The 72,089-nt window shown below is 40.3% G+C and overlaps 2 protein-coding genes and 1 long non-coding RNA gene across 5 annotated transcripts; 1 reads left to right on the top strand and 2 right to left on the bottom strand.

Annotated features, from left to right (window-relative positions):
• Positions 1-11,447: 11,447 nt before the first annotated feature.
• Gjd2 (gap junction protein delta 2) lies at positions 11,448-14,666 on the bottom strand. 2 transcript variants are annotated; one of them, XM_004861506.3, is made up of 2 exons: positions 14,081-14,666; positions 11,448-13,046 (listed from the first exon to the last, which is right to left on the bottom strand). In XM_004861506.3, exons 1-2 carry the CDS (start codon positions 14,149-14,151, stop codon positions 12,152-12,154), a joined length of 966 nt encoding a protein of 321 aa, XP_004861563.1. In that variant the 5' UTR covers positions 14,152-14,666; the 3' UTR covers positions 11,448-12,151. The 2 variants fall into 2 exon arrangements, with proteins under 2 accessions (XP_004861563.1, XP_087063657.1); XM_087207531.1 differs by having other exon boundaries at positions 14,406-14,666.
• Position 14,667: 1 nt separating this feature from the next.
• On the top strand, positions 14,668-48,935 carry LOC147829023 (uncharacterized). Its single transcript, XR_015449806.1, has 5 exons — positions 14,668-14,843; positions 17,206-17,246; positions 26,601-26,761; positions 27,988-28,152; positions 48,357-48,935. It is a non-coding gene; the product is annotated as an uncharacterized LOC147829023 (long non-coding RNA).
• Positions 48,936-55,409: 6,474 nt separating this feature from the next.
• On the bottom strand, positions 55,410-60,637 carry Actc1 (actin alpha cardiac muscle 1). 2 transcript variants are annotated; one of them, XM_004861507.3, is made up of 7 exons: positions 60,505-60,637; positions 59,765-59,920; positions 58,315-58,639; positions 57,518-57,679; positions 57,197-57,388; positions 56,252-56,433; positions 55,410-55,741 (listed from the first exon to the last, which is right to left on the bottom strand). In XM_004861507.3, the coding sequence occupies exons 2-7, from the start codon at positions 59,891-59,893 to the stop codon at positions 55,598-55,600; spliced, it is 1,134 nt and encodes a 377-aa protein (XP_004861564.1). In that variant the 5' UTR covers positions 59,894-59,920; positions 60,505-60,637; the 3' UTR covers positions 55,410-55,597. The 2 variants fall into 2 exon arrangements, with proteins under 2 accessions (XP_004861564.1, XP_087063656.1); XM_087207530.1 differs by lacking the exon at positions 60,505-60,637 and adding an exon at positions 60,264-60,354.
• Positions 60,638-72,089: the final 11,452 nt, after the last annotated feature.

Genomic DNA, 72,089 nt, shown 5'->3' with positions numbered 1-72,089 from the left:
GCCAAAGACTCTCCCAGACAATACCTATATAGGGGCCCTAGCTAGTGGCATACCTAGATATCATCCCAAGGGTGCACAACCCCCAGTCAGAAGCCAACCCACTCAACAGGTCAGCTCAGGGATCCAGAAGGCCACCATTCTGAGCCCAGGAATTAGTGTACTGGTGAGCAGCACAGAAAAGGCAGCTCTATGGCTTGCTGAGAATTGAAGGCCACCGGGTGAGCAAAAAGTTGCCTCAACAAAGGCAGAGCAGACTGCATCTGTTGAAATGAGAAGACACATTAACAAGCCTGAAAACCAGACTTCCAGATCACCTAAGGCAACCCCAAAGGGAAACGAGATGGAACACTCTGATACTCAACCACCTGGACTCTCTGAACTGGCAACAAAAGAGGATCTGGAAAAAAATGAAGTCAGAAATAATGTCTCACGTAACAGCAGACATTGTGCCCATACTGGAAGACATGATTAATAAATCTAGAAAGGGCACAGATAAAAAAAATAAAGGAGCTGAGGAACATGGTGGAATCCCAACATAGGAAACAAATGGAATCCATAAAACAGATGCAAACAGATTTCCAGGAGATTAAAAACTCCACTGAAAGTTTATGCAGCAGAATGTGAGGACAGAATTTCAGATATAGACGATAACATGGCAATTAGTGACCAGGAAAAGAAAAATTCCTTTAAAATTGTACGGGACCATGAGAAATCAATCCAACAGCTGCTAGATGATGATGCAAAGAAGAATAACATAAGACTGACTGGAGTCAATGAAGAAACGGGAGAGAGTGCAGGTGACAGAAAAGAATTGTTCACAGAAGTGATGGCAGAAAACTTTCCAAGCAGGGAAAAGAACTTGACATACAGATAAGTGAGGCATATTGGACTCCAAATAGCCTTGATCAAAAAAATCTGCACATAGACATATAATAGTTAAGATTCCAGAAACACAACAGAAGAACAAAATTCTACAAGCAGTTAAAGAAACAAATCACATACAAAAGAAAGCCCATCAGAATCATAGCAGACTTCTCAACACAAACCCTCAAGGGAAGAAGAGCTTGGAGTGACATATTTCAAACCCTAAAGGAAAACAGCCTCCAACCCAGATTGATGTACCCTGCAAAGCTATCTTTCAAAATTGATGGAGAAATAAGATAATTTCATGACAAAGAGCACCTTAGGAACTTCATGAACAACAAACCAGCACTCTAAAAAGTTTTAGACAATATCCTAGGAAAAAACATTGGGGATCACAACCCCAGGAAGCCCAGAAGAATGAGTCCATCAGGAATGACAAGAAATTAAACACAAAGGGGGAGAATCCAACAAAAGAAAAAGTCATGACAATGATAAGTCAATACGTATCAGTTATAATTATCAATGTAATGGTCTCAATTCACCAATCAAAAGAAATAGACTGGCAGAATGGGTCAAGAAGCAAGATCCAACAATATGCTGCATACAAGAAACACATTTAATTTAAAAAGAAACTCATAGACTGAAAATTAAAGGGTGGAAAACAATATTCCATGTGACAGGAACCCGAAAAAAAGCAAGAGTAGTTATCCTCTTTGCAGATCAAGTGGATTTCAAAGTCTGAAATACTTCTGGTCCCAAGAATTTCAGATAAGAGACAGTCAACCTGTGTGTACAAATCTATTGTGAACATGTGTTTTCATTTCTCTTAAGTAAAAACTTGAGAACAGAACTGTTGGTTCTTAACAGTAATACAAGAAATTTCTATATTGTTTTCCAAAAAGGTTTTATCATTTTACATTCGCATTAGCAGTATTCTAACTGGTTCACACCTAAGCTGACATTTGTTCTTTTAAAACCTTTAACTTAATCTCCCTAATGAGTGTGTAATATGATCTTGTTATTTTACTGATTAGTATTTTTCTGATTCTAGTGTTGCACACCTTTCCTTGTGCTGTACTGGCTATTTATCATCTTCTCATGTCTACTTTTTAATTGGGTTGTCTATTAATGAGCTATAAGAGTTCTTTATATATTCTTGTTATAGGTTATATGTATTATAAATATGTTCTGGTTAAGGACTGCTTTTCATTTTTTTAATGATGTCTTTTAAAGTTCTAAATTTTGATGGAATCTCATTTATCATTTTTTTCTTTTATGCATCATGTTTTTTATATCCTAGGAAATTCTTGCCTACCCTAAATTCATGGACATTTTCCCTTATAATTTCTTCTTAAAGTTTTATAGTTTTAGTCTTTCATATTTAGGTTCATAGATCCTTTCAAGTTACTTTTATGTATGTAAATAAAGGGTTGAGTTTAATTTTTTGCATATGGATACCAGGTGTTCTAGTACCATTTGTTGAAAACATTATCTTTTCCTCTGCTTTTGAGTTGATTTTATGTTCTATAAAATGTTAATGTTAAATAATCTTTCAAAAATCAGTGGACCATATATGTGTGGTTCTATTTCTAGGTTCTCTGTTTTATTCCATTGATCTATATGTCTTTCCTTATGCCAACATTGCCTTGATTACTGTAGCTTTAGAAGAAGTCTTAAAATTAGGTAAAAAATGTCTTCCAACACTGTTATTTTTTTTTCTTTTTACTTTTCCAGGTCCTTTCTACTCCTACATAACTTTTAAATTTCAATATCCAAGTCTTCATTTATAGCAAGTATACATAGATCTGAATTTTTATATATACCTTGTGTTTTCTAATGCTGCTAAATTCAGATACAAGTTCTAGGGGCTCTTAGAGATTTCTTAGTATTTTCTCTGTAGATGATCATTTCATCTACATATAAAGATTTTGCTTCTACTTTGCCAATCTTATCCTAATTGTGTCATTTTATTGCCAGACTATCTTGGTTTGGGCCTATGTTTCAAAGTTTAATGGACAGATGAAGAGTAGGCATATCTGCCTTTGTTCCTCAACTTAGGGAGAAAGCATTGTATCTTTTCCACTCATATAAGGTGTTTTTGCTGGAAGTATGGAGTGCATGTCTTTTATCTGTTGAAAACGTTCTGTTCTACTTCTAGTCTCCTGATAGCTTTTACCATGAACAGCTGTAGAATTTAGTCCAATACTTTTTCTGCAACTACTGATATGGCTTTTTCTTTTCCTTTGTTAAAATGATGACTTATGGGGGTGGATCTTCCAATGCTTAGCCATCCCTATAAGGAAACCACTTACTAGATACTGCCAGATCAGACTTCTAATAGTTTGTTTTGTTAAATAAATTTTTATTTATGTTCATATTTTTCTATTAGCTTTATCCAGTTTTAGTATTAGCACAATATTGATTTTCTAAAATAAGGGGTGAAATGTTCCTTCTTTTTTCTGTTTTAATTGTTTGATATAATCTATCAGTTAAAATGTATATGACCCTGTTGTTGTCACATAGGTAGGTTTTCAAGCTAGGAATATACTTTCTTTAATAGGTGCTATTCCAATTTTATATTTCTTCAAGAGTCAGTTTCATCAATTTGTCTTCCAAGGTACTTCATAGAAGTTGACAAATTTATTTCAAAAAAGATTTTTGTAATATGCCTTCTATATCCTTTTAAATTCTGTAAAATCTGTGGTAATGTCTCCTGGATCATAATATTGTAATTTTAAAAATGTATAACTGATATTGTGTAACAGGAAGAAAAGGTCTAAAAGAGCAGGGGAATTGGGAGGGGTAGGGGAAGGGAAAAAAGGGAAAGGAAAAAATATGAGAAGAGGAAAAAAATGGAAACAAAGTATTTGTAAATCGAGAAGGATGGAGGAGGTGAAGGGAGGGCAGGAGAATGGGGAAAAAATAAGACCCAAGATACGTGATGTAAAGATACAAGATCCCAATGATAATATAACTATACTTTATACCTAAAATATACCAATAAACTTAATGAAAAAAATACACAAGAAAAGAAACTTAGGTTAGGAGGAAGAAGAAGGGAAACATTCCAATGTAAAGGTGATGAAAGGAAGCAGTAGACCAGTCTACCAGGCTTCCTGAGACCACATGCAATAGCTTGTTCTTGAGCTGTTCAAACTTGACTCCAACATCATACTATATGGGCTGGAATCTAGTCATGACCATGTATTAGATATATGATTTGGTGGCTTGACAGAACATCTAGACATTTTGATTTCCTCATCTGGAAAATGGCTGTCAAACTAAATGGTACTCTCCTTCCAGTGCTTGGGTGAAGATTGAGGCCATTCACGTAAAGTATGGGATCTGGAACATGGTAGATATTTAACATCTACTTGCTATTACGGACATCATGAATCTTAGACCATGCAGATTTCATATGTATAATATTCAGAGTTTTTTAATTATCTTTGAGAAAATAAAAATATGGAGGGAAGAAAATATAAAATTATACAAAGAAAGGACATTCTTTGGAGAAAGCAATCATATGCAAAAAGCTTGGCCTCCACCTGGAGGCAGGTACAACAGCTAAAGATCCCCAGATCCAATGTCTCAGAGGTATCAGAACTCAACGATTCTATATTTAGGTGACCATATGTTCCTACCGGCCAGAGTTGCCCATAAATACAAACATTCCAGTTCACACAGGAGCCCTTTTCAGAAAGATTTTCTTTTAGGAGAGGTAGATTCTACAAAGCTTAATCGGTTCTAAGTGATTCCGAAATATGGTATCAATTTACAGCAGAAAGGGCAAAGTGATGAATCAACATGCAGATTCTGCTCAGTGTCTGGGATTTAGCAGACTAACTCCTACTAATGTAAATGGGGCCATGCTGCCAAATCCCCAACCATCACTCTGGATATCTGTTCCAATCCCTTACTGTTGAAATTGAAATGTGTTTTCCAAATCAAAGCTGATCCTGAGACAGGCACAATGGGCCTCTCCGTGGTCAGACAGCGGCAGCGGACCTGGTGCCTGGGGACCCAGCAGAGCTCAAAACAATGGCATTAAGAGGCTTCACACTACCTAATCAATTTAGCATGGCTTTCTTTGCCTGGTGCACACAGTACAGTACACTCACTTTTCAAACTCACCTCTCCCTCCTTCTCTCTGTGAATTCCAGGCAAAAGAAAATTCCCAGTTCTACAAATCTACCCCAAGCTTCTCAGCCAGAGGTGAATGTTTATGTCAGTTCCTAACTCAATAGCATTTTTCTGTTAGTCTAGGTTGAGATTCTTGCTGTTCCTAAGTCCTGCAGAGTCCCAGCTCTGTGGGATAAGCTCGTGTCTCTCCAGGCTGCCTCCTGGACCCAGGATACTGATTCCAGCTCTTTCTGTCACACCTCATAGTTTCTGGCCAGGTCCTCCCGTAGCCTCTGAGAATGGCAGAGTCAAGCTGCACACACCCCGGCTATCGGCTCAGAATCTCCCCAGGTCCCCATGTCTCAGCCCTGCTGTCAATCCTGACCAACATCCATACTTACCATACTCAGAATATAAAAACCAGGTCACAGCTTCTAGGAGTTTACCCAGCTTTGGCTGATGTGCTCCGACAGCTGACACCAGCCCCCAGCCTCTGGCCCCAAGCTAGGTCAGCCTGTCTGTTCCCAAGGAAAGGTCTAGGTCCCCAGCTGTTGTCCCCAGCACAGGGATTGGGTAGTACAAGTACTTGCCCTACAGATGCCAGACATCATTGGCTACCCACCAAACGACTCCTGGTCTGAGCCACAAGTCTCAGGACTATGCCACACTCTTAACAAAAAAAGATTACAAAGTAAAGAAATGCTTTGCTGAAGAATTATGTCTATGCCTTATTGATTACAGGTTTTTCTAACCCTGCCCCATCTCCCACCATGCACACAGAAGATATGATATCTCTCTCCTTCAAACTCAGAGTACTTTGTGCCTTGGATATGACACAGATCACATCCTGCCCTATGAAGTGGTCTTGTTCCTTGTCTGCATTGTGAGAGCAGGGAACACAGCATACTTTTCCCTGCCCTTCCTGTAACACACCTATCCAGGACCTTGTGCACCATGGGTGCTTAAATCACCACTGAGTTCAGTTCAATGGCTTTCTAGTGCTTGCAAGAGAACAGGATAGAAGTTGGAGCATTGGGGTATATTTATAATGATAAGTCCTTTATTTATTAAGTTAAACAAACATGCTTTAGGTAAGTTCTCTAGTGTTTGGAGCCAGGGAAAAGAACTGGTCTATTCCTCACAACTCAATTTGCCATACTGCCAAGACTTAGAATGCTGGCCTGTGTAAACAGTGACTCTGATCCACAATAGATGGCCGTGTGTGGATATTCAGAGTTGTATCAGTGTGAGCTTAGACCCAAAGCTGACAATAATGACTATGAATATTTTAGCTACAACTACTCTCTTAGCTTTGGTTCCACCAGGGATGTTTAGCTAATCATACACAAACTGTCTGGAATGTAATAATCTTCTAGGTGGACACAACCTTTGGGTAGTCACAAAGTTGATGGGCCATGCTTAACCGACTTTCATAGCACTGGCTAGGATGGTGTATTGGTCAGCTTTTCACCACTATGACCAAATACCTGACGTTATGCAACTTCAAGGAGTAAAGATTTATTTTAGATCATAGTTTCAGAGGTTTTAATCTGTGGTCACCTGGCTCCCAGGCAAATATATCATGGCAGAAGGGAATGAGACAGGAAAGCTGATCCCTTTATGGGATCCAGGAAGTTAAGTGAGAAGGAAAGAGCCAGACAGGAGAGAGCTGAGGATAAGATATAGTCCCCAAGGTCACACCCTCATGCATGACCTACTTTCTTCTAAATCCCACCACCTAAGTCTCCATCATCTCCCCATAATGCTATCAAATTATGATTTCATTGGTGGATTAATCCACTGGTGAAGTTAGAGTCCTCATGCTCCAGTCATCCCTAGAAACACTGAAGATACACCCAGAGGTGTGCCTTACTAATTTCCTACGCATTTCTCAATCCAATGAACTTCACAATAGTCAAGATTAACCATCACAGATAGGATTGATTATTTATCCTCTGCCTACTCTTAATTCTAATTACTTCTATTTAACCTGCTAGAGGCCTGGAAGTATCTAAGGCAAAGGATAGTCTGTGCTCATTGGTTCTGCTTTCTCACTCATCAAATGTAGTGGATATTTTTGAGTCATTTACCTAGCTTTTGCTACCTCTGTTATCTGTCTAAATTCTTAGTAAAATTGAATGCTAATAGGAGACCATCTTCCTTGGGATTCTACTGCCCTCAGTTCCTGACACCCCTTTTCAATTCACCTGGCTGGCCAACTCTCTTCAACTTTTATCCCGGGCTCCTCCTCCTCTGTCCACTCCAAGCTCTATCCTTGCTCAGCCCCTCTTGCCACCATGGAAATCTCAACCTTTGCCTCTGCTCCCACCCTAAACCCTTGAAAATTGCTATTAGTCTTCCGTCCACATTACACCTTCTCATCACTGACCTTAGGTACAATTTAAACAAGGGCAGCTTTTTCAGTGGAGCCCCACACTTCTCTTTTCCTCCTTTCATACTCTATACTCTCTCTTTCAAATACTTGATTCTTATAGTCTTGAGTCTCATAGTCACTAATGTTTCTGACTCACTTGTTCTCAACTGTGGGAATGAGAACAGTAAAAGTACTCACACCCAGACTATAGCAGAAGACATTCTATCATAGGTGGTTTGAAGTGGGATAAAGCATTGGTATTTTTAAATACTGTTTTCCTATTATTATTATTATTATTATTATTATTGACATAAATTTTATTTTCTGGTCTAAGAAGTTGCATTTCACAGACTTCTCAACAGCTAAGGTTTGGGTGAAAGTATCCTTGTATCTCTAAGATTCCAGGCCCTACAGCATGAGCTCAGTGATAATTTTTGTCATAAATAAAGTATAACTTGATTTGCCCAGCATAAACCAATTATACCCATTGTTCTGATGTTCCATTAAATAAGATACCCTGCCCTTCTCATTCTCAAAGGTGTCCCATTATACGATACATTGTAGAGTCCCTATAAGTATAAGAGTGCATAGAGATTTGAAAATGCTTAGTGGTATAGGCTGAATTATGTCCTCTCCAAACTCATACGTCAAACCCTTAAAATCCAGTACTTTAGAATGTGACTGCATCTGGGGATAGGGCCTCTAAAGAAGTGATTGCTTTAAAATGAAGTGATTATGTTAAAAATAAAGCCCTAATCCAACCTGACTGGTATTTGGAAATTTGGACACACGAAATGACATCAGAGATGCACACACACATAAAGGAAGAAAACACAGGAAGACACAGTGAGAAGATGGACATTTTTAAACTAAGGAAAACTAAGGATAAAGGAAGAAACGAACCGTTCCAGCACCTTCACCTTGGATTTCCAGCCTCCAGAACCACGAGAAAATAAATTTCTGTTATTTAAGATGCTCATCTACGGCATTTTGTTATAGCATTTTCAGCAAACTACTGTGTGTAATAAAGTATAAGACAAAACCAATGTAAATACTGCTTCCTATGTATTCCAATCCCCGAGATGAATGCTTATACCATTTTTCAGGGAACTCACTCTCTTAATTTTAGATCTTTTGCTTTCCCCAACTGTACAATAAAACATTTGCCTCAATGTGATCACAGGATATGTTTATCTTTCATACATTCTGAGTCTGGAAGACTGTTCCCAGGTAGAGACTGAGCCCCCATTTCTCGGGCAGCAAACAAGACAGTGACAAAAAAAAAAAAATGTCATGAATGAGTGGGTAACACACAGTTCCTGCCCACAAGGAACTACATCCTGATCCACTAATATCTCATCTCCATGCACCAACTGACAGGCAAAGTGACTTTTATGAAGGCTCAGGGCAGTGCAATGAGCTATCCTGGAGAGAGTCTGGCATGTGAGGGATGGGCAAACTGATTTGAAGTGGTTAAAGAGGAACAACCCTAGCAAAGGGAGTTGGTGGCGTGGTTATTCCCTATGGAAGAAACAATGTAAAAAACAACAAAAGCAGCGATTTTTTAAAAAAGAGACCATGTTCCCTCTAGTGCTTTTCTAACTACAACACCCTCAATTTTAAATCCAGTCATTTCCCTCTGTCCATCAATGGCATAGAGTACAATTGTTATCCCTCGTATATTTTAAAACTTTAAAAATGTGAAGACGTGCAGGTTACAAATTTTGTACTTTCATCTTTTCAGGCTAAATAACTAGAGTTCCTTCAAGATAGTCTCCAGTATTTAAGTTCATTTTATGCATTGCCACCCACCCCTGCACCAATGCGCATGTGCACACACACACACACACACACACACACAAATTTATGCAAAGGGCAAGAGGACCTGCAGTTTACCCAAAGCTCTTAAATTTAAAAGAACATATCAATGCCATCCTCTCACAAAGTACAGATTAAGGTCACATCCACCCCATAGCTATGTGAACTATTAAAACATCAGAGTATTTTCTTCCTTTGACAGAAAGCCAAAGACATGCTAAGGGTTGATACACTGAGAGAAGGTGTGTGCCCTTCCATATGACTGCTAGGTGAAATAATAGTTGTACCATTTTCAGGTGTTTAGAAACATTAAACAACTGAAATAGCTCAGCCCCACTTATATGGGACACATTTCTATGAGGAAACACTATCCTTTTAATCCCACGTCACAGCATAAATACAACAGACCTTGTTTTCCACACAGACTCCTATTTCTTTCGCACCCAAGCATATGCTAAGAGCTCTCAAGCCACACTCTTGCTTCATCTCTGGGAGGTGTCTTGAAACATTTTTAGCTTACCAAACACAAAACAGGAGGATGTGTTTCTTTACTCAAGGAAAATCATCTTCAACTGCTTATTTATACTTCAGATGAAAATCTATAGATTGAAATACATAAATTTCACTCTAAAATTTGCATCTGTGCTGCCATAGTAAAAGGTGCAACAATTGTGCTTGAAGAACAATCATCTAGGAAATTTCATGTTGGTTCATGATATTCAAACCAAGTACTCCTTGGAATGAGGAGGTGAATAACACCAAATAACTAAAGAAAAGCATCAGCTACTGAATTAATGAGACCACATGTAGGCAAAAAATGTCAAAAATGATAGGAAAATGGTATGGCTAAAAAAGGTCTAATGACATAAAACAAAGTTCATCTCTTTGATGAACTTGATAAGATGACTTATTAAAAGTCCAGAACTGTACCTTATAATACACTAGCAACCAGCCCCACATGGGTATTTAAATTAATTGCAATTAAATAAAATTAGAAATTCAGTACTTCAGTTGCACTAGCCACATTTTAAGAGTTCAGATGTCATAGGCAGCTAGTTGTTGTCATATTGAATAGAAGAAACTTTCATCACTGCAGAAAATTCTGCTGGATGCTGCTGGTAGAAGAGGGTCCCTTGTGACAACTGGTTATCACCACGTTAAATACCAAACCCTAAAGGGATCATGGGGAGACTAGCATGTCTGCCAAATTAATAATCCACAGCAGAAAAAAAAACAAGGTAAGAAGGGGGAAAATCCCACACCTAGAATGAGCAACTATGATACAGTATTGACTTTTGTATTACAAAAAAATAGGCAGAAAAGTTTCAAGCTAAAGTAGAAAAGAGTAAATACCATTATTTGAATATTTTCTCCCTCCCTCCAAGAGTTCATAAAACATGCCACCCTCTCTTTATCTGCTAGTGGCTGATTGAATTTTATTGTTCGTCCCTCAAATATTTTTCATTCATTGATCACTCCCTGCCTCCAATGTTCTGTTGTCGTAACATTTCTGAACACTTATTTAAATAAATAGAGCTCTGATAAAAATGAAAAATGCAGACACTCCCTTTTTTACAAAAAAGGTGAGAACTTTATTTTAAATAAATCCTCAGTTTTATATTACATCATATCATATGTAAATCAAAATGATAATGATAATTCAAAGGAAATGAAGGGCTTCGTAAAAGCACATTATCCAAATATTACTCTTGGCTAATGCTTTAACTAAATACACAGTGGATACTAAAGGAACAATATGGCACTTAAATAAATAAGAGCAAAGAGAAGGAAACATATTCACAATCCAAAGCAATAGGTTTTTGAACCTTTGGTATATGTCTCAAATAAGCATCCATAAACAGATGATAGCCAATAGTGTTTCGTTTCAGGTTTTTAAGCCAGTGATTGTGTGTGTATGTGTGTTTCAAAACTAACTGATAAAATAATAAATTGGGATTGACATGGGCTGATTAAGGTCTCTGGTGTGAGCACACAGGTAAATTCAAACCATGGCAAAATGTGCAGCTGTGATGCACAACAAAACCATATAAGAAAATGAGTAAGATACACCAGCTAGAAATTCTGTGGCTTGGGTAAACACCCTCATTATTAACAAAAACAAAATCTTTTTAATGCTATTCAACATCCACAAACTGGAAGGTAGAAATACCCCAAAGATCATAAATACATGCCTAACAGTGCAACAACCATCTGACAAAAGTGTTGTAGTTGCATATTGCAATTCCCTCCCGCCCACCCCTCCCCCACCCATAATAAACAGCACCAGTGCAATTTGAGTTAGAAAACTGGAAATATTGAGACATTCCTAAGGTTTTCATAATGACTAAGAGCCAGTCTGATGGGGCTCTAGGGCAAACCTCTGCCACGGCCCATCTCCAAAAAGCACCCCGTGTAAATCCCTCTAGCTTGCAGATAAACCATATTAGGTCTAAATGTAAGGCCAGGTTCAGAAAAAAGCTGGCATGCTATCCTGGTTTGAGGAAGAGGGGCATGCTGATGGGGGAGATACATGGAGGATCCTCAAGGATATTTGTCCTGAAGCCCAGGATAAAGGGATGTGTTGAAATAGGTCACAAAATTTGTATTAATGAAGTATTTGACTCATGCCATTTACCAGAATACAGAGCTCAGCAGAGCTAAGTCCTGCTTGGTGGCTGTGCAAGTCTGCTGCTATCAGAATCTGGACCCTAAAAGAAGAGGTCCAAAAAAAGATGTCAACTCATCCATCTCACCACTCTACTCAACAGTACTCAACTGCCTGTGTGGAGCCAGTGGTGTAATACGCGACAATGGGTCTACTTTTTCTCCTGTCATATTGATGCAAGATCTTCACTTAATCAGCTTTACCCTACATTTTCATTTTATGAATAAGGGCTGATTTATCCACTCTTGAGCAGTTCGTTTATGTTGGGGCTTCTTGTTATCCCGAAGGCCTTCCCAAAACCTGCCCTTTCACACATAGGCGGAGTCACTTGACTGAGTCCTCCCAAAATTGGGAACACTGACCCGGGGGAGGTCCTTGTTCCGGATCTCATAGACTGACTTCCTTTTGGCCTGGGCCCCTCGCACAGCCAGCTTGATCTTGCGCCACCCCAAGTGGTTGAGTTCAGCCAGGTTGAGCACGACGCAGATGCCACTCACAGCAAACATGAACACTAGGAAGACAGTCTTCTCAGTGGGCCGGGACACATAGCATTCCACTTCCTTGATGCAAGGGTAGCGGTTACACTCATACAAGCCTGGGACACTAAAGCCATAGAGAAAGTATTGGCCGACCAGAAACCCAATCTCCAGGGCATTTCGGAACACCACTTGAATAATGTAGAAGCGAGAGATCCCTTCCTGTCTGCGGAGCTTTGATCTCGCTGCCGTGCGCAAACCTGATGGGTGTGGAGTCAGCTCCTTAACCTCTAGGCAATCTGGCTCTGTCTCCTTGCTAGTGTTCTCTGTGTTCTGCAGGACCCCATTGACGATGGCATTTTGCAACTTCTTATCTTCTCGTTTGCCTCCACCACTGCTGCCACCCCCAGTTCCTCCAGGACCCCCCATAGACTCCGGGGCGTCTCTATCCAGAGCTAGGAAGACAGTAGAGTATCGGCGTTCTCGCTGCTTGGCCGACTGGTGCACAGAGTAGGTGATGAAGCAGAGACTGGGGGTGCACACCATTATGATCTGGAAGACCCAGTAACGGATGTGAGAGATGGGGAAGGCACGGTCGTAGCAGGCCTGGTTACAGCCGGGCTGCAGTGTGTTGCACACAAACATGGTCTGCTCATCATCATACACCGTCTCCCCAACAATGGCCACAATGAGGATCCGGAAGATCACCACCACAGTCAACAGGATCCTGAGCAGAGGAAGAGGGAGGGGAAGAGATTCTCGTGAGCTGTATCATTGATGGGAAAGCCCAGTTCTTCCCTTGCCTGTCCTGATGTTTGCCCGGGAGCTGTCCATCACTTTGTGGTTCTGAACTGCAAATCTGGAAAACATTTCTGTCTCTTTTTCTGCTACCGGGAAATACTTCATATTACAGGAATCCCAGGTATGTGCATACACTGGTCATGATCTAGTAACAATGTATGTATTTCACCTCTCTGCATGTCATGTATAGAGATACTTAGCACACCTCTCCTCTGGATATGGCAAAGGCCCACAAAACACTTGTACAAACAGCGCGTGCTTCAAGGTCTAGACACAGGGCATGTATAGAACTACTCTGTGTGTATGTTTGGTTTATTCTCAATATAATATTGAACTTAATACTTTAGAGAAAGATATGTATGAGTATATATTCATATATATGCATGAATACATATATATGCAGATACATACACACACACACACACACACACACACATGCAAATATAGACTCCCAAATATGCCATTTGGATGTGTGGACTCCTGACACCGTCAGTTTAACAAATCAGTTTAGTGGAAAAATATTTGTTGAGAAAAGACGCATTTGCTCTGAAGAGCAAATCCATCTCCCCATTTGCCCTTCTCTGTCCAAATGCAATCCTGCCTTCTTTGTAGATTCTATTTAGGGCACCGGATGGAGACTGGCTCTGACTCTGGAGAGTCGGGGGGCAGGGGGGGACCAGGACGGAGCCAACAACTCCTTTTCTGAGGTGGGAAGAGTGACTGCCCCTCCCTGGTGGCGCTTCCTAGGGAAGGGATGGGGACGCGAGTCAGGAGCAACAGGAGGAGGGGGCGTCGCTGGGCGTGGGCAATCCCTCCACGCGGGAACACAGGCGCCCAGACCAGGACGACGGGGAGGAAGCAGAGGACGGGCAGGGGCCCCGGGGTGGCTGTGGAAGGGGGAAGGTGCTCCGAGGGCCGTCCGACAGGCCCGCTGACGGCCGGCCGGCGGGGCGCCCTTACCTCCCGATCATAGTGGAGTGCTGCTGCACGGCGGCTTCCAGCAGCCTCTCCAAGATGGTCCATTCCCCCATCGCTGTGCATCCGGAGGCAGCAGACAAAGACTGGGCAGCACCGGGCACGTTCCCGCTCCTGGCCCCTCCCCGGGCCGCACCTCCCGGCTGGGAGCGAATTGCCCCCCCAATGAAAGAAGCAAACGAAATTTTTAAAAATCCACGAATTCCCCCCTCCCTTTTATTGTACTTATAAGAGGGAAATGGGGAAAGAAATCCCACGCGTCCGGACTGATGGGAAGGGCAGTTGGCGCGTTCCGGAGAACAGCACGAACCTCCGGCGCCGTCCGGGAATCGGGTCTGATCCGCTGCAGTGCCCGGGCAGGGGGCGGAGCAGGTCCGTGCGTTCCGGCCCGCGCTGGGGTCTGCGGGCGGCCGCTCGCCCGGGGACCTGCGCTGTGCGGAGGGTCCGGGCGCCGACCCCCGTGCTGCCACGTCGCGGGCACCTGGAGCTCTCGCGCTGCCGCCTGCGAGGCCCCCGGAGCGCGCGGAGCTGGCTGCGGGGCTGGGGAATCCGCGGCCGCCTCTAATCCGCCCTTAAGTAGTCTCCGCCTGCGTCACGCCAGGTCCTCTGCTGTCGCCGCGCGTCTGAGCCCGAGGGGTCGGGGACGCGCGCGGGGGGAAGGAGGCCAGAGTCCTGGGGCCTGGCAGGGAGCGGGGCGACTCGGAGAGGAAGGACTGCAGCGCCCCTTGGGGCCTCCCGAGGCGCCCAGGTAACCTCACCTGACTGCCCGCCCCCTGCGCGAGGAAGGGGAGCCCTGAGCAGAGGCGGGGGCGCATGGGGAAGGGTGTGAGTGGGCAGTTGATCTCTCTGTGCAGCCCTCACCTTCCGCTTCTGCCTTGGGGAGATAACCGAAATTCCTTTTCTGGATGGAGACGCCGGTAGGGGGAGGGCGCTTTTTAAATCTCCCGTGGAGATGAGGAGGGCCTGAGACTGAGATTGCCCTTTAAATCTTTTTTTTTTTTTTTTTTTTCGGTACCGGGGATCGAACTCAGGACCTTGTGCTTTGAGACTCGGAGGGTCCAGAGCCAGGGTGAGGAAGGCCGGATGAGAGCCCTTTCAGGCTGAAGGGTAAACGCAGGTGTGAAGCCTCCTCTGAGATGAGGGTTGGATGAAAGTGTGTAATGGCGCCTAGCAATGAGGTGGCCCTGGTTAAAGACCCTACTTCCCCAGCACAAACCCAGATGCCCTGCTATTTCTATTTTTATTTTGCTAATGGGAGAGGAGAGTAAGCTTCAGGTCAGCCTGATCTAATCTGAATTTAAGGAGATCCCTTATTCTGCTAGCAACCTCACCCCGCCCCCACTTCTCTTGCCCAACCTTGGCTTTCCTCCCTCAATGAGCAATCCCGGTTTCTGTTTTTATTTTTACATTTTGTTGTCAGTTGTGTCTAGAACAACTCTGATTGTTCGCTGGAAAATTGGAAGGATCACACCAAGCCACTAATTAGCTCAGGGATCAGTTTTAGGAGACATTGTAGTTAGAAGTACTTCCTATAAGTGTACCAAAAGCACGGTGAAGTAAGAAGTGGTCATCCTTCTAAATATTCAACTGTGAAAGGGTGGCTAACTCGTTTTAGACATATAATACAGCTTTAATTATCCACGGGGATCATAGTGCACATGTGTATTACATAAGACCACACCACAATGGACTTCCAATTGTAGAACAGCCAAGGTGGTTGGGTAGCTGGTGGCCCAGGGTCTGGGAAGAGGGGGCAGGGTATGGGCTCAAGTCCACTCACAGTGCACTTCTACATAAATGGTTTTTAAAGACATGACCCAAGATTTTGCACCACAGGAATGAATAAGAGTCCACTAAAATGCAGAAAGGTGTAAGGTATAACTAGAACACTAGAGTGAAGGGTACACAGCTTAAAGTCATTATGTTCTTTAGGTGCTTACGAGTGATGACATCTCCATGATCTAAGTCATCTCTATTCCCTTTGCTATCCTCAAAGGTTATATTCTCTCTAATGTGGCAGCCCAAGCTTTACATGCTCAGCAGCATTCACTGGGCTAGTTTAGCAGGTGTTGGGACCACAGTGAGGGGGAGAAAAATGGGAATGAGAGCAGTAGGGCTGGTAGTTTGCAAGGACACTTTCTATGAGGGGTCAGTCTTTTAAATTGTTTTAATCTTTTTCTCAAGGACTCTATATCAATTACTTCATACCTTTTCTCCTTGTTGCTTATATGACTTTGGCCAAACCACCTAAATTTTAGGTGCGAATTCTTGATTTCTGTGATTTCACTCCTACCCTAGTAATCATGGAAGCACTATACATTCTTAAAATTTTGTTGTTATCGGAGCCAGTGATGAGAACGTATTAATAATACAGGTACTTAAAACTAACTTGCATAGATTTTAATTTAGCACATTTTAAATGGGAGCCCATGTCTGTATTTTTAATGAATACACTCAGATAATCTAATGAACACTAAAGTTTATACTATGAGTTCCACTGTTGTTCATCCAAATTCTATTTTAATATTGCAGAATGAATTTCAAGTAAAAGCTAATGGAAAGAGCTTTCCTACCGACTTAATGGACAGTTGACAATTCAGTACCCTAGTGTTTGAAAACTGTACTGTAGGAATTTTTAAAGTGTATTTTTCTGCAACCTATGTCTTTAGGGTCACTATCTTTAGGGGCTTGGGAAAGTCAAAGTATAGAACATAATGACTTTAAGTTGTGTAGCTTATTTTGGCACATTTAAAGATATTAAACAGACTTCCCTTGGGACTTTCTCACTATTCTCTCCTTGTCTGAGATTCTTTCCTCCAAGTTTGACTACCAGAGAAGGAGCGAATAGAGGGATCCAGGTAGCAAAAGGAAAACCTGGTTTTTCAGCCTTGTAAATCCATGTCTTAGCAGTAATATCCTTTAACTGGGCAGGAAAATATTCTCCACCTCTAGTAGGAAAAACTGAAAACTCATGTAGCAAATGGCACTGCTGAATATTCTAATTCAAGGGTGGAATGCATTTTCTAAGAATAATCCCATTTACTATGGGTGTGTCTGGGTTTGATTTTATGTTTATAATGTCTATAATTTCATTCTTTTCTCAACTATAGGATTCAAGGTGAACCTTTAGCTTTACTGCTTCAAATATTTGGTAAGTGAAACTTCACTAGAACTTTGTGTGCTGTAAGAATCAAGGTTAATGTACTCTACTGGACCATAAATTCTTGGAGAAGAGAAGACATACCTCGTATGTCATACTGTTTTCTATAGCATCTTTAGCATCATTGAAATCAACTCTTCGCAAGTAGCTATGCTGGCTTTCTATTTCCCTCAATTTGGGAGATCTACACATTCCCCAAGTAGATGTTGGTCCCAGCTATCCCTCTGACACTAAGCAGCATGCAAGTCAGAGAGGAAAAAGGAGTTCCTTCTGTCAAGTAAAAATCTTTAGCAGCCGGAGGGCAGCCTGGACCCCTCATAGCAAGTGTCCTTGCAAACTACCAGCGCTACTGCTCTCATTCCCATTTTTCTCCCCCTCACTGTGTTCCCAACACCTGCTAAACTAGCCCAGCAAATGCTGCTGAGCATGCAAAGCTTGGGCTGCCACATTAGAGAGGTGGTCTTAGAGGGCTGATCACAGCCCTGGATAAAGCTCCCCTGGGAAGTACCAGCACCTATAGTCTCCTGGGGTTTGTGTGACTGGGAGGGGCAGCATCCTATGTGAGATCGGTCTCTGTGTTAAAGTCCTCAACATTTCATTCACAAACAGCTAGGATTAATCAAGCTTTATCTCTTGCAGTGGCCTACTTATATTTGTTCCTAATGAAACATCACATTGTCTTCTGAAGGGGCAAACCCAACCTGTCTTGTGAGTCTTAAACATAAGAGGCAGATGAAATCTACTCTTTCCTACAAAGTGATTGTGTGTGTGTATGTGTGTGTGTGTGTGTTTCCTGCCCTATGTTTAAATCTCAGCTCAAATGTTTAGGGAAACAAAGTTGGCTTTGCTGTTTAGACAAAATGTATATAAAGTAATACAGTGGACCCTTGAGTTACGACTGACCTAACATATGAACAACTTGGGTTATGACCAGAATTTTAGTTTTAACTTACTGACAAAGTCTTGAATTTTACCTGAATGCTGGCCATTTGTGCTTCCAGATGGTCTCAGATACAGATTTAACCCTTAAAGCGTTCTAGAAGGAACATTACAACATCCTTTCCTGTGTGGGGTTAATTGAGGGATCCTGGGCCAATGACTCTAAGGACACTGAGATCTGCCTGGAAGAAAGTGTGGCGTAAAATTATACAGGAGAGAGACTGAAGAAAATTGACCAACCTGAGTTACAAGCATCCCTTGGGAAGAAAGGGTCCACTGTATCTCCAAAGGAAATAAAGCTGTCCAACCTACCAGTCTTAAGCAGCCTTCAACAATGTGTCTTGCCTTGTGAACTAGGACTCACCTCGTTACTTTCAAAACTGTTCTACAATCTCATGGATCCAATTGCAAAACTGTATGTTAGCCCCAAGAGACTGTATACCCAAATGATGGGAAAATCTCACATCTTTTACCTACTAGTCCTTTGAATAAAAGGCTATGTTTCCCTTAAAAAAAAAAAAAAAGAAAAAAAACACATACAAATTCCTTCTTCTTTACCTACCATGTATACAGAAAATAAACCTTTGTGTAGTAATATCTCAGAGATTAATGTAATATGTCATTGTGGCCAAAGCAGATTTGTGAAATCACAGCAAATAAATTAACACTCCATTAAGAATCAAATCAACCCTGCTGACACATAATCTTTCCCATTTATGTCAAGTCGTGATTCCCATTCACGTCCAGAGCCTCCCAGGGGGGCACATTAGACCTGCAGAAAGAGATTTCTTTTAAGTCAATGCTATTCAAAAGTCATTCAGCTATAGTGCACAAGAGCCTGCCTGGGGTCTGGGCACCCGCTTCTTCACACTGTCTTTGTCACTGTCCAGCCAGAAACCCAGCCATGCAGGATATAGCTAGGATCCCTGCTGAGTGCGCTTCCAGTCTGTATAAAAAATATGAGGAAATTGCAGGGGAAATGTGTGTGGGTAGGACCTGCTCCTGACAAACAGTTAAGCTTGGAGAATGTATTCCATTGACCACATATGTTCTTCCCGCACTCCTTCCACATCAGAGTGTGGTGCTGAAAGTTAAAGCTGAAAGTTGGATTCCCCCTGGTATTTTCTGTCAACAGCCAAGATTATAATATGGAATTGGTATGTGTCCCCAAAGGAAACTTCTCTAAGATCTGCAGCATCTTATCAAGGCCTTCCTTGCTCTCATAATCGTATGTAGATTCTCTTGGCTGTGTGGTATCTTGACCTCCTGAAATCCAGCCAGTCTCTGGTTTTTTTCCGGGACTCCAAGGGCTCCTGCATTACCCAGCCCAGAACGTACTTGACTTCTGCTCACTCTCAGGCACCAGCATCAAGCCTGGTTTGGATATTCTCTTGGGTCTGCAGCTGGGGTGGGACTGGAAAAATACTACTACTCACTTGTCACTTACCACATCCTCAGCCGAGCATTCATCAAGAGCACAGACTTGGGTGTTTGATCTGCATCAGCGTTCTCTAAACTTCAGGAGACAACATCAGAGTTGTTATTTTGGTATATACTCATCTTTTCAGCTAGACTCTACGTTGTTCTTGGTCATATGGTTCACACCTGCACTCACCTTGACACCATATCCTGTTGATCTTTGAGCCTCTCAACCTCACGCACACCCTGCTCCTTACTACGCCTCCATAAAGAAAAGTAATCCGATAAAAAAGCCCACACCAGGGTGTTAATAGCTGATAACCACTTAATGTATTATCCTTCTCAGAGGAATTATCCTCATGTAAGTTGTAAAGCTTCCAAATCCAAAGAAATGAAATTTTTAAGGTACTTTTCAAAGTATTATATTTAAAGATGTGAATAACTATTTGGGGACAACAGACTCTCTGAGCCTTCCTAAAATGATATCACACAAGCAGTTGCTTTTCTTATTGGTCTATAAAGTGGCCCGACTTGGGGAAATAGAGAAATCATACAAATGCCATGTTTCAAAAGTGTTACCGCACGTTATAGTCACCTGGGGAGCTCTGAAAATCTCAGGGCCTAAGCTATCCACCAGATAAATTAAATCAGCATTTTTGGAGGTGAGACCTACACATCAGCTACTTTTTACTTTTTATTTTTTTAAATTAATTTCATTGGTACAATTGAGGTACACAATATAAGGACATTCATCATTGGAAATTTGCAACTTTACATAGTCTCTCTTGATTCTTATTTTTTCCCCATTCCCTGTCCCTCCCTTTAACCCCTCCATCCCTCCCTATTTACAAACACTTTGTTTACATTTTTTAATTTTCTCATATTAATTCCATTCCCTTCTTTCCTTTCCCCTACTCCTCACACTTCTCCTTCCCATTTGCCCCTTTTCTTCCTATTTCACATTATCTAGTATACCTTTTAGTCCTTATTTACACTTTCACTTTCTCACACTAGAGAAACTATTCGGTATTTACACGTGTGTCCTATTTATTTGACTTAAGAGTATCGCCTCAACGTGCATCCATTTAGCTATAAATGTCTCTAATTGCTCATTTTTTATGGCTGAGTAGTACTCTGTTTTATTAAAAAAAAAACACATTTGCTTTATCCAGTCTCCAGTTGATAGGCAATTGGGCTACTTTCAAGTTTTAGGTATTACACAATTTGCTGCGATATATGTGCATGGGTGCACATATATCACTGTGCTATCATTCTTTAATTCTTTGGGAAAGATACCTACCGGGGAGTAGCTGGGTCAAATGGGACTTCCAGTCCTATTCTTTGAGGTATCTCCATATTGATTTCCACAGTAGTTGCACCAGTCTACACTGCCACCAGCACTGGAGCAGTGTTCCTCTTTCCCCACAGCCCCACCAGCATTTGTTATTGGTTGATTTCATGATAGCAGCCATTCTTTCTGGGATGAGGTAGAATCTCAGCATTGTTTTAATTTATACCTCTCAAATGACCAGTGATGTTGAACATATTTTCATATGTTTATTTGCTACTTCTTTTTCTTTGTCTGAGAAATGTCTGTTCATTTCAGATGCCCATTTTTGGATTGGGTCTTTAAATTTCAGAGGTCTGATTTTTTTTAAGTTCTTTATAGATTCGAGATAGTAGACCTTTGTCAGGGGAACAGCGGGTGAAAATTTTTACTCACATTGTGGGTTGTCTCTTCACACTGTTGGCGGTTTCTTTTGCTGTGCAGAAGCTTTTTAATAAGAAGAGACCCCACTTGTTGATTGTTTGTGCTAGTTCATGGGCAACTGAGGTTTTGTTCATAAAATCTTTTGCCATGCCAACGTCTTCAAGAGTTCTACCTAACCTCTGTGCCAGCCGGTTCAACTTTTCTGTTTCAATATTTAGATCTTTAATCCATTTTGATTTTAGATTAGTGCATGGTGAGAGATGCAGGTCTAGGTTTAATCTGTGGCAAATTGAAACCCAATTTTTCCAGCACCATTTATTAAAGAGGCTATCTTTCCTCCAGTGAGGGTGTCTGGCTCCTTTGTCGAAGATGCGCTGCATGATGTGTCTGGAGTTGTTTCTGCATCTTCTAATCTGTTCCACTGGTCCTCAGGTCTGTTTCTTTGCCAGTACCATGCTATTTCTATCGTAGTAGCTTTGTAGCATAGTTTCAGTGAATTATAATATAGTTTCAAGTTGGAAGTTGTGATACCCCCTGCCATGTTTCTGTTGCCTAGAATTGCTTTTGCTATTATAGGCCTTTTCTTGTTCCAAATGAATTTTTGGATTGTTTTCTCAAGGTACATGAAGTATGTAGTGGAATTTCAATTGGGATTGCATTGAATCTATATAGCAATTTTTCAAGTATGGCCATTTTCACTATGTAGATTCTCCCTACCCAGGAGCAAGGGATGTCTTTCCATTTTCTGATATCCTCTTCAATCTCTCTTTCCATAGTGCTATAGTTTTCAGACAAGAGTTCTTTGATTTCTTTTGTTAGGTTGATTACTAGGTATTTCAGTTTTCTGGATGCTATTGTGAAAGGAACTGTTTGCCCTATTTCTCACTCAGTGAGTCTGTTGTTTGCGTAGAGGAAAACTATTGATTTTTGTGTGTTGACCTTGTATCCAGCCACTTTACTGAATTTGGTTATTAAGTCTAGAACTCTTTTTGTGGAGTTCTTGGGGTCTTCTCTATAGAGTATCATATCATCTGCAAATAATGACAATTTGACTTCTTCATTTTTGATCTTTATTCCTGCTATTTCTTTCTCTTGTCTAATTGTTGTGGTTAATGTTTCCAGAACTATATGGAACAGGAGTGGTGATAATGGACATCCTTGTCTTGTTCCTAATTTTAGTGTGAGGGATTTCAGTTTTGACCATTTAGTATGATATTGGCTGTTGGTTTTTCATAGATGGCTTTTATCAGATTGAGGTAGAGACAGTCTATTCCAATTTTTTGTAGGGTTTTTATCATAAGTGCATGTTGGATTTTGTCAAATGCTTTTTCTGCATCTATTGAGATGATCATATGGTTTTTGTCCCTGGCTCTATTGATATAGTGTATTACATCAGTTGATTTGCATATGCTGAACCAACCCTGCATCCCTGGAATGAATCCCACTTGGTCAGGGTATATGATCTTCTTGATGATCTTCTGCATTCTATTTGCCAGTATCTTATTAAGGATTTTTGCATCTATGTTCATTATGTTCTCATTTTCAGTTGGGTCTTTCTCTGCTTTGGGGATCAAGGTGATGCTTGCTTCCAGGAATGAATTCGAGAATATTGCTTCCCTTTCAATTTCATTGGAGAGTTTAAACAGTAGTGGCAGTAATTCCTCTCTAAATGTCTTGCAGAATTCAGCAGTGAAGCCCTCAGGATCCAGGCTTTTTTCAGTTGGTAATTTTTTAATTACGTTTTCAATTTCATTGATTGATATTGGGTTGTTTAGAATTTTTAGGTCTTCTTCATTTACTTTGGTAATTCATACTTATCTAGGAATCTGCCCATTTCTTCTGCGTTTTCCATCTTATTGGCATATAGGTTCTTGAAGTAGCTATTGATGATCCTCTGGATTTCTGCTGAATCCATTGTAATTTCTTCCTTTTTCATTCCTAATTTCATGGATTTGGGCCTTTTCTTTCCCTTTTTTCTTTTTCATTTTTCTTTTTGGTAACAGGAATCAAACTCGAGTCCTTGCACTTGCGATGTAGGCTTTGGAACCACTGAGCTAAATCCCCAGCCCTGTTTTCTTTTTCTGATAAGGTTGGCTAAGGGTTTGTCAATTTTGTTGATTCTTTTGAAGAACCAACTCTTGGCTTCATTGATATTTTGTATTGTTCTCTTAGTCTCCATTGCATTGATTTCTGCTCTGGTCTTTATAATTTCCTCCCTTGTATGAGCTTTCGGTTTGTCTTACTCTTCTTTTTCTAGAAGCTTGAGGTTTGGCATCAGGTTGTTTAATTTGACTCGCTCTGTTTTCCTAATATGAGTATTCACTGCTATGAATTTCCCTCATAAGACTGCTTTCATTGTGTCCCATTGATTCTGATATGTTGTATTGTCATTGTCATTTAATTATAGGAACTGTCTGATTTCTTCTTTAATTTCCTCTGAGACCCATTGGTTATTCATAAGTGTGTTGTTCAGTTTCCAGATATTCATTAAACCCCTTTGGTTTCTTTTGCTATGGATCTCCAATTTCATTGCACTATGGTCTGATAATATACAGGGGATAACTTCAATTCCTTTGCACTGCACTGACTTTTAAACATGTTCTATGAGCAAGTATGGGGTCTATTTTGGAGAACAACCCATGTGCAGCTGAAAAGAATGTGTATTCTGGGCTGGGCATTTAGCTCAGTGGTTTCGCCGCCTGCTGCGCAAGCACAAGGACCTGAGTTCAATCCCCGGTACCAAAAAAAAAAAATGTGTATTCTGATTTTGTGGAGTGGAACACTCTGTAAACATCTGTTAAGTTCATTTGTTCAAGAGTTTGAGTTGTAGTATTTTGTTGCTTATTTTTTGTCTAGTTGATCTATCTGTGACAGTGGGTTATTGAGGTCCCCCACTACTATTGTATTAGTGCTTATTTGATTTTTCATATCCATTAGTATTTGTCTTATATAGTTGGGCACACTAGTGTTTGGTGCATATATGTTTATGATTGTCATCTTTTCCTTTTGAATTGTTCCCTTTAGAAGGATGTAGTGTCCTTCTTTGCCTCTCTTAATCAGTGTTGGTTTGAAATGTACTTGGTCTGCAGAGAGGATAACTACTCCTGCTTTTTTCGGGTTCCTGTCTCATGAAGTATTGTTTTCCATGCTTTAACTTTCAGCCTATGAGTTTCTTTTTGAATTAAGTGTGTTTCTTGCATGTGGCATATTGTTGGATTTTGCTTTTTGACCCATTCTGCCAGTCTATTTCTTTTGATTGTTGAATTGAGACCATTACATTGATAATTATAACTGATATGTATTGACTTATCATTATCATGACTTTTTCTTTTTGTTGGATTCTCCCCCTTTGGGTTTAATTTCTTGTCGTGTGGGATAGTTTCATTCTGCTGGGTTTCCTGGGGTTGTGATCCTCATTGTCTTTTCCTAGGATATTGTCTAAAATTTTTTTGAGTGCTGATTTGGTATTAATGAAGTTCCTAAGGTGCTCTTTGTCATGAAAGTATCTTATTTCTCCATCAATTTTGAAAGATAGCTTTGCAGGGTACATCAATCTGGGTTGGAGGCTGTTTTCCTTTAGGGCTTGAAATACATCACTCCAAGCTCTTCTTTCCTTGAGGGTTTGTGTTGAGAAGTCTGCTGTGATTGTGAGGGGCTTTCCTTTGTATGTGATTTGTTTCTTTTCAGTAACTGCTTGTAGAATTTTGTTCTTCTGTTGGGTTTCTGGAATATTAACTATTATATGTCTATGTGTAGATTCTTTTGATCAAGGCTATTTGGAGTGTGATATGCTTCCTTTATCTGTATGTCAAATTCTTTTCCCCTGCTTGGGAAGATTTCTGCCATCATTTCTGTGAACAGTTTTTCTTATGTCATCTGCACTCTCTCCTGTTTTTTCATTGACTCTGGTCAGTCTTATGTTATTCTTCTTTGCATCATCTAGCAGCTACTGGAATGATTTCTCATGGTCCCTTACTATTTTAAAGAAATTTTCCTTTTCCTGGTCACTTATATCTGAAATCCTGTCCTCTCATTGGCTCATTCTGCTCTGTAGACTCTCAATGGAGTTTTTAAACACCTAGAAATCTGTTTGCATCTGTTTTATGGATTCCATTTTTTTCCTATTTTTGGATTCCATCATGTTCCTCAGCTCCTCTATTTTCTTTGTCTGTGTCCTCTCTAGATTTATTATTCATGTCTTTCACTATGGTCACAATGTCTGCTATTATGTGAGAAATTATTTCTGATTTCATTTTTTCCAGATCCTCTTTTGTTGCCAGTTCAGGGAGTCCAGGTGCTGGAGTATCAGAGAATTCCCTCTTGTTTCCCTTTGGGGTTGCTGTAGGTGATCTGGAAGTCTGGTTTTGAGACTTGTTTCTGTGTCTTCTCATTTCAACATGGAAGGGGGGGGTGTGCTACTGGCACTCTCACAGCTCACCTCCTCGCACTGGTCAGGGCTCTGCTCCTCTGCGCTGGGGATGGTGGTTGGGCACCCTGAAAAGCTCAGCTTCTTGGTGCTGGGGGCTTCTTCCCCTCTGCTCTTGGGGTGGTGGTATTGCAGTCCTAAAGGCTCACCTCCTCAGTGCTGGGCAGGGCTCTGCTCCTCTGTGCTGGGGGTGGTTTTTGTGAGCCAGAAAGTCTAAGCTGCTCATCACTGGGGTCTTCTACTCCTCTGAGCTGGGGCCAATGATGTGGCATCTGGAAATGCTCAGTTGCTCTGGGCTGGGTGGGGCTCTGCCCCTCTGAGCTGGGGGTGATGGTATGGCAGCCCAAGAGGCTCAGCTGCTCTGCTATGGGGGCCTCTGCTCCTCTCTTGATTCCATTTCTAATATCACATTAGTATTAAACTCCTGTAATGAACTGGGAAAAGCAGGACAGTGCAGAGAAACTGAGAGGGAGCTACAAGTGGGTCCTCGGCCAGCCTTCCAGGGAGCTCAGGGGCTGAGACAGCTCCTCTTTCTTTTTTTAAATGAAAACCCCTCCAGGTATTCCAGTATGGAGTCAAGTTTGAGCAGTAGTATGATAAATGTACATCATTAACTACTTAGGAACAGCAGCCCTGCAGGACTCTGATAAAATAAGCTTTCTCTGACATGATGGAAATGATGCTTCTGGACACAAAGCCAGAATTTCATTCTAAAAATGTGTTTATTTGGTCCTGTAAGTACTTAATATAATCCACACAGGCTAAGTAGTTAGTTGCTAAACTGCAAACACCCATCTCATTTCATTTCAGTCCACTTCTGGCCATCTGATCCTCTGTATTCCCATTACAGTGCCATGTGTGTATTAATGAAGTGACTGCATCCGATTACGTCTTTTATTCAGAGAACAAGAACAGCCCATCTATTTTCTTCTCCAGCATCATTGTTTCTGTTATGATGTCAATAACTATGTTATTCTACTTCGTGTAGAAGTAAAATGGTCCTTCAGTAAGGTAAGAATATAAATCAAATATGTTATTATTTATAATTAAATTTTAATATTAACTCATACCTATAGGACAGATATTTCCATCAAAAGCATGGAATTTCTTATATCAGATATTTGTTACTAGGCTCTCAAAGTGTCCATCATATAGCTCATATTACTGATCAAGTTGTTACAATTGGTATATGAGAGGAATCACTTAAAAGCTGAGTTAGTCATGCTTTTGTCTAATTTCTCTAACCTTCAAGTCTGCAAAAGCAACGGTGATCAGAAAGCTACGTGCTTAGACTTTATTACTCTGTTATTGCTGGTGGAATAGGGGACACTGTGGGAAGGAGACTCATTCCTTCATGTTCTTCATGTTGATGTTGCAGCCAAAAAAATTCTCTTCCTAATGGAAATTTTAACAAGAAGAGAAAATTTCCATCTTATGACATTTGAATAAAAAACTTTAATGCATGATGGATAAATGGATGCATAGCATGGTATTTACTCTCAACTAATCACATTCTCTCTTACCCCTTTACCTGCATTTAAAAATTGACAAATGTCCATGAATATCCACTGTGTGTCTATATGCACTGCTACAACTGTATTCTCTCAATGCATTAATATTTGATCTTTGCACAAGTATATACTGGGCCCTCTCATTCATCCTTTAGTTAAGTGAAAATTTATTCACTGCCTTCTGGGTACCAGGGAAACACAATAGCAAAGAAAACAATGTTTTCTCTGATCTCATGGAGCCTAAAATCTGGTCAGAGAGATTTATACTATTTAATCAAATATTAATTAATCCAATAGTCTACTAACATGCAATATTAAAACTGATAAATAACTATGAATAGTTAGCTTTCAGTTAATGATGAAGCATGGAGGGGCTGACCTTCTCTGTGGGGAAAGGACAGGAGGTGAAAGGCATTCTATAGCTAAGATGCAAGGAAGAATAAGAGTGACCTTCTAAGGATGGAAGAGGGGCATTCTGAACTGAAAGTACAGCAGTAGACAGGCCTTAGGATAGGAAAGAGTAGCACATTCAAACAATTGCACTGTCTCTATGATGTAGTGTGGGGGAGAGGCATGAGGCAAAGCTGGGGAAGCAGGAAGGGACTGAGGGCCTTGTAGGCGAGGCTAAAAACATTGACATTTTTCCTAAGAGTCATCTGAAGGCATGTAAGAGGAGCATGACATGATTAGGTCTGTTTTCTAAAGCATAGTCTATTTGCATTACAGTGAGATTAGATTGAAGATTGGCAAGAGCAGATTCAAGGAAAGGAGTAAAGTTACTACCACTGTGGATATGTTTTACTCAAAGGTCATCCTCATGCACTTACTTCCTGCCCTTGAGGACTGAGTCTACACCAAAGAAACACCTCTAGATTAACCATCTGCTGCCAGGTAAATAAGTTGGATGACTTCTCGTAACCATCCCAATTTTGTAATATTCTTTAATTATGTAGGGAACAAACAGCCCCTGATTGTAATGAGCAACATAAATAATTCCATACTTGGTTGTATCTAAAAGAGAAAGTACTAATTGTGATGTCACATTCAATTTATTGTCTGTGATGCAATAAACAAATTGTGCAAGACAGACCTCTGGTATCTAACAGTTTCGTAGAAATTGATAAGAATGGGCCCTTCAGTTAGAGAGACCATTAACTCCTGTGCACCTTCTCTCTCTGTTTCTCTTGCATACTCTTTTTCTCTTTTGCATTAGAAACACAGGCTTTGCCTAAGTTCTATAGTTCATCAGAGGCCAGAGTCAAATCCGGATGTGGGTGAGGTTCTTTATAGGAAAAAGAGGGTGTTGAGACACTAATATTCAGCAATTTCTTGAGACTTCAGCCATTCATTATTTAAATATAGTGTAACTACCAAATGGGACTAAGAAAACCAGCACTGCTGTTAATAAACAAATCCTAAACAGAACAAAATGAAAGTTATCTGCTTAAGAAAATATAAATTTGCTCCAGATTTGCCTCTATAACTCAAACTATGAAGTTTCTCTTTGGAATTATCTTTAGAGCTTCTTGTTAATATGTGAGAAAATCCTCATTACTTGAAAAAACATACTTTGTTTTTTTACTACATATTGTATGAGCCAGCTTAATTACCCAACTTATTTTCATTAGTGGGTTCTGAAAATATATATTTTAATGAGTCTAAATTTAAAAGAGGGAGAAAAATGATGATTTGCACCTGCATCGTGTAGTTTCTTGGCAACTGTGAGCTGAGATCAAGGTTCCTTCTATGTCTCCAAGTTATAAATTGGAAGGTTTCTTTGTGTTAGCCATTATAACCAATGATTTCTGGCTATTTACAAAATCAAATTCACCTTCAAGGAATGGGTTTGCCATTACAGAGAATATTTATGAATATTTGCACCAACACCAGAGCAAATCACAACAAGCAGTGGGCAGATTCCTAAAATTTTCTATATGACAGCAGGCTGTAATGTGTGCAATGCTTTTCTAGGTGCAGGGTCTCTGCTTTGAAGTATAATGGTTATTTATTTCTTTCCTCCTTCCCCTGCCCTCCCTTCAACCCCTCCATCCCTCCCTATTTACAAAGACTTTGTTTGCATTTTTTCATTTTCTCATATTAATTCCATTCCCTTCCTTCCTTCCTCCTACCCCTCCCACTTCCCCTTCCCCTTTGCCCCTTTTCTTCCTATTTCACATTATCTATTTGAAGTATAATGGTTATTTACAACAGTGTGTGTGTGTGCGCGCGCGCGTGTTGGTGGGCTACAGCAGGAATCCACATAGGTTTTTGATGAATGGACAGGTTCACTGGATAAGGTCACCTTTCATTCAAAATATTTTCTGGGGCTGGAAATGTAGCTCAGTGACAGAGCTCTTGCTTAGCATACGTGAGACACTGGGTTTTTCTCTAGTGCTGAAAGAAAAGTATTATTACAATAATAAGCCTCAACAATGCCACTACCTCATGTTTGCTTTATATTTTACTATCTTAGCATTTTCAGAGCACTTTTCCTCTCTGGATAAATGATTTAATCTCTGATGTGTTATTTATATAAAAATACAGTATTATTTTAATTAGGAAGCCTTGAAACTATATTCTAAAGTATTATTATACATATTTTACATTTATCTTTTAGAACAGTCTTTAAAACTTCAAAAAACATATGTAAAATAATAAATTACCTAGAGCAAAAAGTTTGCATACATATGTCCCAGATATGACAGAGACTTTTAATGTACTTGGTCCACATTAAGAAGATATGGTTGGGGGGCCGGAGATTTAGCTCAGTGGTTCTGTTGCCTGCCTTGCAAGTGCAAGGACCTGAGTTCGATCCCTGGTACCAAAAAAAAAAAAGACATTGTTGGTTTGTTGGTTTGCCCCACTGTTCTACATAGCTTTACACATGTTGCTACCTGATGAAGAAATTTCCAAGCTACTAGAATATTAAATTATCAACCTCTCAAAGGATCGTCAAGTGCTAGTACTCCAGAGCTTTTTTAAAAGTACCAATATTTTTTCTAACCCTCCTAAGAAACTTTGAGTGGAAAGGATAAGTCATCCTTAAACTGGACAACCATGCTGAAAGGTCTGTCTGCACCCGATAGCTCCCTGCAGAGCTCCGCATATAGTAGGTCCCCCCAAAAGACCTCAAAGTTGAAATAGTAACAAGCTTCATTCATAAATATTTGTCTTTCAGAATTCTTTCCTGTTCTGATTGTATTCCAGATCCATTCTCTGCTCTGCTCTGCCCACCCTGTGTCCTGGGAAGCTGCATTACTCACTTTCCCATGGCTGGGACAAAATATCCAATATTCTCTCAGCTTAAGGAGGGGAAGTTTATTTAGCTCACAGATTCCAGCGGGTTCTTTCCATAGTTTGAGAGATGAAGGCAGAAATGGCATGGTGTAAGGGTGTGGTGAAGGAAAGCTGCTTGCCGAATGGCAGCCGAGAAGCAGAAAGCAAAGAGACAAGCTGGGGACAAGAACACACTCTTGCAGATCATGCCCCCAGCGACCTGCCTTTTCCAGCCCAGCCTGGAAAAAAGTATCATGAACACATGTTACTTTTGGGAGACATTTTAGACATGTTAGTTTACATTTTAAACATGTTAATTATAGCAGAGACAGACTCTGGCTTGCATTCAGGTGGGTTTTGTTTGTTTGTTGTTCCCATCATAAGACTCTATGTCTATATTTTTAAGATACATAATTTTAAGTATATTTTTAAGATATATAATATTTTAAAGATATTTTTAAGATATGTACTTTTTAAAGATACACAATATTACACTCATCTTGGGGAATTGGTACATATGTGATCTTGATTCAGATTTGAACAACGGGAAGCCTCTGCAGAAATGAAAGGTTGAAAGGGCCCCAGGTCAGACATTTATTCCTCCCTGCTTTGGGAAGTTTTGGCTGCACCTCTGTGTGACTCACTTTTTCCTCGCAGCATTCTGGTAGTTACATTTGTTTTCCTTGTCCCTTCAAGCCTTCAAGTAGTGAAAGTGACTTAATACGCTAGATCTTGGTATTGTAGTATCTCTTGTATTGTAGTATTCTCTTAAACCTGCCCATGCATCTTTCCTTTTCTGAAAAGTTTCTTCAGGATTTCAGGTGACTAAGTCCTGGGTTGCTTGCTGGAATTTTGACAGATATACTACCATCCTTGTTTCAGTTATTTTTATGTCAGCCTGATTGTACAAAATATAACTGAGTTCCTCAAGCTAAAAATCTAGACAGCCACTTCTACTTTTTCACCCATCCAGCAAGTCATTATGCCCTGTTTATCCCCTATGTATCTCTAAAAGCACTCTCCATTTCTCTCTTCACTTCACAGCTGATTTGGTCCAGATCCTCCAAAAGAGCCTCAGTATTTATCTTCTAAATTTTCCTCCATACTGCTGATGAAATTGTCTCTCTGTGATGAATTCTGGACATTTATAGTTATGGATATTTACAGTTCTTCAGTGGTCCTTTAGTCTTGTAGGCAGATTGGACTGTTCACTAGTCCTGTGAAGAGAACTCCTTAGAACCTAGCCCTTCCCCAAGAATCTTTTCTGACCTCGATCTCTTCCTTGTGTAGGTGTATGCTCTGTAGGGGGTACATGTTTTTGAAGAGTGAGAGAAATCTTGCATTAAAGATTTGACCCTAAATCCTGCTCTGCAAGTAGATTCTAGCTGTACTATTGGAGTTAAATTACTCTTTCTGAGCATCGATTCACTGTAAACTGAGTTGCTTGGAGCATCACATAAAGGATTACCTAATACATAATACATACTTAATGTATGTTGGCCTCCATTTCTCCTTTGTACTCTCTCAGCACGTTGTATGCATGCCATCAGCTTCCTGGTCACTTACCTCCTTCGACTTGAGGTCAAGTACTGTATCCTTCATCTATATCCACAGGACATAGAGATGTACTACATAGTTGTGAGTGGACTGGATAAAATTCATGATTTTACTGGTTATGAACCTGAGATTTAGAGAGATTAAATGACCTGCTTAAATCATAAGGCTGGGAAATGGCTAAGACTACAACATAAATCTAATGCTTAAGCCAATGTTTATTCAGTCTAGCTGCAGGAAACCATGAGATGATTGTGTACATATCTCTCTGCAATAGGATGCATACTCACCAACACAGGCATGGTCCTACAAAGGCTTGGAAAATCTTAGGCACCTTGTGACTTCCCCTGGTGAAAGATGAGGGTTCTGTGTTAATCTCTTTGGCAGCACCCTGCTCTGCCACATATCTAACCCTTTATGGTCTACCGTCTTTCTAAAATAACTATAGTATAATTTTCACTGGACAGATAGAGTTTATATTATGATGGCTGTGTAAATACTGTTCACAACTTAGTCGTGTACTATTCCATCATTTTTTCTTTCTTACACAAAGTTCTATCCTCTCTGGTATGAAAATGATCCTGTGCTTACATCCTTGGCTTTCTAAGGACTTGTCATTTCTTCAACCCCAAATTCCCCTCTGTTGTTTTAGTCATCTCTCAGAATATTTAAATATTCTGTGCTCTATCAATTACATTTTTGGAGTTTTTTTTAATACAGGGTCTCACTATATAGTTCAGGATGGCCAGAACTCATTTATGTGGTCTAGGCTGGCCTTGAACTCACGGCAATCCTCCTGCTTCAGCCTCCCTCCTAGTGCTGTTCAATTACATTTTCATAGAGACATATCTTTCATAGTCTGACTTGATTGGAGAAGTGATATTCTGGGATATATATCATTAAATTGGGAATTGTCTTCCTTCTTTCCTGTGTGGAATTGTTTGCTCTATGCCTTCTTCTTTCATGATGTTCTTCCTTGTTTTGATGAAGCACTTCCTGTAATTGCTTTAAAAGACCTCTCATATGTCCTCATGGGTTCAACTTACTGTTACACAATCATCTCCTTCAGAAGTTTGAAGAATTACTCCACTGTCCTCCAGCTTCTAGTGTTACATCTGAGAAGTATAAAACCACTCTGATTCTTTAAATATTGCGTGCAACTTTTTCTTTAAAAGCTTTTCAGAGCTTCTCTTTGACCTTGGTATTCTGAAATTTCACAATAGTATGCCTTAGTCTGGATATTGCTTCATCTAGCAGGCTCTATAATCAGGGGCTCTTTTCAATTAAAAAAAAATCTTACGCACATCACTTACAAGAAAGGTTCTTAGATTATTTTGATGCCTTCTTTATACTCATCACTTCCATTTGTTATGTTGTTTTCTTGCAGAATTTGTTAGTTGGATCTTGGTTTTCCTGGCCTTATCCTCTAATTTTTATATTTATTCTTTAATTCTCTACCTATTTGCTCTACTTTCTGGGAGATTTTCTCAACTGTTTTCTTGTATTCCTTTTATCACATTTTAAATCGTTCTGTAGTCACATTTTTAACTTCTAAGAGTTCTTTTTAACTGTCTTTTCCTTTTCTCAGAATAATAATGATAATTTTTGAACTTTTTAAAAACTCCTGTCTGCATAGTCTGTTTCTTCTAAAACAGTGGTGGCTAACCTATGGCATGCATGCTGGAGCAAGCTGTTTGGTATCATTGAAAGCTCTAAAAGGTTTACCATCGCTGCTGTAAAATTTCAAGTTTATTCTAATCTCCCTCTTTCACATTAGAGAATTTCTTCCTTAGCTATCTGCTAATTTTCCACTATCAATTCATGTTTCAGAGTGAACAAAGCACCAAGAAGCAGACTAGAAACTCCAGTGCATCAGTTGGACCTTGTTTTAGTTATTTTCCTTGTCCCTGGGACAAAATACCTGACACCAAAAGCTTAAAGGATGGCAGGTTATTTTGGCTCATGGTTATAATCCATAGTTGGTTGACTGCAAGGAAGAAACAGTAGGGCAGAGGGGCATAGCGGAAGAAAGCTGCTCATGTCATGGCTGCAAGGAAGCAGAGAGGCAAGGGAGGAGCTGGGTTAGTGAGATGTACCCTTCCAGGTCACACCTCCAGTGGCCTGCCTCTGCCCTTCAGGCTCCACTTCCTCACAGCAAGTCAGTTGTAGCACCCCCATAATTCAATCACCTTCCACAAGTCCCACCTCTGAGTGCATGAGGCCTTTGGGGGACATTTTTTATCTAAACCATAAGAGACCTTCTAACTGTGAGCTTCCAAAGACAGTTGTGGTTCTCATCAGGGGATAAGACATTGGTGAGTGTCATGACCCTGGGAGACACAGCTGGCATCTAGTGGATGGAGATTAGTCCTGTTTCCAAATATTCTACAGTTTCGGGGGACAGACTGCCACAGTGAAGAATTAGCCTGCTTAGAACATCACTAGTTTTGGTTGAGAAATGCTGATATAGAATATCTCACTGGGCCTTTGGGTTGGGGACCCTTTGACACTAGTGCTATTTATCTTTCTCTTGGGCTGGTCAGATTCTCCAGACAAGAATCCACCATTCTCCTATTTGGAGGCTACAGCCTTGGCTTCCAGCATTCTTGTAGATAGGGAAGTGTGGGAAATGGGTCAATGATTTTAATATCTTGTGTGGAAAGATCACTTAATCACTCTCTTGACAGTATTGACTCCCCACTCTCTGCTATGGCTTAGGTTCCTCCAGTCCAGAGACCCTACACCTGTAGGTTTCTACAGGGGAGTATTTTAGGAGAGGAAAGGCAGATGCTTCTCTATATGATATAGGAAAAGGGATAAGGAACTAAAAATTTTTCTTCAACAGACCTTCAAACAATCCTTTCACTCTTCACTACATCCTTACCTCCTATTCATCCCCACTCCCTGAGCCTTTAGGAGTGGTGGGTTTCTATTGTGTAAAACAGCTTTCACAGCCAGGCATTGTGTCACATGCCTATATTACCAGCACTGGGTAAGCTAAGGCAAGAAGATCATGAATTCAAGTCAGCCTGGACTACATAGTGAGACACTGTCTATATATAAAAAAGTCCCCAGCTATTTTATAGCTGATGCACTCAGAATTATCATTTGTCCATTTGCTTTTCAGATTTCCTTTCTCTGTGATCTTATGGATTTATGTATTCTTGAAAATACATAGCTTTACTATCATAAGTTAGGTTTCTGAAGAGAATGGAAGTAAATGCATATGCTTTCTCCTCTGTCATGTAGAGGTCCCAAAATGTTGACCTTCATGTTGAACCATTCACAAGTATTCTAAATACAATAAACCCATTACTAAATGAAAACAACACATCTGTACCAAACACCTTTTACATACAAAATAAAATGTCTGCATTCTGTCACATCTGTTTGGGCCAATTTTGAGGTGCATAGGACTGAGTGATCTTTGACATCAGGAATGGTTTGTTTTTTGGTTTCAGTTTTCTCTCTTAAAGAAGTCTATTGACTATAAATATCAGAAAACAATGATTTAGAGACCATGTAATCAGCAGGACTTGGTGTAATAGAAGCAGGGAAAAAAATTTAAACCTACACCCAAGAGAAAACAAAAATCTAAATGCAATCTACTAAATAGAAAATGACAGTGTGGACTAATTGAGTCACTAAAGTTCTGTGTGAACAGAACTCAGACGTCTCCAGCTGACCACCTCCCAAGCAGCTGGGATCATGACGTTAGTTCAGTGTCACTAGCTGGGATCTCTCCTAAGAAATATGATTTTTCACTGTGGTCCTTTGAAAGCTTCTGATTTTGGATTGTACTCTGGATTTCTATTCGTGAACAGATGCTGCTCGCAATGCCATTGAAACAGCACTCATGTAAAAAAGTCTGCTTTGAAAGCAGAAAGAGTATAATTCCCAGATACAGTGGGTGCCAACTATGATTCTTTCACACTCCAGCTTCAAGTCTTACATGAAGGCAGATACTACATTTCACCACTGGGAATGGGAGTTTGTAATGTCAGATACAACACAGGTTTAAAGGCATATTTGCATTGAAGTTGTGTAAATAAATGCCCACCTGCTAGCAGCTGAAGCTGGAGCCTAGAATGATTTGACTCCTCTGTTTTAACTTCTAAAGGGACCACTTTACCATGGCAACAGCATCACCTTCCATGGTTGTCTTGAAGAAAATTTCCCAGAAACATGATCAGAATACATGAGGATTTGGAACTGATTTGATGGGTCAGTAATCAAATTATTTCATTTCTTATGTTTTATTTAGCTTTTAACTTTTTAAAATTACACAGATAATAGCATAAAAACAGCATAGATAATAGCCTAAAGAATTAGGATATGCAAATAGACAAAGACTATTCCAAGCAGTCTTACTACTCAGTTGTAAACACTACTTATGCTTGTCTATGCACTAGACTCTTTTTCTATGTCTCTACACCTAACCATATTTAAAAGGAAGGGCAAAAATGAAGAATTTTTTTGAGACAAGGAATGAAAGTGTTTCCTACTCCTAGACATTCACTGAAAATTTATAAGGAGCTATAGAGCAAGAAAGGAATTAAATCTAGACTAGGATGTGAAAAAAATATGGATAAAAAGGTATCTTTGTCTTTAAGAAAGTAGATACTACATGTGAGTGATGTGAGGATGAAAACAAGTCATAGCCAGGTGTAGTGGTGTATGTTTCTAATCCCAGTACTCTGCCAGGCTGAGGCAGGAGAATTGCAGGAGGATTGTAAGTTCTAACCTAGCCTGGGTAACTTAGTGACTTAGCGAGACCCCGTCTAAAATAAAAAATGAAATGAGCTGGGTGCATAGCTCAGTGTGAAGGCCTTGGGTTCAATGCCCAGTACAAAAAAAAAGCAACCATAACTGGAGGAACAAGAGCTAATTTTATATTGTGTTAACATATGTTAAATGCTTCAGAACAAGCACACACATACACAGACAAAGAAATTAATGTAAAACTTCTAGACTGTTAGAGCAAAAAGGAGATGATGGGAGAAAAAAGAAAAAACCAACTCAGTAGAAGCCATTGTCTTAGTGTGCTCCAGCTGCTAGGCAGGCTGGATGGCCTAAACAGCAGATATTTATTTCTCAGAGTCCTGGAGGCTTGGAAGACCAAGATTAAATTACCTATCTGTTCAGCTCCTGGTAAAGTCTCCCTCCTGGGCAAGATTGAGAGAGAGAGAGAGAGAGAGAGAGAGAGAGAGAGAGAGAGAGAGAGAGAGAGAGAGAGAAGAAGGAGGAGAAGGAGAAGGAGAGGAAGAGGAAGAGGAGGAGGAGGTGGAGGAAGAGGGAAGGGGGAGAGGGAGGGGAAGGGGAAGGGGAAGGGAAGGGGAGGAATGAGAGAGGGTCTCATTTCATGATGTCATGAAATCTTAATTACTTCCCAAAGATTTCATCTCCAAATACCATTACACTGGGGATTAGGGTTCAACATGTAAATTTGGGGAGGAGTAAATGATACATCCAGTTCATTATAGTCAATAAGGGACAAAAGCTAAAGCAAGAAAGCAAGATGGTATACTATTTAACCTTCAAAATGAGTGACATTGATCTAATATGCATTGATGAGAATAGATTTCTAAAACTAAATGCTGAGTGAAAACAAGATGCTAGATGATAAGCAGAGTTAGCTCCATTTGCTTAAATATTCAAGACAAGAACAAGAGTCTATATTTTATACATAGATATAGTGGTATATGTGGATATTTAGTAGAATGTACAAAAATCAGAGCCACATGGATTTGAAGTACAGGGACCATTTTCAGAATTACGGAGGAAAGAGGGAAAAGCGTTCAGGAGGACCACAGAGAAACTTCCATTGTATCCGATTTTTTTTTTTACATCTACTGTTTGACAGGCCCAGTGTTAAGCATTACAGATGATATGATAAGTAGAAACAGATAAGGTTGCTGCTCTCATGAAACTAACAGTAAGAAGGAAAGTCAGATCTTAGTTAAGTATTCACTTGCAAAAACATACATTATTACTGTGATACATGTAAGAAGGGTGGTGGGGAATGCTGGAGAACCAAGGCAGGTAGCACTCTGGATGGAGAGAACAGCACTACAAAGCCTGGCGATGGGAGTGGTCTATTTAACAAAACGCAGTAGGGCTATGGAAAGGGTTAGCGCTGCAGCTCTAGCAAGACAAGGCCAGACCACTTGGGGCTTGTAGACCTCTAGAAATGCTAAACAGTGCACTGCAGAAAGCCACTGAGAGATTTTGTTTGGTAGAGAGAGACTAATCAGAGTTGCAATTTCAGAAGATGAGTCCTGATACAGTATGAGGGAAGACTGGAGTGGCTACAGGGCAAGAGGAGATATGGGGTAGTTATTGCAGCTGTCTGAAGTATCTAGGACTGGGGCAGTGAGAGAAGAAATAGGAAGAGTCAATGAAATTTATTTGAAATCATCAAGTGACTTTTAGAATTACATTCAAAAGGAGTAGGTGATTGACTATAAAATATATATTTTCTACTCTGTACCTTGACTGGTTATTTTTTTTTTTTAATGCTGTTGGAACCTACCTAACTTGTTCCAAGACTCATTCATGTGCTATGACTACAATTTGAAAAATACAGATCTAAACACTGTGCTATGGTTTAGATCCAGAATGTCCTCCAAATGCCTCATGTGTTTGGGAAGGTGATTAGATCTTTGGGGCTTATCACTCATTGGTGGATTAATCCATTGATTCATTCATAGCTGAATGTGCCATTAGGAAGTAGCCCTATGGAGGCATGACTTAGAAGAGTTCTCTCTCTCTCTCTCTCTCTCTCTCTCTCTCTCTCTCTCTCTCTCTCTCTCTCCTTCCTGGCCACCATGATGATGAGCACCTTTCTTCTGTCCAGGCCCGTCCACCATGCTATGTCTGCTTTAGAACCAGCTGACTGTAGACTAAACTGTAAGCCAAAACAAACTTCTCTTCCTTTAAGTGGGTATCAGGTATTGTGTCCCCGAAATGCGAATGTGACAAAGACAAAGTATCAAATCATTCTGATGCCCCATTGAATCGTCACTTATTGGCTGAGATCAGGAGAAGAGAAACAAAACTTTTCAAAGGAACAGATGGTAAAAAAGTCATGAAAACTTTGACAGGCTTTTTGGAAATTCTGCTCTTCCTCTGGGTCAGGGATGTCATCAGAGATTTGCAAGCGTCTGTTTCTATACATGAGCCCCAGTTGTCTAACTTTTCTGCCATGAGTTTATTTGCTTCTAGAAACTGTGCTGCCAGTAGGAGTAGACATTATAGCCTGTCTGCTTCTGCACAGTTTTACCTCCCCACCTTCCCTTTCTCATTTTGCCCTTTCTGAGGTTCATTGTCTGTCCTCATTCATTTCTCCAAGTTTCTCCAATTTATACATTTATATCCCATCCATTCTCCCTCTTCTGCATCCTCCATAGAGATGACTGTTCTCCTAAACTCAGTGACATTGACAGAAGCACCATCTACCAAAGAGGAGAGAAGAATCACTTCTCAGCCTTTTGGCTAAGATCAAGTGCAAAGAGGAGGGAAGAGGGCATGGCTGAGACTTGTTCAGTGCTTAAAACCCATTAAAGCGAAGGTCAGATTAGGAAAGCAAGGTACAGAGAGCCTGATGTCAGGAAAAGAGCTCTAGTAACTTAACTTGAGGATTTAAGGATGAAGTGACTTCTGTTTGTTCTTTTACCAACAGCAATTGAGTACCCACTGGGAAGAAAGGCAAGAATTTCAGAACCAAATCATTAATTCAAAGGACATCAAGAAATCCCTTGATAGACAGAACCTTGATCTACTATAATAGCGCCAGGAGTGTAATGGGAAATGCTTTATAAAAGGGCCCACAAATCCAGGAGTATTACATAGGTGACATTTTTTTACTATCTCGAAATACATTTACATTGGATGAACTACACCCAAAAAAGGCTATCTCCTCAGCTCATGAGATGTTGCTGTTTGTGCTGAGTAGAATGGTATTTCCATTTCTCCAACAGCAAAAGCCATATTTCTTTCAATATTAAGGTTAATGAGGGCTGTGGTTCTGTAATCTACATGAGTAGGTTAATTCTCATGTGTCCTAGATAGTTGTGAGAGGAAGAGATTTAGAACTTCAGCTGAAGGGAGATGCATGCACCACCAAACTGGAAACGAATGCCTACTGAGGGAGTGAGGAAAAGTTCTCTGCAGCAAGATCTCTGAGCCTAAGCTTTTCCATCTACACAGTGCAGATGCCAGACATGCTCCCACTTCTCCTGGATGCAAATGAGAGATCTCAGCTCACAGGCTTTACACAACTTTGGAGGAAACCAGTTACATGAGTCAAGATTTGGTTATATGATAACAGAAAGATAGTTCATCAGAAGTTAACCAAGATGCTTTGACATTACTGGTAGGACACAGGTATCTTGGGTGATTTTCAGAAGGGGGTTTACAGTTACAGTTGATCTTCAGTTCTGTTATACAAGGCATGGAGGTGCACTATTGAAAATGTCTTCATCCACAAAGTTGAAAGTTTAAGTTCAAAGTTTCAAAACATTAGAGTTGAGTAGACTATTTCATCTTGTTTTATTTGAAATAACACATTTTTCCCAAAGGCAAAGGATTGTGATCCTTAACATGACTCTCTTCCCCATTCAAGGCTTCCTTCCATATTGTGATGGAAAACGTGAAGGGAAGGAAGGCAATAAGGCTACAAGCCCAGAGAGACTTCTACAGGTTAATTCACATGGTTGTCTTCACCATTGCTCATAAATATCTAGAGGCTTTCTTGCTTTTATTTTTCTCTTTTCTTTCTTTCTTTCCTTCTGCTCTACTGGGAATTGAATCCAGGGCCTTTTCACTAAGATACACCTGTACCCTTTTTATTTTCTTATTTTGAGACAAGTTCTTGCTAAGTCATTAAATTCTCCAGCTGGAGCATAACCTCATGATCATCTTTCCTTGGCTTCTTTTTTTTCCAATTAATTTTATTGGTACATTTTTAGGTATAAAATATAATGACATATATCATTGGATATTTGCACCTTTACATAATCTCTCTTTTCTTTGTTTTTTTTTTTTTGGTACCGGAATCAAACTCGGGTCCCTGCGTTTGTGCAACAGGCAGTGAAACCACTGAGCTAAATCCCTGGCCCTATGTAATCTCTCTTGGTTCTTAGTCTTTCCTCATTCCCCTGCCCTTCCTTCAACCCCTCCATCCCTCCCTATTTACAAAGACTTTGTTTCCAGTTTTTCATTTTCTCATATTCATTCCATTCCTTTCTTTCTTTCCCCTACCCCTCCCACTTCCCCTTCTCCTTTGCCCCTTTTCTTCCTATCTCACATTATCTAGTATAACTTTTACTCCCTATTTACACTTTCAGTTTCTCACACTAGAGAAACTATTCAGTATTTACACGTGTATACTATTTATTTCACTTAAGAGAATCGCATCAATGTGCATCCATTTAGCTATAAATGTCTCTAGTTTCTCATTCTTTATGGCTGAGTAGTACTCCATTTTATTAAAAAAAACAAATTTTCATTATCCAATCTCCAGTTGATGGGCATTTGGGCTCTTTCCAAGTTTTAGCTATTACAAATTGTGCTGCTATGAACATGGGTGCACATATACCACTGTGGTATGATACTTTTTAATTCTTTGGGGAAGATACCAAGCAGGAGAATAGCTGGGTCAAATGGGACTTCCAGTCGTAATTCTTTGAGGTATCTCCATACTGATTTCCACAGTACTTGCACCAGTCAACACTCCCACCTGCAGTAGAGCAGAGTTCCTCTTTCCCCACAGCCCCTCCAGTATTTGTTACTGGTTGATTTCATTATAGCAGCCATTCTTTCTGGAATAAGGTGGAATCTCAGCATTGTTTTCATTTGCATCTTTGGAATGACCAGTGATATTGAACACTTTTTCATATGTTTATTTGCTGTTTCTACTTCTTTGTCTGAGAAATGTCTGTTCATTTCAGATGCCCATTTTTGGATTGGGTCTTTAAATTAGGGTGGTCTGATTTTTTAAAAATTCTTTATAGATTCTAGCCAGTAGACCTTTGTCTGAGGAACAGCAGGTGAAAATTTTTTCCGACATTGTGGGTTGCCTCTTCACACTGTTGGTGGTTTCTCTTGCTGTACAGAAGCTTTTTAATAAGAAGAGATCTCACTTGTTGATTGTTTGTGCTAGTTCATGGGCAACTGAGGTTTTGTTTGTAAAATCTTATCCTACACCAATGTCTTCAAGAGTGCTACCTAACCTCTGTTCCAGCCAGTTCACCATTTCTGTTTTAATATTTAGATCTTCAATCTATTTTGATTTTAGTTTAGTGCATGGAGAGAGATACAAGTCTAGTTTTAATCTTTGGCAAGTTGAAATCCATTGTTTCCAGCATCATTTATTAAAGAGGAAATCCTTCCTCCAGTGGGAGGGGGGCTCCTTTGGCAAAGATGAGGTGGCTGAGTGTGTCTGGAGTTGTTTCTGCATCTTCTAATCTGTTCCACGGGTCCTCAGGTCTTTCTTTGCCAGTACCATGCTGTTTTATCATAGTAGCTTTGTAATATAGTTTCAAGTTGGGGATTGTGATACCCCTTAACTTGTCTTTATTGCCTAGAATTGCTTTTGCTACTCTGGGTCTCTTCCTGTTCCAAATGAAGTTTCGGATTGTTTTCTCAAGATCTGCAAAATATGTAGCTGGAATTTCAATTGAGATTGCATTGAATCTATGTAGCAGTTTTGCAAGTATGGGCATTGTCACTATATTGATTCTTCCTACCCAGGAGCAAGGGATGTATTTCCATTTTCTGGTATCCTCTTCAGTCTCTTTCCAGAGTGCTATAGTTTTCATAAAAGAAGTCTTTGATTTCTTTTGTTAGGTTGATTCCTAGTTTTTTCAGTTATTGAATGCCACTGTGAAAAGAATTGTTTGCCCTATTTCTCTCTCAGTGAGTCTGTTGTTTATGTAGAAGAATGCTCTTGATTTTTGTATGTTGACTTTGTATCCAGCTACTTTATTGAATTTGGTTATTAAGTCTAGAAGACTTTTGGTGGAGTTCTTGAGGTCTTATATATAGAGTATCATATCATCTGCAAATAATGACAATTTGACTTCTTCATTTTCGATCTTTATTCCTGTTCTTTCTCCTGTCTAATTGTTGTGACTAATGTTTCCAAAACTATATTGAACAGGAGTGGTGATAGTGGACGTCCTTGTCTTGTTCCTGATTTTAGTGTGAAGGATTTCAGTGTTTGACCATTTAGTATGATATTGGCTGCTGGCTTTTCATAGATGGCTTTTATCAGATTGAGGTAGAGACAGTCTATTCCAATTTTTTGTTGGGTTTTTAATCATAAATGTGTGTTGGATTTTGTCAAATGCTTTTTCTGCATCTATTGAGATGATCATATCATTTTTGTCCTTGGCTCTATTGATATAGTGTATTACATTTATTGATTTCCGTATGTTGAACCATCCCTGCATCTCTGGGATGAATCCCACTTGGTCAGGGTGTATGATCTTCTTGATCATCCTCTGCATTCTATTTGCCAGTATCTTATTAAGGATTTTTGCATTGATGTTCATTATGTTCTCTTTTTCAGTTGGGTCTTTCTCTGCTTTGGGGATCAAAGTGATGTTTGCTTCCAGCAATGAATTTGGGAGTATTGCTTCCCTTTAGTTTCATTGACGAGTTTAAACATTAGTGGCAATAGTTCCTCTCTAAATGTCTTGTAGAATTCAGTAGTGAAACCCTCAACACCTGGGCTTTTTTCAGTTGGTGATTTTTTAATTACGTTTTCACCTTCATTGATTGATATTGCATTGTTTAGAATATTTAGGTCTTCTTTGTTCAACTTTGGTAATTCATGCTTATCTAGGAAACGGTTCACTTCATCTGTGTTTTCCATCTTGTTGGCATATATGCTATTGAAGTAGGTATTAATGATCTTCTGAATTTCTGTTGAGTGCTTTGTAATTTTATCCTTTTCATTCCCAATTGCATGGATTTGGGCCTTTTCTCTTTTTTTCAATAAGGTCGGCTAAGGGTTTGTCAATTTTGTTTATTCTTTCAAAGTACCAACTGTTGGCTTCATTGATTTTTTTTATCATTCTCTTAGTTTCCATTGCATTGATTTCTGCTCTGAGTTTTATAATTTCCTCCCTTGTATGAGCTTTGGGTTTGTCCTACTCTTCCTTTTCTAGAAGCTTGAGGTTCAGCATCAGGTTGTTTAATTGGGCTTGTTCTGTTTTCCTAATATGAATATTCACTGCTATGAATTTCCCTCATAAGACTGCTTTCATTGTGTCCCATAGATTCCGATATATTGTATTGTCATTGCCATTTAATTGTAAGAGCTGTCATTTCTTTTTTAATTTCCTCTGTGACCCATTGGTTATTCAGAAGTGTGTTGTTCAGTTTCTATGTGTTTATGAAATTGTGGTTTCTTTTGCTATTGATTTCCAATTTCATCCCACTATGGTCTGATAATATACAGAGGATAACTTCAATTCCTTTGCACTTACTTAAACATGTTCTATGAGTGAGTATATGTGGTCTATTTTGGAGAACAACCCATGTGCAGCTGAAAAGAATGTGTATTCTGATCTTGTTGGATTTAACACTCTGTAGACATCTGTTAAGTTCATTTGTTCAAAAGTTTGATTGAGTTCTAGTATTTGTTGCTTATTTTTTGTCTAGTTGATCTCTTTGTGAAAGTGGGGTATTGAGGTTCCCCACTACTATTGTATTAGTGTATATTTGATTTTTCATGTCCATTAGTATTTCTCTTATATAGTTGGACATACTAGTGTTTGGTGCATAGATATTTATGATTGTCATCTCTTCTTCTTGGATTGTTCCCTTTACAAGGATGTAGTGTCCATCTTGTCTCTCTTAATCAGTGTTGGTTTGAAATCCAGTTGATCTGCAAAGAGGATAGCTACTCCTGCTTTTTTTCAGGTTCCTGTTGCATGGAGTATTGTTTAACCCTTTAACTTTCAGTCTATGAGTTTCTTTTTGAATTAAGTGTGATTCTTGTATGCAGCATATTGTTGGATTTTGCTTTTTGACCCATTCTGCCAGTCTATTTCTTTTGATTGTTGAATTGAGACCCTTAACATTGATGGTTATAACTGATACGTATTGCGTTATCATTGTCATGACTTTTTCTTTTTGTTGGATTCTCCCCCTTTACATTTAATTTCTTGTCATGCCCAATGGATTCATTCTGCTGGGCTTCCTGGGGTTGTGATCCTCCATGTCTTTTCCCAGGATATTGTCTAAAAGTTTTTTGAGTGCTGATTTGGTATTCACGAAGTTCCTAAGGTGCTCATTGTCATGAAAGTATCTTATTTCTCCACCAATTTTGGAAAATAGTTTTGCAGGCTACATCAATCTGGGTTGGAGGTTATTTTCCTTTCGGGCTTGGAACATGTCACTCCATGCTCTTCTTCCCTTGAGGGTTTGCATTGAGAACTCTTCTGTGATTCTGATGGGCTTTCCTTTGTATGTGATTTGTTTCTTTTCTCTAACTGCTTCTAGGATTTTGTTCTCCTGTTAGGTTTCTGGAATCTTAACTATTATATGCCTATGTGTAGATTTTTTTTTGATCAAGGCTATTTGGAGTCCTATATGCCTCACTTATCTGTATGTCAAGTTCTTTTCCCCTGCTTGGGAAGATTTCTGCCATCACTTCTGTGAACAGTTTTTTTTTATGTCACCTGCACTCTCTCCTGTTTCTTTATTGACTCTGATCGGTCTTATGTTATTCTTCTTTGCATCGTCTAGCAACTGCTGGATTGCTTTCTCATGGTTCCTTACTATTTTAAAGAAATTTTTCTTTTCCTGGTCACTAATTGCAATCTTATCTTCTATATCTGAAATTCTGTCCTCACATTGGCTCATTCTGCTGTGTAGACTTTCAATGGATTTTTTCATGTCCTGGAAATCTATTTGCATCTGTTTTATGGATTCCATTTGTTTCTTCTGTTGGGATTCCATCATGTTCCTGAGCTCCTCTCTAGATTTATTAATCATGTCTTGCACTATGGTCACAATCTCTGCTGTTATATGAGAAATTATTTCTGAATTCATTTCTTTCAGATCCTCTTTTGTTGACAGTTCAAGGATTCCAGGTGGTTGTAAATCAGATTGTTGCATCTCATTTCCCTTTGGAGTTGCTTTAGGTAATCTGGAAGTCTGGTTTTGAGACTTGTTTACATGTCTTCTCATTTCACCGGGGTTGGGGAGGATGTGTTGTGCTGAGGGCCATGCAGCCCACCTCCTGGGCACTGGGGGGCAGTTGTACACCTGCCCAGAAGGTTCACCTCCTCTGGGCTGAGGGCAACTCTGCTCCTCAGTGCTCTCCTTGGCTTCTTATAGTGCTGGGATTACAGGGATGTACCACCGTGCCCTACTGGTTGCTGCTGGAGTTTTTTTTTTTAATCAAAACTGATCCATAGAATTGTTTGTGATACATTCATTTTGGCATTGTCTGACTCTTTGCAAGACACTATGCTAGAAAGTTGTGGGGGGTTTTAAAGTCTAGTAATAGAGACAGAAAAGAAATAAACAAACAAACAATTTATATTTATGATCAATATGAAATTCCGGAAGAGACTAAACTAATCTACAATGAGATGAAGGGTTGCCTGGAATTGGCTACCTATGGAAAGGATTAAATTTGAGGGAGCAGGAAGAAATTTGGAGACACAGAGGAATGTGCTATATTTTGTTTGGGATGACAGCTATTGGAAATATACATTTGTCAAAAAAACACTGAATCACATATTTAAAGTGGGTGCATCTTACTGCATGTAAGTTACAACTCAATAAAGTTAATTTAAACAAAAAACATGATATGTGCTATGAAACAGAGTAGTATAAGAAATGGAGTATAGTATGCATGAGGTGTCTCAAGAAGGCATCTCTGTGCAAAAGAGATTATGCTGTGAGGAGTTTATATAAAATTTATGGGGGGCCATTACTGTTTGGACTGAGCTCCTACACTAGGGCTCAACAGACCAGACTGAATCACTCATGCTAGCTGCCTCATGATCACACTGAACTTAGAAACAGGCCAGTTTAGGGGTTGGGGATTTAGCTCAGTGGCACTGCACCTGCCTTGCAAGTGCAAGGACCTGAGTTTGATCCCCAGTACCAAGAAAAAAATAGGCCAGTTTTCCAGGATAGGATATTCTTAGTAACCAATCCAAAGGGGCCCGCTCAGCCTGAGATAATATGATGAGAAAGTCTCCTCCATTTTAATCCTACAAAGAAAGTGACTTTGAAATGACAAATCCACTTCCTTTTCATTGTTTCTGTTTTCTTCGGTCCTTTTTCTGCCTGTAAGGTCCATCTGCTTTCAGATGGGATACTGCTGCCTGATTCATGAATCAGTAATAAAAGTCAGTTACATCACTGAGTGCAATTTGTTGAGGTTTTGATTTTGACAAAAGGAAATGGACCCAATGAGGGATTGCATAGGGAAAGAACCTGAATTTTTTTCTTACTTTTCTTGTAACAGAGGGGAAAAATTCATCATTTTCATTCAGACAAAAATCCTAATTTTACTTGTTTCTACAAAGAAAGTGTATGTAACCAGATTGTCACTCCAAAGTTTTCCTGGATCCAGGAACAGAGAGTAATTGCTAAAGTATGAAGCTTCTTTTTGAGGTGATAATATGTTCTAAAACTGTGGTGCTGGTTGCTTTTACCTGTAAATATATCCACAATTGTTGAATTTTTTTCCTCAAACTGGGTGAGGTATGTGGTATGTGACTTATATGTCAGTGATGATCTCCTTATGAAAGGTAGTACAATTCCATAATGAACCAGGCCAGCAGACAAATTGTGGCCTTGGACTGAAGCTAAGTCAATGAGATGAAATGCTTTTTTTTTTCTTTCTTAGCATTATATGCACACATGGACCCAACAAAATGTAACTAGAGTAACTTCAAATAGATTTTCATTCATATGCCAAAGAAAAGCAAAATCCTCCTAACCCCTAAAGGAATAAAATTACCCAATAATAGACTTGTATTTCTGATAGCATGATGCCTTGGGTATTCTGAACAACCCTCTCAACTGAAATAAAAATTCTGGATGACATTTATTATTTTAAGTGCATTTTTCAGCTGGCATAAAAATCACATCAGAGCCTCCAAAGCAAAGTGAAATTTGGGGAAGGGGAATATCCCAAGCTGACAAAGACCATCAGAAAAGGCGAGGTTATGCTATAGTCCCAAACACAGTCTCTCCTAATTCAGTATAGCAACAGTGTATGTCCCTTTCAGGCTTCATTTCTGCAGGAGTTCATTCCAGTCCCGTGGGGACCAGACTGATTGAAGTCTTCACTCAACAACCAAGTACTGAGTAAATTTTCAGTAAGTATTGAATAAATTTTTCATTCTTTATATCATGTTTCAGTCTCAAAGATCAGGTATAATTTTATTTTTTATATCTTCCCTTTTAAGATATATATTTTGAGTAAACACTTTTCCCATTCTTTCTGCTGAATCTCTCATCCTTACCAGCCTACGGTTTTCTTTTTAAAAACTGGAATCCTTTACTATATTTCAGTGAAGGAGTTCCCTTTTATATATTAAAATCAAACCAGTTATTACAACACAATAGAATTGACACTCCAGGGTAATAGATATAAAAGGGAATATGTCTATGCTTTCCTGTAAGATTTAAGCAGTCTTAAAATAATTTCATTTTAACTTGAGAAGAGATTCAAAGTATCATGAAAAATGCTTCCTACACTCAGAATGCAGAAAGCCAGTTTGGTTTTTAAAAGACTCTATAAGATCATAGTAATTATTAATTTAATTCTTCAAATCCAATATCAAGTAGCTATTCTTCTCCTTGTTTTAAGAAATGATTTAGAACAGTCTCTCCTTTGAAAATGAAGGAGAATCTAGCTCTACATTCTTGGCCTATGTGCCCTGGATTCTCTAGTTGATCTTAGACCAAGCTTGTTCAGTAATGATCTCTGCTTATTGAACTCTTCTAGACTCAAAGATCAGAATTCTCCTTTTTTTCATAGTTGTTATTAAAATATACCTTTCTTTGTTCTCATTAAATTGGTAAAATATAGTACAGAATATATAATATAAACTTATCATGAACATCCTTTTTAATTATTCTGTAATATGTACTCTCTTTAGAAGTACGTGGCTTACCTATTTCCTTTTTTTTTTTTTTGGTACTGGGGATTGAACTCCGGTCCTTGTGATTGAGATGCAGGCAGCAGAACCACTGAGCTAAATCCCCAGCCCTACCTAGTCCCTTTTAACAAATGACTTTCTAATGAAATTTTTAGTATATAGTTCTTGTTGTATTTTCCTTAGCTGAGATTCCCATTGATGGAATTATCATGTCAAGGAATATGAACAATTTGTAAAGTTCTTAATCTGCTTTGACAATATTTTGACCCAGAAAGAGTAGATCAATCATACAGCCATAGACTCTGTACACCTCAGCACTGCAAGGAAAATGTTTGTTATTTATGTTTACCAATTTTATTCACCTTTCAGCATCATTTCTATGGGTTATTTCTCTTCTTAGGACATGTCATCAGTGAAAAAACAACCCACATATTTTCTCCTATAAAATCCAAATGTCCATACTTGTCTTTCAAGTTCTTGCCCAACATATACACTTACAGACACACGTACAGATATGTGTGTATAATGTACAATACATAAGTATATAAATATATATGTGTAAATATAATAACAATGATAAAGAACACCAATTAAGGTCCTGGTATAGGCCAAGGCCTCAACATAGTACCAACTTTACCTCATTTAATCCTTACAGCAACCTTGAAGGGCAAGTGCTGTCATCACTTGTGTTGTATGGACCAGATCACATCCCCTGTATATCTCCAAAAGCTACCTTCTTGCCCTCCCCTACCGTGTCCAAAGGGACCTAATGGCTTCATGCCAATGTACAACCCTGCTCTAGTTAGCTCTCTCTACCATATTTCCGACCCCAACACTATGTTCATTCAGTCTCCCTTTCTTTCTCCCAGAAAATCTCTAGCCACATTTCAAGGCCCAGGGCAATCTCACACAAGCTGGCATTGGACTTACAATCCTCAGGTCTCAGCCTTCCAAGTGCTGGGATTACAGGTGTGCACCACCACACCTGGATGAAATACTTTAAAATTTGAATTTCCATGAAAACTTATAATCCTATCCAACCATTTGATAGTTTTGCCATTAATGATCATGAGTCCCATCTCAGCTCTGTCCAGACTTGTGTCTGTCTTCACAGGGTCCTAAGCTCTAAGCCATAGCATTGCCCACTTGCATCAAGAACTTCCCAATGTCTTACTTGCCTCTGTTCTTGCACCTCCAGTCCAGTCTTCATGTGACAGCTATAGAGAGTCTTTAAAATACATGGTTTATCCTAACAACAAAAACCAAAAAATCCAACCTAAAGTGAGTAAATATCTACATAGACATTTCTCAAAAGAAATTAAAAATGGCTAACAAAAATATGAAAAAATGCTCAATATTGTTAGCCACCAGATAAATGCAGATCAAAACCAAAACAAGGTATCATCTCACCCCAGTTAGAATGGTAAATATCAAAAAAAAAAAAGAATGGCAATTATCAAAAACAGAAAAAATAACAAAAGGTGATGAGTATGTGGAGAAAAAAGGGACCAGCATGCACTGCTGGTGGCAATGTAAGTTAGGAAACCATAGTGGAGAACAGCATAGAAGTTCCTCAGAAGGCTAAAAATAGAACTACCATATGATCCAGCAATCTCACATCTTTGTATGTATCCAAAGGAAATGAAATCAGCATACCACAAAGACACCAACACTCCCATGTTTAAGGTGGCGCTATTCACAATAGCTAAAATATGGAATGGACCTAGGTGCCCATCAACAGATGAATGGATAAAGAAAATATGGCATATATAAACATAATAAAATACTGTTTGGCCATAAAAAATTAAATCTTGTCATTTGCAGCAAAATGGATATAACTAGAGGCCATTATGTTAAGTGAGATAAGCCTAACAGACAAAAACAAATATTGCATGTTCTCTGTAATATGTAAAAGCTAAAAAAGTCAACCTTAATATGAAACCATGATTATCAGAGGTTCGGAGGGTGTGCGGAGGTGGGTTAGTAAAGGGAGGCTGGATTTGATTGTTGAACGCTGTATGGATGTGTTGAAATACCACACTGAACTTCATTAATATGTATAATTAACACATGTTAATCAAAAATAAAATTATCTATGCCCATATATTTGTCTGTATGTATAGCTTATGTTCTCTCATTTCAGTCCTTTCAGAATCTTTCTGTTGCACTTAGCGTGGGATCCACACTTCTTACTGTGGTCTAACAGCCCTGTGTAACTGATGCTCTGACCACCTCTCCCACATCACCCCCCCAACCCCCACCCTAGACTCCCATTATCATTTCCCAGCTTCTTGGTTGTCTCTCACTTCTTTGCATATGGCAGACTTTCCTACATCCAGGTCTTTACACTTACTGTTCCTGCTGCCTGGTTTTCCCACTCTTCAAGTCTCAGATTGAATGTTAGTTTTCAGAGACACATTTCCTGACAATGTTACCTAACTAGAATCGTCCTCTACATTAGAATCCTTCACTGCAGACTATTATCCATCCACGAATTTCTATTTATTTGTCAACTTGGCTATTACTTGTGCCCACTCCCAACACACACACACACACACACACACACACACACACACACACACACAGGATCACTCAACTGTAAGTCATATGAAGACAGTGGTCATGTCTGTTTTATCTCCAGGACCTGGTATAAAGAGCCCAATAGGCATGTGTTAGCTGGATAAATCAGTCAATCAAACAATCAATCATTCCAGCTAGATTCATACTTTTTTTTAACAGAATCATTGCTTTTTGTTTCTCCTTAAAGCATCTGACTAGGCACTGAAAGGGGGACTTAAAAGGTCGTTATGGGTGGCATGAATGCATGCAGAAACCATGCCCTCTGGTTTCCAGCTACCTTTGCTAGTGATAAGGTCCACTAGACTGTTGACAGGGGTGTAGAACAGTCCCAGTAATGCTAATTCTGGACCTCAGGTAAATCACTTCTTAGTTTCATTAGTAAAATGAAAATAATACTAGACCTTACTTCATTATTTCTCTGCAAAGCTTAGTTAAATAATACACTTGAAGGATTTTGTTTGAGTAAAGTCATTGTTCTCAACCTTTTCAGGGTCTGTCAAATGAAATGAAACTCCTAAACTGGAAGGTTGGAGCCTTCTAGTAATTATGCCCCCCCAGCCCCCCGCCAAAACCACATGCTCTAGCTCTGGTATTTCCTGCTCTAGCTCACTGGATATGATGTCTGCTCCATTTGTTCTCTTTCTCTGAAGAATCTCCCTGCTCCTCTGATTAGTCCCTATGTGACCATGATCTGACTCTCTGGCCATGCTCAGGGACCTCCCTGGAATGCTTGTTAATATGATACAGGAAGGCACTTTTTTACTCAAGAAGGTTATAAATTGGGCCCTTTGTGTCCTACTTGTGGAGAACTTCTTTTAGTTTGGCAAGCGTGCCCTAGCTGAATCCCGCAGACTGGTTTAAAGAACAGAAACTTATTTTCTCACAGTTCTGGAGGGTGAATGTCCATGATCAAAATGTCAGCAGGGTTGGTTTCTGGTGGGGCCTCTCCCCATCTTGCCTATCAGATGGTTGCCTTCCAGCTGTGTCCTCACATGGTCTTTCTTCTGTGTGCTTACTCCTTGTGTCTCTTCCTTCTCCAGGAAGGACACCAGGCCTATAGGATTGTGACCTTATAGCCTCATTTAACATAGTTACCTTCCTAAAGGCCTTATCTCCAAATGTAGTTACACTGGGGATTAGGGATTCAGCATACAAATTTGAGGTGAGGAAACATACTTCAGACCATAATAGATCCCACACAAGAAGTGGAAAAAATGGTGAAGCTGTAGTAACATTGTTTTAGGCTCTGGAGACATTAAATCAGCCTTATTCTTCTAAATATTCCATTTTCTTTGGTAATTTTCCTTTGTCTCTACTCTCTTGAATATTTAAATGCATATACATAATACCCATTACACAGCTAGGACAAATGAAGAAATAATGTTTTGAAATATTAGAAACTACCAACAATACTCTTCTTTAATAAGTGGAGAAGAAATATAATTGACATTTTTTTTTTGGTACCAGGGATTGAACTCGGGTCCTTGTGCTTATGAGGCAGGCAACAGAACCACTGAGCTAAATCCCTGGCCCGATTGACATATTTTTGTACATAAATAGTTTTTTGAAACCAAAAATACATTCACTGTAGATCTCAATTATTTTATATGTATGAAGATAGCCTTAGAAAACATTATTGCCTTAGTGTCTTCTTTAAGCACAATTTCTAGACAATTCAGCCATTCTAATACCTTGTGCTATGCTATCAGAGATGAGAAAAGTCCAAATTCAAGAAGAGTGAATGTGCTTAAATATCAGAAGATGATTTCTACAGCTTCTATTAAGTAGAGAAAAATAGTATCCATTCATTTCCAGGCAAAAATGGGAAGAACCACAGTTGATACCCCAGTCCATTCTCTATAATTAAATTGTTAACACAGTATTCAGATAATAAAACTTACAATGTTTATGTACTCGTGTGTCTTGTCTGAGAGATGAGAAAGAAGATAGAGAGACTAGCTGAATCATATCTTCCCACATGTGCCCCAAATCTAAATCCTTGGCTGGTCCTAACTTTTAAACCAATCTCTCTGTTCCTTGAGATACAACCAAGATAAAAAGGAAAATAACATTTACAAATCATCTAAAGAAAATATCACCAAATGTATTTATTATTTATACTTTATAAAGTATACTTTATAAACCATGAGCTCCTTCAGCACAGAAAAAATGTATTCTGACAAATTTTTGTGTCCCCTGCTGCTGCTACTGTGCCTGATTCAGACTCTGGGAGTAAGAGATGTATTTTTGATTAAGGAATATAAAGACACACTTATGATCCAGAATGATAATGATAGCAGCAATTCATTAAAGATGTCTGATGAGCCCAATGCTCCAGATTTTAGTCCTAGATTTCCGGAAAGGCATGAGACGGAATGGAATGACCCTTGATAAACTATTACCACAGTTAGAAAAGATGGCTTTAAAAGCACCATCAGATGAAGGAGGAGAAACTCTGGGTTCCTGTCATGGATATTTCACAAACAAGCTATATAACAGTGCACTGATAGCTTTATCTCTCTATCTCAGTTCCCTCATCAATAGATTAAGTTTAAACCCTTCAACACCTCTGTGAGCTCTTAACAGTTCATGACAATTAATTTGAAAATGAGAAATCTGAAAGTTTCTGCAATCTACCTTTCCCAATAAGTTTTCTAAAATTCATCATGTCCCACCAGACTGCCTGATGCCTAATATCCAGACTTCTGCTCCATTTGCTCCTGCTAAGTTTTCTTCCTTGCTCTCCTTATCTCTTTAATTTTTAACCATTCTTTAAGACACGGACCCTCATCCATCTCCTGGAAGCCTCCTGGCCACACATGCTGATGGTTTGCATGAAGTGTATATGGGCCCCTCGAGAATGCTGTTTCCAGCACACTTCCCAAAATACTTTCCAGAAAGTTCAGCATGGAGCAAAGTCAATATTGTGGCTACCCCTACCCCATGCTCCCTCAGGACTTAGGCTTGACTTCACTCAACCCAAAATCCAAAGATTACAAAGAAATCCAAAGGTAGAAGGCCTTTGTTGTGTAAATTTGTCAGTGATGAGGCAGAATTATAAGGTTCCTGCAATCTCACACTTATTTTGAGCTTGCTGTATGATCTTGACTCATTTAGGGGGTAATGGCAACTTGGCTAGGCCTGTCAGCTGGCCTTGTGTTTCATGCATAGGCCTCAAAAAGACAACTGGGTAATCCAAATATATTAGAAGACAAGCTAATTTATTTAAAATATACTTTGACCCTCATTACCAATATAGGTGTATCTTTTCTACAAAGCTATAAAAACAACAGGATTATATGCCAACCCAACAATTTTCAGTGTCATCCATAACCACTAATCTTACAGAACTGTCTTAACCATTTCCATTCCTTGCTTACATTAAGCTAAACCTAATCTACTTCACTTAAAAAGATACAATATGTATTCAAAATTCTATCCCAAAAGATAAAAATCATAATTCACTATTGTAACTCCCAACTCAATGTCACACTAATTATCTGGTGAACTTTGTATACATCAGTAATATTACAATTCTCAAGATGTCACAGCAGATACCTATCCCACCCGACCCCTGCCCAAAAAAGAAATGAGAGGTTTTTGTATGTTGCAAGTCCTGGTCTGATTTATTTATAAAGCAATAAATATTAGAAGCACAAACAAACTGCACATGTGTAAACAAACTGTACAATGATTGATGAGATATGAAGAGAGTGGTTCAGAAGATTTCAAGAAGCATAATTACCATCACCCTGAATAGAAGGCAGACTAAGAGAGAAAGCACCTTAGAAGCATTTGCGGTGGACGATGGATGGGCCTGCCTCATCATACTCTTGCTTGCTAATCCACATCTGTTGGAAGGTGGACAGAGAGGCCAAGATGGAGCCCCCAATCCAGACTGAATATTTACGTTCAGGAGGAGCAATAATCTGAAGAAGGAAAACAAAAATTTCCAGTAAACTCTGAAGTTTAACTCCAAGCAATAGAGCAAGCAATATGTTGTTACTATTCCCAGAAAAATTATTAGATATTAATTTACTTTAATGTAGGAGATGTCATACCACACAATAATGTGGCCAATTAAGTTTTAAGGCCAATCCACCATTAAACACTCTACAAAATAAGAATTTTCTCACTTCTCTGACTTACGACTTATGACCCTGATGTGGCCATAAGCCAAATGCATTGCGAAAGCTAGCCCTTTAAATGTATTCAGAGATTTAATTGTGATTTTTTTTTCCTCCAAAGATTTATTTTTGAGTTTACTGTGTGAAACATTTTTAAGGCTTCCTAGCTTGAGAAAACAGCTGGAAACTAAATTAGAAAACGTTCTAGAAAGGGTAAAAGGTAAAGTGTGTAGGAGACAGGAAGTTAGGAGTAAAGTTTGGCTTGTAATACCAAGATCTGCCTTGGCTCTCCCATCCACAGAAGTTCTTTACCTTAATTTTCATGGTGCTAGGAGCCAGAGCAGTGATTTCCTTTTGCATACGATCAGCAATACCAGGGTACATGGTGGTACCTCCAGATAAGACGTTGTTGGCATACAGGTCCTTGCGGATATCAATGTCACACTTCATGATGCTATTGTAAGTAGTTTCATGGATGCCAGCAGATTCCATACCTATGAATAAGTGAAAAAAGAATCACAGTGCATTTAGGCCAGGGTAGAGGAAAGAGAGCAGGGCTCCTCTGTGTTGGTGATCTTCCAGCATTTCTTTCTGAAGCATATGTTCTCCTGCAAGATACACTGCAAGGAACAGGTGGAACAGGTGTCTCTTGAAAGTGCTGACAGATAATACACACAGACTGCCAGGAGATGAACAACTGCATTTAGCAGCTATTTGGAGTGAATGCCTACTGTAACCATCATGTATAGAGACATACTGCAAATGGATACGACAGAATTTAACTTAACACACTTTTCATTTATAGACTAAAACCATACCCAGGATTCCTCTTGGAAACCACTGCTTAGGAAAGATGTTTGGTGACATACAAGAGTCTAGTTACTACTAAGTAAGTGCAGCTGAATTTAACGGCAAGTCCAGCTCCTTTGTAATGGAACTTCTTGGGATAAATCAGCCCTCCTCAGTAATCATCCTGCCCTGCAGACACATGATGTTCAGTTACTGCTTGGGCTCATCTCTTTCTTGGGATGAGAACCTCAGAGTTTAGTGTGTGTGTGTTAGCCTTCATCATATCACAAGGGCACAGAACACAGGCATTCCCTTTAATGAGCCAGCAGGATTTGAAACTGAGCTGTGTGGGACCCCAAGCTATGACCTAACTCAAGACCTCCTTAGTCTTTCTAGTTATATAAAGGTTTTTACTCTGGGAGACCTCAAGATTTCCAGGGAAAAGCTGTGCCTCAGCACCAGACTTACCAATGAAGGAGGGCTGAAAGAGTGTCTCTGGGCAGCGGAAGCGCTCGTTGCCAATAGTGATCACTTGGCCATCAGGCAGTTCATAGCTCTTCTCCAGGGAGGAAGACGAGGCAGCTGTGGCCATCTCATTCTCAAAATCCAGGGCAACATAACACAGTTTCTCTTTAATGTCACGGACAATTTCACGTTCAGCTGCAGGCATAAAGGGCATCACAGTCAAGCTCTGGAGAATGAAGCCAATTGTGGGGGAAGATAGGTGGATTCACTGAGGGAGGAACAAAGCAGACACTTGCCATGGAGATGAGGCACACACACACTCACCGGTGGTAACAAAGGAGTAGCCACGCTCAGTGAGGATCTTCATGAGGTAGTCAGTGAGATCCCGACCAGCCAGATCCAGACGCATGATGGCATGGGGCAGAGCATAACCCTCATAGATGGGGACATTGTGAGTTACACCATCCCCAGAATCCAAAACAATGCCTGACAGAGAAAATAGACAAGGATAAGGTCAATCTCTGTGGACCACTGTTAGCCATGGGAAAACCTACTTCCAGTCTTGGAAAAGAGATACAAGATTAGGCATTGAACCACATAAAATTAGATTCCTCACACACACAGAATATAAATGAGCATAATGAATAGATACTAAATCTGAAGCCAACAGCAGCTCATCCTTTTAAATATTGTAGTAGAAAAATTTCCTGAGGACATTTTCAAATGACCATCCCCCTTATCAGCTATTAGCACATTATGTAACCATGCAGGCAGGTTTTTCTTTGCTCCAATCTAAGTTTACATGGTTCCTTTATGTAAATCCTCTTGGGAATGTGTATTCTTATTGATGACATATGCCTGGAGGCTGTGATGGTATGAACACACAACAATGACTGTTGCAATCCAGCTTGCCACTTTGTGCCCAGCCTCAATATGTGACATCACACACCTTAAATAAAGGAAAGATCTAACACCATGAGCTGACAGTAAGCGTGCTCTGAAACTAACTTCAGGGAGCTATTGTTACAGACAGCCTGCCTCAGCGTCTGAGGGAGTCACAGCAAGGTCAGAGTCTCACGAGTGTGATTCATCAGTGACTGACCCCCCAGTCACAAGCATACCTGTGGTACGGCCAGAAGCATACAGGGACAGCACCGCTTGAATGGCCACATACATAGCAGGGACATTGAAGGTCTCAAACATGATCTGGGTCATCTTCTCACGGTTGGCCTTGGGGTTCAGTGGGGCCTCGGTAAGCAGGGTGGGGTGCTCCTCAGGAGCCACACGGAGCTCATTGTAGAAGGTGTGGTGCCAGATCTTCTCCATGTCATCCCAGTTGGTAATGATGCCATGCTCGATGGGGTACTTCAGAGTCAGGATACCTCGCTTGCTCTGGGCTTCATCACCTACGTAGGAATCCTTCTGCCCCATACCTACCATGACCCCCTATAAGAAAAAGGTGGAAAAATCATGCTTCTGCCATGTCAGGAATATATCTAACACTTTATCAATTTATATTTGACTTCCAAAGTCAAGGAACGCTTAGAAATAATAAAAAATAGGATTTGACCCCAATTTAGAAAAATCATTTGAAATCAATCTTGTAGCTTATCCCCATGCAAAAATATGTAATTCTGTTGTTTAGCAGATAAACTGGAAAGGGGAGAATAAAGCTATTTCATTGAAGAAGCAGAGGGTCATCTTACCTTTAAAATACTATAATGCCTTCATTAAATTATTATGCTTATCAGCCATGTCAACCAGAAAATGGATGATTACATTTTGGAATGACCAAATTAATGACTTACTGTGTTTTACCTAAGAAAAGATGTTGACAGTCATCAAGTGAATATAAAAAAACTGGGCTGAGAAGCCACAGTCACTCTGATGGTACGATTCAGCCCATCCAGAACTGCTTGGAGTACTGGTCATTCACCACACTCAGTACTAATATCTGTCCTCCCTGGCAGCCTGTCTGGCCAGGCATGTGAGAAATCCAGAAAGCATGGCATTTCTTTTAATAAACAAGGTGGTATGTCACTACTCACTGCCTCTGTCACGTCTGGCTTCTAAAAATGCAACAGCCAGGAAGGAGATAGATTACATCTTTTGGGAGCCTTGTAAACTGGCTGTGAACAGGAGCGGGGAATTTGGGTTGGGTCCTCATTAGTGGAGAGCAGTTTTATTATTTTAAATCTTGAACAGGACTGTGGCGTGGGGCCGGGGGCGGGGGGCAAAGTGGTTAAAAGGTAAAGAAGACAATAAGGACTGAAAATCCAGACTTCCAGGAGTGGAGGCAGCTGGTGGATTTTCACAGGAGGAACTTGAACCCCTTGACAGATGTTTTTGAGCTGGAAGGGGGGGTACATGTCTTGGTATTTGGGGATTGGCTAGGGGTATGTTTGGCTTGGCATGGATGTGAAGCTAAGCTTTTTCTTATTTGACTCCGAGTTCATGTAGCAGTTGGGTCAGGACAGACATTTCCTTAATTGCTGGACTGCGGGAGGGGGGTGCAGGCACGGGCGGGGACCGTCCCGAGCGGGCACTGGCCAAGCGGGCCAGGAAGTCTACCTGGTGGCGCGGGCGGCCCACGATGGAGGGGAAGACGGCTCGGGGCGCGTCGTCCCCCGCGAAGCCGGCCTTCACCAGCCCGGAGCCGTTATCACACACCAAGGCCGTGGTCTCCTCGTCGTCGCACATGTTGGCACAGCTCAGCGGGGTCTGCGGCTGAGGAGGGGAGGGCGGGCCGCGTTCAGCGCTTGGAAGGCTGCTCTTCTCGCCGGGAGAAGAGGCTGGAGCCAGGGCGATGGGGAGGGAGGGGCCGCTGCCGCCTGCCTCCTTCTCCAGGCGGGAAGAAACCTCGGAATCGAGGGAGTCGGCGCGCCGAGGGGGAGAGGAGACCCCGCCCGGGCTCCTGGCACGGAGTCCCCGCCCCGAGGGCTTGGGGGGACGGCCCCAGGGACCCGGCCCGGGAGCCCCAGCTCCTTAGCGGGTCCTCCCCAGCCCTTCCAACTTTTTGCCCTTTCGCCAACTGGGAACCCATTCCTCCGCCCTACCCACATCCCCACACCTTCCCCGGATCGGGGGTGCGCAGGTGAGAGACCCCTGACGGCCTGCGGGTGGGATGGGAGGAGGACGCGGGACTCCAGCTACGCGCGCTCCTCGCCTGCGAGGTCCGAGACCCAGGACAAAAAAAGTGAGAACACATCAAACAACTGGGATTTTTTTTTTTTTTTTTTTTTTTTTAAGTGACTGAGTCGCAGCAGCTCAGGGCCGGGGCTGGGGAGGACGCGAGGGCGGCACTGACTCACCGTCCGCGGGGCAGCGGGGCTCGCGGGGGGCTCGGCTCGGCTCGGCTCGGCTCGGCTCGGCTCGGCTCGGCGGCGGCAAGCGCTGGGTGCCGGGAGCCGGGAGCGCAGCTTTATAGCGCGCTGATAGACGGGGTCAGTTGGAGCGGCCGGGGCCAGCGGTGGGGGGCCCGGCCTGCCACCTTGCCTTATTTGGTCGCTTTAGCACCATCTAGGCCTGCCAAGGCCATTCATGGAGCCAAGGGCAAGAGAGAGGATCAGCTGGGGGGCTCCCGGACCATGTAAGGAAGAGGAGGGGGCAGCCAGAGGAATGGCCAAATAGGGAGCTAGGGAGGGGCAAGCAGCGAAGGGTAGGGGTCAGGGAAAGACTAGGCGACGCCAACCAACCCCCACCCCTTCCTGGGGTAGGGGAGCTCCCTGGGTGTGCTGTGGGTTTGTTCCTCCGGAGCCCTCCAGCCTGAGGGGCCGGTAACCCGGGGAAGGCTTGGCGCCCTGCCCAAGGCTAAGGGGTCCTGACAGCTGGGCTACAGTAGCAGCCTCTCGTCTTCCAGGCCTCGGAGTGGAGGAGCAGGTCGCTTGGCAGTCTTCTTGGGCCTCAGAGGGCGCCACAGCAGCACACTGGAGTGGCTGCCCAAGGGCCACCTGGGACAGGGCACCCTTCTTGTCCAGAACCCACCCGCCTGAGCTGGGCTGTGTGCATCCAGGTGGGAAAGCTGAGGTGAACCAACTTTGGTCCTAGCACGTGTGTGGCAGGGAGAGGCTGCCAATGCTTGCTGGAGAAGGGACCAGCACGGATGCCAGACGGCCCTCAACCATGCCGGGACCCAAGACTCCATCTGCAGGCAGGAAGTGAAAGCACAGATGCCAAAAGCAGTTGCCCCCTTGCTGGTGGAATATGACCATCTTTAAACTGGGAACAAAGATTGTCAAGGTCGTGACTCCCCTGAGAAAGCAAATACTTTTGCTGAAAAGATAACAGCAAGTTAAACCAGAAGAACAGATCAACCTGCCTTACTCAAAACAATCTGTGCACAAGCAGTGTCCTCATCTCAAGAATGAGTTAGAAATGCAGAGTCCCAGGCCCCGCCCTAGTCTCCTGAATCAAATCTGCTTTTCAGCAAGCTCCCCATTTGATTGGCACGTATGTTGAAGTGTGACACACTGGTAGAAATGACTGATACCATCTCATTGGTGGAAAACAGGTTTCGAAGAATCGAGACATGTGAGAAGGAAAAAGAAAGATGGCATGAGGTGAGGAGACTGGGGGAACAGGGAGACACAAGAGGGACACAGGCCGCTGGCTTGCCCTGGGGTGCCCCGACTAGCGCTTGAGTTTCTAATGCTTGTGCTTTCCCTCTAGTTCACACCAGTTAAAAATAGAACACTGGGCACAGATATCCCTCTCTAGAGTGGTCCTGGATTGATATGCTGAGAAGGCTGCTGATTAGATACTTGCCCAGAGTGGGGAATGCAAGGCCCTCACCTCTGAGCTCCCCGACCATGTTTGGGTTGGTGTGGAGAAGAAACTGTGGGAAAGCTGGGGGATGAAGCCAGGCGAGAGGCCTGGCTGGGATCTCACCCTGCCACACAGCAGGCATCTTACAAAGAGTACCCATTAACAGGAGGCAAAGCTAGATCTCTCGTGACTCAGGCAGATGGAGAAGAAGCAAAGAAAAGGAGAAACAGGGATGGCCTTAGAGCCAGACAGGCCAAACTTCAAATCCTGCCTCTGTCACTTGGCACTCACTCTGTATGCATTTCATCATAGGTGAGTCAGTTAACTTTCCTGATCCCCAGTTTTCCCCTCTAAAACTGTGTATCATAATTTTTACAAGGGTTATTGAATGTTATAATAATAAAAGAGACAAAAGATGTAAGTCACATAGAACATTCAAAGTGAGTTTGATTCAATACCATTAATGATACTTTTGGAGGCACCAGTAGCTATGTCTTCTGAGCTCAGTTCCATTCATTTACTCATCAAACTCTCACTGAGTCATCAATATCACATTGATTATAGGAAGAGAATTTTGCTAGTCTCAAGGATTCTGTGATAACACTGATCAGGACTCTTCCTCCATAATAATTGCAGAAGAGTAAGAGACAGTTGTGGTATATACATGCTGGGAAGGAAAAAAAAGTTGCATACCTGAGATAATAAAAAAAGGGAAAATCCAAGTTCGATTCCCGGTACCAAAAAAAAAGGGAGGGTGGAAGCACCTAAAAGAAAGTTCAGAGAAAGCCTCTGATGAAGTGTCATTTAATTGTTTATAAGGTGGAGTGGAACTGAAGTTCTTGAACCTTTTTAGGAGAGAAAGACAGTTTTTACTTGGTAATGGTGAATGGAAGAGTTCACTGCCACATGGGCAAAGGCTCCCTAGAACCTAACACCATAATATTGGAGTCCAATTGCAATACTTGAGTTCAGGAAGTCATTTCCAGCTCACCCACCCCAGGATCATAGGCCATCGCAGCAGGTGGGTAGATGAGTGCAGGACTACTGAAACAGCATTTGTCTTCAACACACGTTTTGCATTCTAGTCAATTCATTTTTGATACTGAAAACAAAATGTATTTTAATGTGTTATGTTTATAGTGAGAAAAATACTTTGTTCTTCAAGACTTATGGTGAAACAATATGTACCAATTCTCTAAGATGAATGTAATTATTACATATGACAAACATGTCCTAATAAAAATAAATCTTAATAAAAAGATTTATGGTGAAAACATTCAAAATCCTTTGATCTTGCATTTTGAAATACATGGTATATTATAGCCATTCTACTGTGTAACACCACACCAGAACTTCTTACTTCTACGGAGCTGTGACTTTCTACCCACTGATCACCCTCTCTCCGGACCTCCCCCACCCTACTCTTTTCAGTCTCTGGTAACCACCATTCTACTGTCAACTGCTATGAGATCAACATTTTTAGACTCCACAGCTGAGCGGGACCACATTGTATTTGTCTTTCTGTGCCTGGCTTATTTCATTTAACATCATCATCCCCAGTTCCATCCATGTTGTTGCCAACAATAGTATTTCATTCTTTTTATGCCTGAATAGTATTCCATTGTGTTTATATACCATATTTTCTTCATCTGTTGGTGGTCAGTTTGGTTGTTTTCATTTTTTGCCTATTATGATAATAGTGCTTCGATAAACATGGGAGTACAGATGTCTCTTTGACATACTGATTTCATTTACTTTGAATAGATAGCCAGTAGTTGGATTGCTGGGTTGTATGGTAGGTTTATATTTAATTTTTTGAGGAACTTCCATACCGTTCTGCTTAATGGCTAGACTAATTTGTATTCCTACCAACAGTGTGTACGGTTCCCTTTCCTTCATGTCTTAGGCAGCACTAATCTTTTGTGCTTTGTTAATAGGTGTTCTTACAGGGGTTAGATGATATCTCACTGTGGCTTTGATTTGCATTTCCCTGATGAGGGAGGTTGAGCCTTTTTATGCACTTGTTGGGCATACACACACACACACACACACACACACACACACACACACATTCTTTTGAGAGATGTCAACTTAGAACAATTGACCATTTTTAATCAACTAGTTTTTTGCTATTAAGTTCAATGAGTTCCTTACGTACTTTTGGATATTAACCCTTTGACAAGACGTGTAGTTTGCAAATATTTTCTCCCGTTCTGTAGATTGTCTTTTCCCTTTGATGATGGTTTCCTTTGGTGTGGAGAAGCTCTTTAGTTTGATGTAATACCAATTGTCTATTTTTGTTTTTATTTCTTGTGTTTTGGGAATCTTGTCCTTAAAGGTTTGTGATTGTTCAATATTTACTATTGTATTACTACTCCATTTCCACATTGTAAAAATGTTGAACCCTGTATAGGTAGTGACAAAGAAATACATATGTTAATGCAAAAGTGAGATTCCATGACTGATTTTCATTTAACACAAATTTTCAGAGAGCCATTTAATTTGAAAAATGAGATTGGTTTCTGTTTCATCTACTTAAGTGTATAAAAATAACTTCTCTCTGTTGGTATTCTCTGGAAACACTGTGATAAAATATATATAACATCGAATTTATTATGTCAACCATTTTAAAATGTACAGTTCAACAGTATTAAATATATTCACAATGTTGTGCTATCAACCTCTAATTTTATTTTTAATGCTAGTTGTCACTACCTTAATTTCTAACTCCAGGAAACTCCCTTGCAGTTTGAGTGAGCCTGCTTCATATATCCTAGGAGGCAGGGAACCTCAGAACCGCATCTGCCTGCAGCCACACAGTTGAGCAAATGGAAGAGAGAGACTTCAAACCCAGGCACTTGGGTGAAGCCCTGTTGGTAATCAGCACCAAAAATGCCCTTCTGTCTACTGAGACTGCTGTTTCTCAGATGAGGAGGCTAGAATCACCTGCACCCTGGCTGCCTAATAGAAATTCAAATTCCTATGTTCTACCCTAGAAATCTGAATCCGCATTTTAAATGAGCCTTCAGCCCCCTTCCCCAGGTAAGTCTCTCCTTTTTCCACCACAGGCTTTCTTCCCTGAGCCCATGCAGCTTTGCTAGATGCAGCCCAGGCTGCCAGTGCTGGCCAGTGTCCAGTTTGGCTGACCTTGTTCACCCCAGTGGGATGGCAAAGCTGATAGGTCCGCAGGGTACTGGAGGGCTAGCAAGGCCTTTCACAGCACAGACATGCCATGAGGGTGATGTGCAAGGCAAGCTGAAGGAACAGAAGGTAGGACAGTCCCCGCTGCCCTTGCCTTGAGGGAAACCTGTTTCATCCACCATCTGCTGGGATCTGGAAGGGAGCCGCCAAGCTCCTCCCGGCACTGGGGGATTAGCAGTCACTTATCTCAGCTGTTCCTCCATTCAGAGGTGTCCCAGTATTTACAGAGAAGCCAGAAGCAGACCAAGCCACACTTAATTCCTTCCCAGAAGCCCTCCCCATTCCTTCCCGCATTCCGTGTGTTAAGGAGGCAATGGGCTTGGGGTCTCTGTAGATCAGGCCTGGGTGGGGGAGCCAGCCTTCCTAAATATTTCTGTTTTCTCTCCTTGTACATTTGTTCACCTCCACTGCCTTCTGGCTGGAGCTGGGTTTCAGTTTTCATTAAAAGAAGAAAGTGCCATGACCGTCAGGGATGCAGGGCCCCACACATCCTGATGCTCAGAGCCCCACAGCGAGGCATGCCTGATCTTTGCAGCATACTGCCCACGTTTTACATCCACCGGTCGGGAAGATTAACCCTGGGGGGAGGGATATTTCAGCCCCAAATGGATCCCTTTCTTGGGAGATTCCAGTAGTCACTGCCTTTTGACATGATAAGACCAACTGGAATGAGCCACTTAATAAGATTCAGAAAAGGAGGACAAGGGGCAGGGTGGAAGGGAGACGCTTCACTCTCCTCTATCTTGGTATGAGGCAGAGAAATCAGAAGGGATTTCTAGATAGCATTTTTAATTCCTTAAAAGGAGTTTGTCCTTCAGGAATGAAATGCTCATCCTTGGAAGGTATTCCTCTTACCTCAGATTAGGCATGCTCCCCATACTGGCAGTGATTCTGTTTATGGAGTATCCATTTTCTAAGTATTACCTGGAGCATGCCCACTTTTTCTGGAAAGCCCAAATATGGCAATGTCTACTTTAAGCTTGACCAAATCTGCTATCAGATGCACTAAAGGACATGTCCAGAGCAGTGAGCTTCAGAGACACCCTAAAGGCCATTTGCATGTTACCTGCAGAATGTGGAGCTCATCACTTCCTTATCAAAGATTAGACACACATCTGACACTAGATAATAGTATCAGTTATACTTATCATAGGCATTTAATGAAACTTCCTGGGGGCCGGCGCTATTTTAAGACTTTCTATGTGGATACAGTTAACCTAGATAACCCATAGATGAAGCTAATCAGATTACCAGCTGCAGCATCCATTTTACTGATCCGCTTTTTAATATGATGTCACCAGCTTATACTGAGGGGTGTGGTAAGAAATAGGTCAATGCCTCTGTTGTAGGATATTGTCATGGATTTTGATCAAAAGTCGCAATCTTCTTTATGAACCTCTTGGAAGAATTTCCTGTCTCCCTCTCATACCAAGAATAGTAACACTTCTGCCAAACAACTACCTTGTTTTGATTCTGAGATCTCTGAATCTAGAGATCAACTAGGTTTCTTGTTGGCAGTAGCTAATAAAATTCCTAGAAAATCAAATATGTAGCCCAACTGTTAATTATTTCAAGTCATTATGATCTGTTTTACATATCCACCATTTTTAATTTTTGTTTTTCTTCTATTTTTAACTGTCATGTTTCTTTTTTTGTAAACTACCATAAATCTTTCGTGGGACAAAACAAAGGATGAATGGGTAAGCTAGAAAAGAATGAACTTATGGAAAGAATATCTGAAATTGGAATCTGCTGGTCCATTTCAAGTAGCCAAGAGTTGACAAGGACTGACCTAGGTCTGTAGCTTTCTTCCATTCCAGTGAAAGCATATGCCTTAAAGATCATTGTTTGTAAAGTATATCATTTTGATTTTCCTCTTAGCATGGTAAGTATAACTGAAGATTTAAAATATTTCCCCCACAATAAAAATAATATGTGTTTGTTGTGGTAAGATAGGAAGCATAGAAAAATGAGAAGAAAATGACATGCCTGGGAGATTTGTAAGGCTCTATTTTGTAACTTCTCTAAAATAAAACTAAATACGAAATAAAATGCATAAAGTCTTGACTTTCCTATCTACTTATACCCACTGTGCTGAGAAAAGACAAATAGCCTCCTACCCTGGTAGTTTGGAAGAATGTCCACTTGTTCTTCAAAGACGGACATGTAATGCAAGGAATGTGCATTAAAAGCATTTCTTGGTCCTACTATTATAATCTAAATTATCTGTCTTCAACAACTGGAACCAAAGAATGCCAAACTGCAAGCAGGTTCTGCCCTGGGATTATACCACCCACAGCTCTCTTGTATATTTTAGAGGAAGGCTTCTGGTCTCCATCTCAGCTGTTGAATTCTTTCAAAATTGAAGTCTAAAAATGATTTATCACAAGTACAAAATTAAACCATTCAAATATATTACTGAAGATTTGTCTTTATGTAGAGAATCTGAAAGCAATTTTTTTAAAGGAAAAATCTTTATAGCTACTTTATGATCAATATTTCTAAACTCCTTTTGCTTAGGACTAAACATATCCTACACAACTTCTATTTTAATTGCAGAAATGAAAACAATAATAGATGCTTTGCTTAAAGTCAGTGTTTGGGCTTAACTGAAAGAAAAAAGACAGAGATTGTACCTCCAAAATAAAAATAACTGAAAAACCTTCTAACCCATTACTTAAATGTGAATATTCACACTTATACGTAAAATACAAGGTGCAATCAAGAACTTGGTGAATGTTTTTATTAAATTAGAAAAGTTTATTACTTCAAAGACATGTTGCCATTGATCTTCCTCAAAATCTTCCACCGTGCTACAAACACACTTATCCCAGCATCCTCCATACTTTGTGAAGCAGATCTGGAAGTCTTTTCCATGTCTTTGAGTAGCTGTCAGGCCTGTCTCAGTGTCCTGAATCAATTCAAAATGTTTACCTTTCATGGGCATTTTGACTCTGGGGAAAAGCCAGAAGTCACCTGGTGGCAGAAATCGTGACTAAGGTGACTGAGGACACACCAGAATGGTTTTCCAATCCTGTGTTTCCTTTGGCTGGCACGTCAGAGCAGCTTTGACAGTATTTTTTATCGTATCTCCTAAAGACATTCAAGAAAGAGGACTTCCCGAACTGCTTCAGAAATTTGGAAGGATGATGGGATAAGTGTATTCAAAGTAAGGAGGAGTATTTGGGAGAGCGGTGATTAATGGTAATGTATCTTTTAGTGTAAAAGATTTTAAAAATTTAAATATTTACCATATATTTTGATCACACTTTGTAAATAGGCCTGGGTCTCATGGTATTTGAGAAAAAAGAGCCACCCTTCAAGGACTGAGAAAAGAATCAGCAATTAAACTGTAATGTAGCACCAAAAAGTGATCAGAACAGGGACAGGGATTTAGCTCACTGGTGCCACCACCTGCCTTGGAAGCACAAGGTCCTGAGTTCCATCCCCAATACCAAAAAAAAGTGATCAGAACACCCTTCAGTATGACCCAAAGACAGAGCAGAGTGAAATACTACATCATTAGTGAAATAATTAAATAGATCTAAGGTGATTAGATAAACCTAAGGTGTTTATGGATGAGCAAAAAGAGTACTGTCTGAGTTTTGCAAACTCTATTTAAATGTGCAACTCTCCAGGTAGAGATGCTAGTCAACGTGCAATATTATGGCACAATATTTATATTGTAGCTTTCACAAATGAGTCATAGTGGGCTCAGCCCTGTGCTAGTGAGTACAGACATGTTTCTGTGTTCCCCATCCAGAGACAGTCCAGTCCGGAGCCATGCTCCTAGAGTGCAGAGCGAGTGCCCGTTAACATCGATGTCCTTCCTGGTGTCTACCTAATGATCTGAGGACTAAGCTGCAGGTGCAAGGTGGTAGGTGGAGATGAGGAGAGGGAGGAGGAGATGGCAACGGAGGAGTGGCCTACCACACCGCCTCCCTTCCCACCCATTTCTATCTGAACAGAAAACTGAAGATTTGGTATCCAATTCTATACCCAAAACACAGATAGTTACTTGCCATGAGGACCAAACTTCCCTTCCTCAGCCGGCAGTGGTAAACCACAGGTAAACTGTGCTCAGATTGTCCAGCTCGGTGATGACAGTCTCCTGAAGGGGAATGGAACAAGCAAAGCGAGTCCCTTGAAGCATTAAAGAGAAAAACATTCTGGTTCTCTCTAGAAGTGTCCACACCTCAGCTCTATCAAACTGTAAAATATCATTCCATAATTCATATCTTCATGCAGTCAGATTTTTCTTTGGTCTATCTGGAAGCTAACCTTTACTCTGAGTAAATGTGAAAAATTAAATGTTAAATTACCTGCATTCTCACCTGGAACATATTCATATGAATCCAAGAGAATCAGTTGTGAGTGAAATGTTTACTGCTTCCATTTCCTGAATTCCATTGCAAGGGCACAAATGCATCTGTCTAAAACATTTGATTAAGTCTCAAACTTAAAAAATTTTTAAGCCTGGAATTGGGCAGTGTAAAACTGAACAGATATTCTTTTTTTTCCTCAAAAATTTGTGGATGTAGAAGGTCTATATAATATTCCATCACTCCAAAACAAATACACCTTTTACAAAGAAATGAGGCATGCTAAGAAAATATGATTCCTTATGGTCAAACCAAGTATCATTTCCAGTAAAGTATCTTTTACTCTCCTGGTCTCGCTGAACATTGCTTCAATTCTCAGCATCACACAAGACTTCCAGGTCTCAGTGATTCTGAACAAAGACCTTCAAATGATTTCTCTGGGAGATTCAAAGCTTGCTTTCACCCATGAAGAAACTCAAATAGGTCCCATGTCTCACATTTTGCACATAACTTAGCAAAATATTGTAGATGAATAAACTCTTTGATTTGAAAAGATTCTATTATACTAAGCAGAATCAACATCGTGATGCTTATCATGTAAATGTAGACAGGAACAAATGAGAAAATTCAATGTTGTGACAAAATGGTGCGCCCTTGCCAGATGTGGTTTATTCAATTTCTTCATTTAGTTCATATTTATTGAATGCCTCCTCTGGATATGGCATTATACCGGGTACAGCAGGGAATATTAAAATGAATGAGACTACATGCACACACACACACACACACACACACACACACACACACATTCCCATTACATTAGATATTACTCAAACACAACCATCTGTTGGAAAGATCTATGCCGCACAGCATAAAAGAGGTTTTAAACAAAGTCTGCATTTGGAAAAGAGGAGAAATCTTTCTCATTAGAGGACTTGGGGAAGGACTCATAGCCTATGGAATTTGAGCTGAACCTGTAAGATTTTACTGAGTAATAGTTTTCTTCCCACTTCCCACCCACATTAATTTGGCATGATTTTGCCAAGAAGTTAGATAAGAGAACAAGACTGTAGAAGGCCAGAGCCTTTAAAGATAAGAAAATGTTATGATAGGAGAAAGAATAGGCAAGCATTAGCATATGATGCTATATTTATAAAATCATTTTCTATTCTAATTGTCTTTTAAATGAAAATAAAAGCAGAAAGAGATGAGCTCTTTTATCTCAGAATAATGAGTAACAGATAATCAGCAAATGCCCACTATGCATCACATGTTGTCTTTCTAAGAAGACAACTTTGAGGTACTGAGCAAAGTTCAAACCAAGTATATACTGAAGGTGCCGGTGAAATGGTCTTTTCACGTGAAAAGGAGGTGTGTGCATGTGTGCGTGTGTGTGTGTGTGTGCTGTGTATATTTTAAAGGGTAGTCACAACACTGGAATTGAAAGCTGGAAAGACCTGAGAGAGAGTTCTTCCCCACTTTCCCTGCATCATCTGCCATGACTGATTCTAAAAATCTCCTGTAAGTCATTTTAAGTTCATCTGTACCAAGAAACCTGGACTGCTGATGGCTATTTCTTTCTCCCCCCCCCAATTAAGTTTATTGGTACATTTTAGGTATACAATACAGTTACATTCATCATTGGGATCTTGTACCTTTACATGAGTATCTTGGTTCTTTCTTTTTCCCCCTTCCCCGGCCCTCCCTTCACTCCCTCCACCCTTCCCTATTTGCAAAGACTTTGTTTCCATTTTTTTCCTTTTCTCATATTTTTTTCTTGTCCCTTCTTTCCTTTCCCCTACCCCTCCCACTTCCCCTGCTCCTTTAGACCATTTCTTCCTATTACACGATATCAGTTATACATTTTTTAATTACAATATCAAGATCTAGGAGACATTTCCACAGATTTTACAGAATTTAAAAGGATATAGAAAGCATATTAAAAAAATTTGTTTTGAAATAAATTTGACAACTTCTAAGAAGTACCTTGGAAGACAAATTAATGAAACTAACTCTGGAGGAAATATAAAATTTGAATAGCACCTATTAAAGAAAGTATATTCCTAGCTTGAAAACCTACCTATATGACAACAACAGGCTCATATACATTTTAACTGATATATTATATCAAACATTTAGAGCAGAAAAAAGAAGGAACACTTCTCCCCTCATTTTAGGAAATCAACATTGTGCTAATCCTAAAACTGGATAAAGATAATAGAAGAAAAAAGTATGAACATAGATAGAAATTTGTTTAACAAAACAAACTATTGGAAGTCAGATCCGGCAGGATGTAGAAAGTGGTTTTGTTATAGGGATGGCAGTGTTGGTTCAGCATTGGAAGATCCACCCCCAAAAGTCTGCTGATGGCTATTTCTAAAAGTCAACCAAACACACCAAAACTGTTAACAATGGAGAGTACTCAAAGGTAAGGGAGGAAAAAAATTATTACATTTCCCATATTATACTTCTGCATTTTTAATATATTGCCAAAAGCATGTATTAATTTTATGCATTTAAGAAAAAAAAGGAAAACAATCTGACTTAGCATTCTCTTGCTAAAGTCAAGCATATTTTTATGTTGTTTCCCCAGTGGAGATTTCTACATA

This window comes from Heterocephalus glaber, unplaced genomic scaffold, assembly GCF_053883595.1.
Source record: "Heterocephalus glaber isolate CG9 unplaced genomic scaffold, H.glaber_assembly_v1.0 deba00000809, whole genome shotgun sequence".
Classification (NCBI taxonomy): domain Eukaryota; kingdom Metazoa; phylum Chordata; class Mammalia; order Rodentia; family Bathyergidae; genus Heterocephalus; species Heterocephalus glaber.
This window is presented reverse-complemented; position numbering and strand designations above follow the sequence as displayed.

Bases quoted from the DNA above. Each gene is read 5' to 3' on its own strand.
- Gjd2 (XM_004861506.3), bottom strand. From the start codon at position 14,151: ATGGGGGAATGGACCATCTTGGAGAGGCTGCTGGAAGCCGCCGTGCAG. The intron at 13,047-14,080 runs GTAAGGGCGCCC...TCCTCTGCTCAG, and splicing joins CACTCCACTATGATCGGGAG to GATCCTGTTGACTGTGGTGG.
- Actc1 (XM_004861507.3), bottom strand. From the start codon at position 59,893: ATGTGCGACGACGAGGAGACCACGGCCTTGGTGTGTGATAACGGCTCC. The intron at 57,389-57,517 runs GTGAGTGTGTGT...TTATGCCTGCAG, and splicing joins CTACTCCTTTGTTACCACCG to CTGAACGTGAAATTGTCCGT. The intron at 55,742-56,251 runs GTAAAGAACTTC...TTCCTTCTTCAG, and splicing joins CTAGCACCATGAAAATTAAG to ATTATTGCTCCTCCTGAACG.